Below are 71,355 nucleotides of genomic sequence, written 5' to 3'. Positions count from 1 at the left end.
ACGGAGCTGCTCGATGCTGGAACTGTAACAAGACCGGACATCTCCAGCGGCAGTGCAGATTGCCACCAAGAAGAACTGCTTGCCAACACTGTGGAAACAGGAATATTGCCCAACAACAGGTAAGCGATACAACCAACGCTCATCCTCAACTTGATTCCCTGGTTTCTGGTATCGATGGCCCCAGAAGCACAATTCAAGTCTCACAGACTAAACGAGACAACAAAAGTCTGACAGTGGAGGCGACCATAAACAACAAACAACACGCGGCAACAATTGACACCGGTGCCACCGCCTCCATTGTACGAAGAGACTTGGTGAAGATGACATGGCTACATAACACCAACAGCTACCGTCTGAGGAGAAGCAGCAAGAGTGTACGGAGAAGTTCGTCTTACGATCCGTATAGCTGAACTAGAATTTTCACATGTGTTTTTGGTGGCAGATATATGTGACGAGTGCATCATTGGAATCGACTTCATGAAGGAGCATGGAATCATTTTGGATATAGGTAATCAAGTCCTGAAATACAGAAATGTAGAGATTCCAATGGTCTATGGCAACGAAAACTCGACAACAATTAGAACTGTCATCAAAGAAGACATGTGCCTGCCTCCTTCTTCAGAAGTTTTTGTGTGGACCAAGTTAAAGGGGAACTTTGGAAGCCATCGATACCTCATGGTTGAACCAGAAGTTGAGCAAAGTTCCCAAAACATCATCATCGGGAAGACTCTTGTGGCACCAAAGAACAACATGGTACCTGTACGGATACTTAACATCAAACCGTACCCAATCAAGCTTAAGAAAGGAGAAGTTGTTGGGCAATGTGAATCTGTGGCCGCAATAACTAAGATCAACGAGGTGGATACACAGATGACTATGAACTCGGAGAAACTAAAGAAACAAATTCTCAATTCAGACAACTTGAGTCAACATCAGCTTAATGTTGCGAGAAGGCTTCTTCATGAATATGCTGATATCTTCTCTTCACCCAGCGGGCAATACGGCCGAACACAACTGGTGCAGCATCGAATCGATACAGGAGATGCTAGGCCGATTCGTCAACCAGCAAGACGTCTCCCCTTGGCCAAACAAGGTGAAGTTGAAGAAATGATAACAACAATGAAGAAAGACGGACTAATCGAAAATTCCAAAAGCCCTTGGGCATCACTGGTAGTTCTCGTCAAAAAGAAGGATGGAAGCACTCGATTTTGTGTCGACTATCGCAGGCTGAATGATGTGACGAAGAAAGACAGTAAGCCACTGCCAAGAATCAGTGATACTCTAGATGCAATGGAAGGAGCACAATGGTTTTCGACTTTGGATTTGAAGAGTGGCTACTGGCAGGTGGAAATCCATCCAGAAGATCGGGAAAAGACGGTATTCTCCACAGGAAATGGTCTGTGGCAGTTTAATGTCATGCCGTTTGGGCTATGTAATGCCCCAGCTACTTTTGAGCGTTTGATGGAGTGCGTTTTGAATGGATTAACCTGGAAATCTTGCCTAGTCTATTTGGATGATGTCATCGTTTACGGAAAAACATTTGATGACCATTGTGAAAACCTAAAGGCTGTATTCCAGAGGCTACGAGAAGCACATCTTAAGTTGAATCCAAAGAAATGTGCACTTTTCAAGACCGAGGTTAAATATTTGGGCCATATCATCTCATCCCAAGGAGTGAAGACTGATCCTGAAAAAGTTGACACTGTGAAGAACTGGCCAACCCCTCAGGACAAGCATCAACTTCGGAGTTTCCTGGGTCTGGCAACGTACTATCGCCGATTTGTGAAGGATTTTGCGAGAATCACCAAAAGCTTGCACCAACTTACGGAGAAGGGTAAACCCTTTAAATGGTCAGGTGAGTGTGAGAAAAGCTTTCAGGAACTAAAGCTGCGGTTATGTGAAGCTCCTGTGCTGGCCGTATCCGACTCCAGGCAAACAATTCATCATTGACGCAGATGGAAGTAATGTTGGAGTTGGTGCTGTTTTATCGCAAGTTCATGACGGAGAAGAAAATTTCGTTGCCTATTTCAGAAGGGAACTTCTAGCTCTAGTATTGGCAACAAAGCACTTCCAAAAGTACATCTATGGACAGAAGTTCCTTCTTCGCACAGATCATGGTGCGCTAAATTGGCTTTTGAACTTCAAAAATCCAGAGGGTCAAGTAGCAAGATGGATCGAGATACTTCAGACGTATCAATGTCAGATTCAACATCGAAGAGGAAAGCTGCATTCAAATGCAGACGCATTATCTCGGCGCCCGTGCAAGCAAGACTGCAAGCATTGCACACGACTAGAAGAAAAGGAAGTTGTCGCTGTTAGAAGAACGAGAGCTGATCCCATTTGCGGCTGGAGTAATGAAGAACTCAGAATGGCCCAACAAGAAGATTCGGACATCGACCCCATCCTTGCATGGAAGGAACATCAAGAGAAACCAGAATGGGCCGACATCTCCGACCGAAGCCCCACTCTAAAAGCATATTGGGCACAATGGGACTCACTTCATGTGCAAGAAGGGCTACTCAGGCGTAAGTGGGAATCGGCAAATGATAAATCCTATGTAATGCAGCTAGTCGTACCTCAGTCAAAGGTAAATGATGTTCTCCGAGAGATGCACGGTGGAATTTCTGGAGGCCATTTAGGCATCAACAAGACGCTGGAAAAGCTACGACAGCAATTCTACTGGTTACGTATGAGAGAAGACGTTGAAAAGTGGTGCCGGAAATGTGATACTTGTGCCGCTAGCAAAGGACCAGTTAGAAAAATACAAAGCAAGATGCAGCAGTACAATGTGGGTGCACCTTTTGAGAGAATTGCAATAGACGTAGCAGGTCCTTTTCCCGAAACCAACAACGGAAATCGATACATCCTTGTAGTGATGGACTACTTCAGCAAATGGCCTGAGGCATTTGCCATTCCAAACCAGGAAACCAAAACAGTTGTGGATAAGATTGTCTTTCATTGGGTGAGCAGGTTCGGAGTACCCATGGAACTTCATTCCGACCAAGGAAGGAACTTCGAATCTAAGATCTTTCAAGAGGTTTGCTCACTCCTTGGCATCAAGAAGACGCGAACAACACCGCTTCATCCACAATCTGATGGGATGGTTGAGCGATTTAACAGGACACTTAAGGAACACCTGTCAAAAGTAGTCAATGATAATCAACGAGACTGGGACCGACATAATCCATTATTCTTGATCGCCTATAGAAGTGCAACACATAGTTCTACTGAACATACACCATCGGAAGTCCTATTAGGCTCAACAATACGCCTGCCAAGTGAAATAAAATTTGGAAGTGTTCCAAACGAGCCACATGAAATGGATGAGTACGTAGATAACCTGAAAGGAACACTGGCTGACATTCACCAACGGACAAGGACATATATAAAAGCGTCTAGTGACAGGATGAAAACAAGATATGACGCACGAGCGACAGCAACAGGGTTTCAAGAAGGAGAACTTGTGTGGTTTTACAATCCCCACGGACAAAAGGGACTATCACCGAAGCTACAACAAAACTGGGAAGGCCCTTACACAGTAATAACCAGAATTAACGACGTAGTTTACCGTATACAAAGAGGGGTAAGAGGCAAACTAAAGGTAGTTCATTGTGACCGTTTACATCGTTATAATGGTGAAAGAAGCAATGGAGTTGTTCGGGGCGAACAATCCTAAGAGGGGGACAATGTAACGATGAATTACTGAACTACTTTTAAGATAAAAGTCTGAACACACTACCTACTACTGCAAAGGTAGAAATGTGAACGGACCTTTAGTAATTAAGAAAATATTCCACTGAACACATCTCAAAATATCCCACTGAACACATCTAAAAATATCCCACTGAACACATCTAAAAATATCCCACTAGACTGGAAGTATGAAGTGCCCCTTCCTGGAAAGGAAGTTTCGAGAGGCAGGGACGAGAGCCTTCGAGGACGTTTTCGAGTCTCAAGATTCCGGCATAAAAGGGCAACGTAGACACCGACCGGATACAGTTTAATCTTGAAAGTGAAAGATTACAGTACAAAGTGAAATAAAGTGTTGCGAATTGTTAGTAGTAAATAAAGTGATTTAAAAGTGTGTTTGTTTGAGCGAATAATAAAAGTAAATTGAGTTGAAATAAAAAGTGTTCTTATTTCAACGGAAATATAAGTGGAAATTAAATAAGTTTATTTGTGAACCCGGAATAAAACATTACAATATATAGGTAATTTGAATTAAGTAAAGTGTATATATAAATAATAATAATACTATAGCAGTGGGCTTATTTACAAACATATTTTTAGGATTTACAATAAGCAAAATAAGAAAGATTTACAATAAGAGACAAACATAAAAAATAAAAAATCGATAATAATTATCAATAATTTGCCAAATAGTTAAAAAGTAAACATTTAAATCTTCTTGTGCTTCTAACACTTCTCATAGCAATAGGCAGGGAGTTCCAAAGACGAATTAAATGACAAAAAATTGGCCCTCAGTAATAAGGTAATTGTATCCCGGTATAATAAAAGTAAAGGACCTTGTAGAATGAGGGAAATTTACCTTGCCATGTAGATAGTCAGGTTGTTTTGTTTGAATGATTTAATGTAGATAACTAAGGGAACGAAAGTTTAATAAGTTATCTAGGCTACAACCGGAAATTCGCACCGCAAAGGAGGATACGTGATCAAAGCGTCTTAGATTATAAATATAGTACCTAGTCCACACCAACCTTGCTAAACGGACGCGAAAACTGCACACGGTCTGCCGGGAGATTACCCATTTGCTGGGTCTAAGTAGTCTTTTGTTGACGAAAGCACGGAACACATTTGTGGACTATTTTACGAAGCAGATTTCTGCAACCGATAATGTAATATTCCTGTCTCAGTATAGCGAATAAGAGAGAAACACCTGCATGGCAATAAGAGTTGTGACAATGTTCGACGATGCAATGCGAGTGTTTTTATCGAGAATGATAGGGTGTTTTGCCGAGTAAGCTACATATGCTTCTTCGGTACGACCACCGTAAGAGTAAGAGTCCTTGGTCATCCACAAACGGTGCTAACGATGCTAGCTTATTTCCCTTTTCAAGATTTTTAACACACTTTATATACCATCTATTTCACAGGCAAAACTAAGAATTTGATGAAAACGAATGAGTTCGGTCTTTGCCGTGGAAATTTCGAGAGAAGACAAAGCCAACGATTGTGTTTTAGGGACAGATTTATCACGAGCATTTGATAGACGTTTCTTTAGTTCAGCTATTTTTACGGAATCACTGATTTCATTACTTTCTAGCCTTTTTAGTTATTTTCTAAATGCCACGAGTTCACTATGTTTGATATACACCGAAAGATAAAACCGATAACACGAAATGTTATGGTCTTTTCGTTTGGTGAAAAAATCAATTTATTTTTTGATCTAAATCTATCAAAAAAAATTGTTATTTTGACAGTTTTAGATCAAAAAATAAATTGATTTTTTTACCAAACGAAAACACCATTAGTTGAGTAGAGTTTTGCTACGAAAGTAAAAGTAGGGTGTTTTTTACGTTGTTCAAAGTCTTCAAGTTGAATATTATCCACCGAATATTCTTATTTTGGCTATTGGTCTCGTTCTTTTATAATCCACAATGGTCTAGTCCACCATGAATCATTTTTAAGTAAATGAGACGGTGGAACATATCGGGAGGCGCAGTCAGCTGAATTTGGTCAGATCGTACGTGATGCTATCGTAGAGAGAATCTCCGAAGTACGATTTCCGATGAAAACTGACCACCTTTTGGGCAACAATGAAGGACTATTGCGGAGTCAGTCCAAACTACAACTTTGATTTCTTTATCTAGTAAAGAAGTTTTAAGTTTTGTTAATAATCGAGTTAGTAAAACTTATCACGTTGATAAGATTGACCTATAAGTAACGTTTCATTGAGAGATGGATGGTTATGTACAGATCTAGCCGAACCGTCGAACACTACCCTGACTTTTGTTGTGCTGCTATCATCTTTAAGAACGGAATGGTGCGGCAAGTATTAAAATTTGCTATTATTCGTATTTACCTCATTATCAGGGATTAGTTATTATCAGGAGCCTAGGTTCAAATACTCTTCCATAAAGCTAGTGTATTTATCCGTTAAATACTCACTAGATGCGATGCGACGTTCAGTAGAATAGAAACGATTTAACGCGACATTGAGGCTATTGCCAAAATATATAGCCTTTTCGAATTTAAACGGTAATTGAACCATGTAGTTACCTACCATCATATGAGAATGGTTTCTTGCAAATATGTCTTCTGCACGTTGATCGTCAATTGACAGAGTATACTCAAAGTTGAATTCTTCAAGACCAAAAACCCTCAAGGTTAAACGAAGTTAAAATGTTTAAGAGGGGAAAACCCTCTGGTTTTTTATTTTTTATTTTTGTCTATTAATTTTTTACCTAAAAAAAATCATTAATCAACCAAAGAAACTATTTTAGTAGTCTTAGCGTTAAATGAAGCCTCAAAAGTCACCAGGCGTGCCGAGCCTGCCACAGTACAAAAATGAACACTAAACGAATTTTTCTCGAAACAAGTTTTTTCCGCGCCGTGCAACGTTACTCAAAAACTAATGAAGCTATCGACTTAAATAAAGTACAAATTGCTCGTTAAATCATTTATCATTGCATGCATCTAAAAGTTCAGTATAATTAATAATTAATAAAAATGAACACTAAACGAATTTTTCTCGAAACACGTTTTTTCCGCGCCGTGCAACGTTACTCAAAAACTAATGAAGCTATCGACTTAAATAAAGTACAAATTGCTCGTTAAATCATTTATCATTGCATGCATCTAAAAGTTCAGTATAATTTTCACAATAAATATGTTTTTAACAATTTGTTTAAAAAAAACATTGTGTTTTTTCGTTATTTTTGGTCTCTTATTTGTAATTTAATCTTTTTTTTGCTAAATTTAGGTTCATGCAATGCGTATCATCACATCAATGTGACCAGGAATATTAAACTGCGGATCAGCCAACGCATACGAACCGAACGATTGAATATTTAAGGCTTTAGAAAACGACGCACAGTGCGGTCTTTTGAAGGAAATTTGGACAAAAATCATTTTCTTCAATTTATAGTTACATTTCACTATTTATTTGTACAAAATTAGCTTAACATAGAATTTCTTAAGATAAAATACAAATTTTGATTTCATAAATATTTTTAAAATATGGAAATTCTTATTTTGTGGTTGTATTTCTTCCCTTATTATTCAAATAAAAACGCCATTTTTATTTTAAATTTGCCAATATATTTCGAGGTTCATACCTCATCTTCAGAGCTAAAAAATATTTATTTAATAAGCGTTTTTAATATATAATTATAAACATATACAATAAAAAATAATTTACCTATTATAAAACTATTTTAGTTATAATATACAAATTATTTCTTCTGCAACAACATTAATGTTTTATGATTATGATTGTGATTGATTTTATTTTATTTTTAATTTTTTATTTTTGATTTTTAAATTTAAGAATCAAATCTAGCAAAAATTACTGAGTAAAAATAAAGTGATTATTTAACAAATTAATATAAATCTAAATTTAAGAGCTAACTATTAAATTATGATAAGTATTGCTGTAGTCTTTTTTGTCTGTTTTAAAATTACAAACAATTTCTTCATGTTTAATAATTTGATTGACTTCATGTACTTGTAGTTTAAATTTTTGTTTTTCAGATTTTAAAATTTTAGTTTCATTAAATTTAAATGAATGGCCATTTTGTTTTGTATGCTCAGCTAGAGCGTTTTTATTTGAATAATAAGGGAAGAAATACAACCACAAAATAATAATATTATAATTCAGCAAAACAAAATATAAAATATAATGGAAATTCTTCTCTGATCAGGGATAACCTAAGTTATTATTTTCCTTTTGTTTGGCTTATGCAGTTGCAGTTGATTTAGTGCCAGTACCGTTTGGTTCATTGCTAAAAAGTGTTTTTTTTTTCTTTTTTGGTTTGATTGCTAGAGCAAAAAGGCCGCTACTTTTGTCCAAGGGATGCCGCAAAAAAATCATGTTCCTTGCTTTATTGAATATCTTTAAAAATGTATACTGACTCAAGTTTTTGCAATATAGAATAACATAATGCTGCATATTTACCGCAAAACTCGTGTGGTTATATAGTCTATGCTTTTACCCTGAAGTATTATGTTCAAAGAGTAGTTATAAATAAGGCTCTCAGAATTTGAAAACTCTCATGGCAACTTATAAATGCAATGCTTTGACCTAACTTTTACCAAATCAAGGAAGGGACTTTAAATAATTTTTGTAACTGCACTTTAAATAAAAATTTTCTCAAACAACAAAAAAACATTTTTTTCTTAACCTTTTAAGATTTAATAAAAAATAAGATTTTTGCCTGGTGCAGGTTTTTCTAAGTATTATGTACATATAAGTTTTTTGGTAAACTTGTGTATAACATTTTTGTTTATTATTGCTTCCTTCATAAACATAAATTAATCAAACGCTTTGTTAAAAACACATTTCTCTAAGAATATTGGCCTCAGTCAAAAATTATCATGGACAAGAAAAAATAAACAGACTTTAAAAATTAATATCCGAGCAATCAAAAAAGATATCAAAATTTCTTAAACGCAGTTAAAAAGAATAACATATTTTCTAAAAATCTTAACTTTGCTTATACCAATTGTTTTAACATAGAAATCATCATTAATATGAGTAAAGGTATATAAAAGTAAGCATTTTCTTTAATCATCGTAACGTGGTAGCAACTTTGCAGATAGAGCGTTACTGTAAAACAATTTTTTTCTTAGAATAAACCCAAGAATCACTCCTTAAATTGTTCTTATCTTATACAGGACAGCTGTCCAAAAATTATAATAAAACAAAAATTTAAAAAACTTTTATTTACACAAAAATGTTTTTTTATGGTTTGATCTACGCTTTTAAAAAATCATTAAAAATAGTGTAGCAGTTTGTAGCAGTAAATTTATACAGTAGATTATAGCCAAACATATACAGCCCTATTTATAAACTCATCATAGAGAGTACATAGCATTATGTACTCCTTATAATGTATTTAAACAAAAAATTGTGATTTATAATATTTATGCAACGTTTAATAAAGGTTGTATAAGCTAAACGCGTTTTTAGGTTGTTTAGAGCTTGAATAAGAATTTATTTTGCTTAAATGTCATTTGAACTTCACATAATTTTCAAAAAAAAAAATAACATAGCAATGATTTGTATGTATATTTTTTTTCAAGAATTTATTTTTTGACAACTTCATTTCATTTTTCATTTCAAATGAAAAATGAAATGAAATTATTTTGTTATTGTTTGTGATTTTTGGAAAGAAGAGTTGGACAAGTGAGATAAGAGTAGGTTTTACAGACACAAGCAAGATTCAACTGTAGTTCCATTTGGCTCAAAAATAATAAGAAAATAATTTTTGTGATAGTGAATGAGTTAGTCAATAAAATTGATAACAATGGAAAATAAAGTGTTTGCCAAGTATGGTCCTGTTTCCTAAAGTTGCTGCGAAAAAAGTCTAAACACATCAACCGTTATGATTTTAATAAACAAACATATCATCGCAGAAAAATGAATAAAAAGTAATTATACGCCAGAGTGAATCAAATCAAATAGAAAACTGCTTAACTGTGTAACTGCTCTTCGTTATGATTTTTTTCTAGGTTTAAAATGCACTTTTCACTTAATTATCTACATATTTAAAGAAGAGCCTGTGACACATTTTTTTGGGTCTCCCTATTCCGTCCGTGCGTCTGTGTGTCCATCTGTACACATTTCCACAACCTGATATAATTTCCTGATTTATATAATTATATGACACTGAAAACTTTCACAGATGGAGTTGTTTGTTGTTATAAAAAGTACTTATTTTCCTTTTTTAGTACTTATTTGGACACAAACCTAGCATAATTATAATGTCTAAGAAAATGTTTTAATAAATAGAAATTTATGTAACGTCTCATAGAGGCTACGTAAAACTTTATGCATTGTATAACTATGCAGCCGTTTAGAGCTGTTTAGAGAAATCTAATAAATAAGGCTGATAGTGTATGCGTTTCTGTACAAATTACAGGATATTTTGAGCCGCTAATTTTTTACGTCTATTCAAAGTTTCTGAACTTTTCCAAGAAAAGGAAATTAAATGGTTATTTTCAAAATTAAAAAAAAAATTTGGAAAACCCCCAATTGATTTCCAAAATGTTTTATATAATAAAGCATTATACCTTCTTGATAACCCAAAAAATTTTTTTTGTTTAACTGTTAACCGTACTTGTTAAGAAAAATAATCGTTCGGACTTACCAAACCCGACTGACTAAAATAAATTTTTTCTTGTTGCCAATGCATAGTTGCAACAGACTTTGCCGAAAAACTATTCTGCCCAATGAGAAAAAAGTTTTGTTTTACAATGGTTTGGTTATTAGCCTATATGATGTAACCGTTACTTTTGTAAAAACAGCACATATTTTTTTTTCTTTTTGTCCAAGGAGTGCCGCACTGTGCGACGTCGCAAATAAAGAAGTTAGTTTTGAAACGACGAAGCACTGAGCCTCGATGAAGTCCTATGTATAGCGAGAATGAAGTTTGAGGCTAACGATTCCATTTGTAACACCTGCTGGTGTTGCTCTGACACCTGCGATTGGTGTTTGAGCTTACTTGCGAACCAATCCTAATCTCTGAACCGTTTGCTCAGTTTCGAAAGAAACTTGAGATCCCGAGTCTAGCAATAGTCGAATGTGATGCGACGTTCCCTGTTTATCATGCACTTGTACAATAGCTATGAGCAATAGAACTTGAGAATGAACCTCAGAATGTAAGTTAATTTTTTATAGAATTGAATTTTATTTCTTATTGACCGCAAAAAATCGATAACAAAATATAAAAACACAGATGAAATTTAGTTTTTAAATTATTTTATCGAATGCATTTCGAACCTTAAATTGAAAGTTCATCTTCAGCGCGAGTTTAATAAAACAAAATGAAACGAACAAAGCTGAGAATGACATTTAAAAACAAAAACAACTCGCTTATACAAAATTAAATACATAGCTTACAAAAAATAGCTCTCTTACAAAAAGTAAATAAACAAACGAATTTTACATTAAAAAGAGTTAAAAAGAGATGACTCTATTGCACCAGCTTCTAAATTCATTAAATTATTTGTTGTTTGAATGAAATGTAAGTTAATTGACTGAGCTACCGATGAGCAAAGCGAGATTGGCGAAGTTGTTGTGCTAATAGAATTTGGTGTTATAGGATTGGTCGAGGAAGTACCAGGAAAAGAAGACGAAGAGTTATGACCTGAAGAGACCGTTGTCGGAAATTGTGGATGAACCAGTTAGTGACGCGCGTGACAAGTGCGGCAACGAAATTTGGAATGGCATTTCTGCGAAGAATGACCAGAACGAAGACAATTAAAACATATTGAATTTTCTTTAACAAATGAACGAGGTGTAATGGTGTCAAGCGAAAGAAAATGTGGACATTGGTTCAATGAATGATCTGCTTTGCTCTTTGGACAGCTTGTAGTAGTTTCCACAAAATGAGACTGAATGAGCTTTGGATTCTTCACACGATATTGAGTAGTCGGACGAGAAAGCAATTGTGCAGACTCCAAAGCATCACAACGGGAGTTCAAAAATACTAAAAATTCATCAATAGATGCATTGGATCTTGCCCCTACCTCTAGCGCCCAAGCCTCTTTGGTATCGTGGTCTAATGTTAACGATAAAAGAGAAATGACCCAAGGGTCTCGCCATGGGGCTCCCAAAGAGTACAAACCTCGAACTGTTTCATCGGCTGCATAGGTAAGTTTACGAAGGGATTGAATATTAGACGCGTTAATGTTTGGAATTGACTGGAGCGATTGTATATGCGACTGTATCATAAAGTTTTGTCGATCGTAGTGCTTCTCTAATTTGTCCCAAGCATCAAGATAATTTATATCCGATGTCTTTATATCGCGAATAAGATTAGCTGGCTCTCCGCATAGGAAAGATTTCAGATAATGAAATAATGAAATTTTTGTGTATGAGATATATCGGAGTTACTATCTATAGAGCCAATAAAATGATCCCTGAAGCTGGGCCATTCCTTATAATCACCGAAAAATACCGTAATTGACAGCTCAGGTAACGCAATAGAACATGCCGTTTTTTTTTTTTTGCTCATTAAGTTTTTTAAGAAATAAAGCTTGCTGGCTAGCTAACTTTTCGATAACCGTTTCGGCGGAAGTAGGTGGAGCGGGTGGTGAAGATAATTTACGTTCGCGAATTTCCTTTACGAAGGTTGGTTGGGCAGTGAAATATTTACTTTCGTATTCCGAAAAATCATCACTAGGATCTACGTAATCTTCTTGTTCTGAAAAACTTAAAAGTTATAAATTTATTCCAAGCATCTTGGAGGCTTTCTAAGCGTGTTTCGCTTGATATTTATCAATTCTTTATATTTAATAAAAGATGTATTTTAATCACACCAGGAATCTAAGTAATTTGACAATAATTAAATTGAAGCGAACGACGCAGAAAAAAAAACATTCGAATAGATAATAGGTTGAACAATTTATTAGCGAATATTACAAGAAGTTGTTACCTCGGTGGTTGATTATAGAAAGAGAAAGATTTTAGTTCAAGATAATTGACAACGTCAAAATTATTTGCATATGTAACAATATGTGTACAAACAACAAAGAAAGGGAATAGAAACGTTAACATTAGCATCAATGCAAACAAAAAAAAAAACTAAGCATAGGATTTTAGGTATACATTTGATTTTGCAAAAACAAAAAATAGGGTTATTTACTAATTTTTGGCCAAGTGGCATATACAGCAAAAATATTTTAAATTAAAGCAAATTGATATAATAATAAATTTAAACAATAATAAACATAATAATAATCCTGTCAAATAAGGGTTTAACATCGGAATAAATGTTAATAGAAATTTTTTTTGTACAATATCTTCCTTTTGTCATTCTATAACATATCTCAAAAGTCTAGAAAAATCTCATGTCCGCTTGTCGCGATTTCAAGGTCAAATCGCGAAATGGAGGTTTTCAAAATTAGCAATAATAGGCTATGGTATTATATACACATATGATACATGATTTCAAGGTATTTTTTAATGCTGATTCCAAAAAATCTAAAATGCGGCCATGAGATTTTTTTAGATTTTTGAGGGTAGTTAAAGAATATCCAAACAAAGATTAAAATAAAAAAATTAGCCTATTAGCACTTATTCCTAAGATGAACAAGAATCTTTTTTAGTGCATATCCTAAAATTTGCCCTTCCATAAAAAAATACCATTGTTTCGTAGGTATATATATTTTTTGTAATGGATTGTTTTGATGTTTAATAATGATGGATTCTAAAATCTTCATGCAAAATTTGGTTCATCTACCATAACTTTTAAGGGTTTTTCGGCAGTAAGCTTGCAACTGTTATAATAATATTAGTAGACAGATGAAAAACAGGTATAACTTTTTCCAGAGACGTCAGATAGACAATTTTGGATTTTTTGAAATCAGCATTAAAAAATACCTTGAAATCATGTATCATATGTGTATATAATACCATAGCCTATTTTTGCTAATTTTGAAAATCTCCATTTCGCGATTTGACCTTGAAATCGCGTCAAGCGGACATGAGATTTGTCTAGACTTTTGAGATATGTTATAGAATGGCAAAAGGAAGATATTGAGCAAACAAAATTTATATTAACATTCATTCCGAGATTTACCCCTTTTTTCTCCTTATTTGACTGTATTATAAACAATAATTTAACGATGAATATAAAACACCTGCTTTAGAAGTCTTTAATTCACTTCGAATTCCATACGCAGTGAAACATATTCCAACTTTCGATGGCAATCCGCGATTGCTCTTTGATTTCATTAACAATGTTGAAGAGGTTTTTGGGTTAATGCCACAAATTGCAGGTACAAATTATGCAAATATCGTTCTTAGAGTAATTCGCAATAAAATAATTGGTCCAGCGAATGAAGTACTAAATATGTACGGTATTTCCATAGATTGGAAAGATATCAACAACAATTTACTTGTTCATTATGCTGAAAAAAGAAATGAAACAAGTACAAGCTCCAGATCTTACCCACCACCGGAGCCTATGTCAGTTTCTAATGCTTACACTCAGAAGCAGTCTGCAAACCATCCTCAATCTAAAACCCAACATTTACATAACATTGAAACAAATTATTATACCAGCGAAAACCAGCTTTTAGAACAGGAAAGTTATTATTATCCAAATCAAAACACACTTTTAGCTTCTGTCCCACAGCAAAATCATTATGACCAAAACTATTATTAGTACAGGTAAAAAATGCATTTTTAAACAACAAAGGCTTATATAAAAGCAAAAAGTTTGCTTTTGGGATAAGAACCAAGTACAAAAAAAGTCTATAAAAAAAAGTTGGGTGGAAGGGTGTTTTTTCGCGGACAAGAGGGACGGGGTGAAGGTCAAAAATATACTGAAAAAAATTGTTTGTTGAATATCATCATATGACACATGTTTTCAAACTATTTTTTGATGCTGAATCTAATGACATAAAAACAAAGTCAATACGATTGCTCTTAAGATAAAACAGGGACAAAGGATTCATAAAGTTTTTAAAAATATTTTGGATGAAAGGGTGTTTTTTTGATTGGTTAAGTTGTGTGTATCATAACAGCTAACTTATATTTTATTAATTTTTAAAACTTGGTGAAATAGTTTTGGTTGGTACAAGAATTAAGAATCTATAAAAAGTAAAAAATTATTTTGAGTGAAAGGGTGTTTTTTTTTCAAGAAATTATGAAATTTGGAATTAGTACTACAAAAACTGAAAAAAAAATTGTTACATCAATGAAAATTGGTAAAAATGTTTCATTTATAACAGAAAGTGTAACGTGAGCCATTTCATTATCATCAAAAAAAAAAAAACATTATCATTAAAAAAAAAACATGACTTAAAACTAACATGCATAATCTAATGTACCTTATAATTAAGCATACTAATAATACCTTAAAAATAAAAACTAACTACCATATCAAACATACTACCATACATCTTATCGGGGAAGAGGTGAACTTACGCACCCCTTCAAGCTTCAACCCACGAAAGCATCATCATCAAAACATTAATTGCATCGCATTGTATTGCAAGTGATCTTGCAAATATGCTTTTCATATAAAGGTATGCGTGTATTAATTCCTTCATAGATATACATATCTTAACTTAATGTATTAAATTTAACCGACATAATCTGTTAAAAGTGTCTGGAATAAAAAAAAAATGTTAATACCATCAATCTCTTTTATTAGAACAGAATAGATAGATAAGTAGAAGTAAACTTCCACCTCAGCCCCAACTAATATGTTCAAGGCCAAGATGTCTGCTTTTTATGTTTACATCTTCTTATCTACCCAATCTATAATATCTGTAACTCTACTTACCTTAATTTAATTGTTCATCAATCCAGCACAACCTTAACTATAAATAAAAGAAACAAATAATTTTTAAACATTATATAATTACAATATTATTACAAATACAGTTTTCTCACCTTAAACTGGTCCACGCTGCTCCATGTTTTAGTTAATTTTAGTTTTTTTTCACCAGTATTGGTGTTATTGCGCATTCATATTGTGCGACGCTTCACAAGCGTTCTTCAATGCAACGTTTTACAAGCGTCCACATATCGATGAGCAACCACACCAATACACATTCAACTGAAGTTGCATCTCGGTTGGTGGAGTGTGCGGAGTTTATACTAAGCGCCCACACGAAGCTAATCTGGAGAGCATATTTCTTTTGATCAGCAAAAGCAACTCGGCTGGTGGAGTGTGCGGAGTTTACACTAAGCGCCCACACAAAGCTTGTCTGGTTAGCTGTCATTTTCTTTTCTCCCTTTTCTTCTTTTATTTGCCATGGTTGCCACATGAGTTTATATAATAATAATAACACTGTGCAAGTTTTTTGAAAAAAATTTTTGAGACAGGTGTGCGATTAACAGTTTCGCCCTATTTCGGACCCGAGAAATCGATTGGCGTCATTAGTTTTTCGCTTTATCGGTACGACTTCGAACAAAATTTTTTTCGAAAGTTTGTTTCAATTATTTTGTGAGTTTCCCACTGTTTTTAGTCATTTTCAACCAAAAACAATATTTATGTAGCTAATAATTCTGCTCAAACGTTATTTGCTACCAGTTGAAAGACATTATAAACAATTTTTAACAATTTATTTGAAAGTTTAGTGATTTTTTTGAAGAAATTAAAAAAAAATCGACATTTTTTACATTTATCGTTTTTTCGCTGTTTTTGTTCTCTTTTGCACAAATACATTGCATGTTTTCCATTAAAAATTAAATTAACTGTTAATTTAGTGTTGGTTAAACTTCGACAGTCTATCGATAGCATCGATAACAAAAAAATATCGAGTATATCGATACTTCACAACACTATCGATAGTTTCAATACTTCCAAATTATTTTACCAGAAGGCTACCGATATTATCGATAGTTTTTTCTTAAAACTATCGATACAATCGACAATGGAAACTATTGATATCTACCAAACACAATGTTAATTCGTTGTTTACATCCAATGTAAAATGAAAACTTAACTTGTAGTTCAAAAAGTGTTTAATTAATTTCAAAGCTATCGATAATATCGGTAGCCTTGTGATAAAATAATTTGGAAGTATTGAAACTATCGATAGTGTTGTGAAGTATCGATATACTCGATATTTTTTTGTTATCGATGCTATCGATAGATTGTCGAAGTTTAACCAACACTAAATTAACAGTTAATTTAATTTTTAATGGAAAACATGCAATGTATTTGTGCAAAAGAGAACAAAAACAGCGAAAAAACGATAAATGTAAAAAATGTCGATTTTTTTTTAATTTCTTCAAAAAATCACTAAACTTTCAAATTAATTGTTCAAAATTGTTTATAATGTCTTTCGACTGGTAGCAAATAACGTTTGAGCAGAATTGTTAGCAATATAAATATTGTTTTTGGTTGAAAATGACTAAAAACAGTGGGAAACTCTCAAAATAATTGAAAAAACTTTCAAAAAAAAAATTGTTCGAAGTCGTACCGATAAATCGAAAAACTAATGATGCCAATGGATTTCTCGGGTCCGAAATAGGGCGAAACAGTTATTCGCGCACCTGTCAAGAATTTCGACTTGCACAGTGTAATGAATAATTTGTAATGATTAAATTAAAATTAAGATTTAAATTCAATAAAATTGTTGTTAATTTTTAATACTTTAAATTCATTGTTTTCATTCAAAGGGAAGAATAAAAATCATTTGCTACATTGCCTATTCAACGTGTACTGCGGTCCTCGGACAGCATACAACGTGGTAGAGAGTTTAGCAAAGCAGCGTTGTTTGTAATCGATTTCCTTCAGTGTTATCCACGCCCCAGAAAAAAAGAAATCGTAAAAATCCTAGCCTACAGTAACAACATCTCGCCAATATAAATAATTTCGCTACAAAATTGAGTGAAAGCAAAGAAAAATCCAATCCTAAAGGTAGTTATATAAAATTAAAAAAAGAAATACGTCAAATTAAAAATTAACTAAATTTATAGTTATCAAAAGTGAGATTATTGGAGTACCGACGAACCCCTCAGTATCCAAGAAGATACCACCAAACTAAACATTTATTTTACAAAGAAAATAGAAAAAAAAAAAAACGCAGAGGTATGTAGTTTGAACTAGGCATAGACTGTGGTGATCTAATCTAGCAAATTTTATGTTGTATAGGTACTAGCTGGTGATCCCGAGGTTTCACAAATTAGAGTGGACACGGAAAGTGCCTCTTCTAATTTGTATTCTATACATAAAAGAACTATAGATGCCCTGCTCTCAAAGTTCCCATATCCAAAATGAATTAATAGAACCAAATGAGAATTAGGGGAAAGAAGGATAAGATCCTGAAATATATATACATATAGAGAAGTCTTGACCTTCGAGGAAGAACTAATATATATATTAGGGTGGGTCAAAAAAAATCGAAATTCGTTTTTTTGATTTGGTACTTCGAAAACTCGATTGTTAGACACCTCTAGAATATACTCACCAAATATGAGCTCTTTATCTTAATGGGAAGGTCCTCCGCTCTTCAATTTTCCATTTTTACATCAAGCTTCTACCAAAAAAAAATATTTTTTTATTAATTGAATTTTTAGCCAATTTTTTTTACATATTCTTGTAGAAAATTGAACGCTCTATAAAAAAGGTTAAATACACTTTTTTGAATTATCTAACCGTTTAGTAGATATTTGAGGTCTAAAAATCGAAAAAATCTTTAAAAATTCGTTTTTTGTTCTTAATTTTGTAACAAATTGAAAAATTATAATAGAATCAAACGCGCATGACATATTCTTGTAGGAAACAGATTGTTCCACAAAAAAGGTCTTATTAACCATTTGAAAGATATTCGAGGTCAAAGTTAAACAAAAATATAAAAACTTTTTTTACTTTTCAAAATTTTCTACTTCACTGAAAAGTCATTATTATTAAATTAGTAAGATGGATTATTGTAAGGGCTTAAATGTTTTACAAAAAAGTCCTTGGCATCAAATTGGTTGCTTTAACCGTTTAGAAGATATTCGCATCGACAAGCATGCCGCCGCCCTATTTCAAAACTCCAAAAGAGCCCCTATGGCCAAATACTAAGTTCATTTCAATGGCGCACACTGAGGAAATTTGTATGGGAGTGCGGAAAAAACTCAATAAAAACTGAACCACTGAATCGATTTAGATGATATTTTCAGGAATGACAGCTTTAGTCGAAAGAAATCATTATTAGTCATTTACACCCACTGCCACGCCTTTTTAAAATATTGTAAGAGTAATAAAGGATCCAGATATTGTTCTTAGAAAATTTAAGAATTGCTATTTACAATTTACTTGTACGCAAAGCATTTTTTTTTTATTTGTGTATGTTATTGGAACCACCTTACCGATTTTAATTACATTAAATGAAAACGAATAACTCGAATAACTCATTATACTGTTGTCTAGGTCCACGTCCACGCAAAATGAAAAACCCGAATTATAGTTTAAAAATACTCAAAAAACCACTTCTATCGTATTTATGCAATTTAAAATATATTGGCATCACAAATTTTTCAAGAGTTTATTCTGTTAAGAGAGCCATTACTCACTTAAATGACTCTGATTCTTCTTAGTAAAGGTGGGGCGAAGGATTCAGGATCTGTATTTTTCAATAATAATGTCAATTTAAATCTATTCTGTGACATTCAATGAGCTTTCTGCTTAGATCTTCGTATGAAATGCTAAAAACTGCCATTATTATAAAACATTCAAGCTACATACCTATGTATAACGAAAATTCATTTTTCTGAAGCAAGGTCAGAAAATCAAATGTAGGTAATTTCATTGAAGTAGATTTATAAAAAAAGTGTTGCGAATTAATTTCACTTTCTCCATTTGACTTTTCGGATAAGGATCTCTAGCAGTCAAAAAAATAAAAATTTGACAAAAAGGAGATTTTCAATTTTCACGAAAACCGGAAGACATAGAAACATATGGTTTTCAGTGTTTGGTAAGGAATCAATTCAGGCAGTTTTCTTCATCATTCAATTTCGTTTTTAAATCCCCAGTCTTGTCAAAAATAGTATTGGATGTGTTTTTTTTTTTATTTTTTTTTTCAAAATTTTGACATTTAAATCGATTATTTCAAAAACAATTAACTTAAAGAAGTTAATTTTAAAGCTCGAACTATGCGTAATATTCTGGCTTTTAAAAAAGGTATCATTTATAACTGTAAGTGCTACCATTGATTTTTAATATATTCTTTTTGTTATTTTATGTAATTTTTAAGAAAATCATTTTTGCGACCAAATGAAGTTTTCAATTGCCAATAAAAAATGCAGTGGCACCTGGTGGCACCCAAATTGAGCTTCTATCGAAAGATAATTTTATAAGGAAAATGTTTTTAATAATCTCTAACTGTAGGGAAGTGTAGCTAAAATTATATGTATATACAAAAATATGAAAAAATCAAGCCATTTTTTTCTCTTTTCTTTAAATAATTATATAAAATAATTAACATCTTTAAAATTAATAATGTCTTCGACTTACAATAGACAAATGATGGCATCTTTACGGAAAAATAAAAGTCTATGATTTGGCTCAAGCAAAAAAAATTACACAGCTTCAATTTCAGGGTATTTTCACCTCGTTTTTTATACTTTCAACAACTTGTCCCTTTATAAAGCTCTAAAAAGTAAACTACAAGTCCGATTTTAGTTATTCTTTCTGATTTTGATTCAGATTTTATTCTAGAATTTAGAAATACTATAGAAAATGTTCTCCGAGGTACTTAAAATTTTGGACTTTTTTCCGCAAAATCCCCAGTGTGTGGCGCCCAACGTATTTTTTTTTTTGTAGAGTCGTTTGTGGTAAGTATGCGCACTTTTGACTTTGAAGATGTATTACAAGCAAAATATAGTATGTACATAAAAAAAGTAAATTGATTATTAGAGTTACATGTTTTGATTTCTTAAATTCAATTAAAATATAACTAATATTTATAAAATTAATTAGGTTTTTCTAAGAAAACCAAAACAGGTCATATTGCGCACACTTACCCCTTCGAAGGGGTAAGTGTGCGCAGGGTGTACGGTAAGTGTGCGCAGGAACTTTTGCTTAGTAATCTTAATGAATATATATTGTTCTTTTTTTTTCAATTTTTAAAGACAAACGAGGGATCTAAGACCCCCGCTCCCATACAATTTTCTCATTATTTTGATCCATTCTGTACACTGTGAAATGTTGATGCATTTTGAAGCATTTTATGCAAATATATATATTTTCAGTGAAATCCCATGCATTTGCATGCGCACACTTGCCCCCAAATTTTTGCGTACACTTACCCCAAATGCAGTTTTTTATTGTTTTTGATAAAATATAAATAAATAAATACTAAAAACAATAACATTTTAATTAGAACATAAAGTTCAAATAGTAAGCTCAATAAAAAAAATCAATTGCCTTCACTTTATGATTTAAGTCAAAGACAGATCACTGTCAGAGTTTGAAAATTGTGAAAAATTTTAAGGAAAGTTAGCGTTTTTTTCTTTTGCTTTTTCTCTAAACATTAAAAACAACATAAGCTTAAATATAACGGACTTCGACGAAGATCAGGTATCTAATTAATTGTGCATTAGCAGAAATTTAATTTTTTACACAAGTTTCGAGAAAATAGCAATGCGCACACTTATCGGCTGCGCACACTTACCACGAACGACTCTAAATGTCATTAAAGAAGATTGTTACTTCAAGGGGACGATTTTCTTCTGAAGGTCGTCACCTTGGACTTCCAATAGCCTCACTAACTTTAATTTTACTTTTCTATCAACTTAAACATACTTATAAACCGTCATACTCCTGCTTCTTTCATTGTTCCAAAAATTTCTGTCCAAAATATAGGTCTTCAGAACCAGAATTTCCGTGAGGGAATTGGCAGAGCAATGTGAATGTAGGAGTGGGACAAGCTGGAAGGGTCATACGTCTCAACTGGAAAATCTTGCCAGCCTTCTACTAGGGTCAAGCATTCGTTGCAAGTAGTGGCATGAAATAAAAGTTTAGCATCAACACTCGTTAGGAACATGAGGGTTCCAGCTATGTAGTTTCCTTATTAGAAAGGATATACTTGATTTAGTAACTTCACACACCATCGCGATGCATCGTAACAATATATGAAATCTTTTAAAAATAACAAAAGAACAAATCAAATTTTTAATAAGAAAAAAACAACAATTTGTTTTATACAATACAAACATAAAAATAAGAAAAACCAAAATTTTATAAAAATAATAATAAATATTTATTTACTTAAATTTTGAATTTTTTTATTACATATTTTTTTATAGTTATTTTAACATTTTTGTTTTGAATTGGTAATTATTTTTTTTTTGACTTATCATTCTAATTGAAAATTTATCGAAAACGTTTTGGGAAAAGATTGAATTTTTATGTTTCCAAAATTGAAGTTTTTTTTTATTTTTTCTTATTGTATCTGAAGCTTGAACAAGTTGAAGTTTTTTTTATTTTTTTTTCTGATATCAATACTAATGAATTAATCAATTTTTTTTGTATATTTTATTCTTTTTTATCTTTTCTTTTAATTTTTTATTCAAGTAAATTATAATTTCTGAATTTTCTGAAATCAGTTTTTTTTTTTTGATTTTTTCTATTTTATTTTTAAACTTGAATTCCAACTTTATAAATAGGAACATAATTTTGAACTTCAAAATTTCCTTTTACTGGTAAAGAAATATAAATAGATTTACTATTCTATGAATTATAACAAATTTTTTTATTTTGATTTTTTTTTTGATAGGGTAATTTTTGAATTTAATTTTTTTATTTCGATGACTAAAGACTTTTAGTTTTCTAGATTAAAGAAAACTAATGGTAGGTAAGAGTAAAGGAGCTATACCGAAAAATAAAAACAATTTGGATAGCTCCATTGTTAGATATCCTCTTAGGGACCTTACTATGGGAGACAGGGCATCTACAATAGGGGACATTCCAAGTGCGATGTCCACCTTAAACGGCGATGTTATGAGTAGGTCCATGGGAGAAAATACGACTGGGACCCTTTTAGGGAGTAGAAGTCAAAATGAGTTAGGCAGTGAATTTTCTCTTCAACGACCACTTATCGAAGAGATCGATGAAAATCATGATCTTAACGACGGCGATATGGGTGATGATGACGATAAAGTTAATCAGATCCGAATGATTCAGATCGAGGATAGAAATATCCGCGCAGAAATGGAAGCCCTTGATCAATATTATTATAACCGCGAAAAGAATCAACCAACATTCGATTCCAATTTGGAATCCAGCAAAAAATCTACCGAGATTAATACGGAACTTCGGGATAGCAATAAGGGTGGTGACTCGATTCGTCAACCCTATGAGATCAGCTCAGAGTATATAAAGAGAGTTACTGAAGAAAGTATCTCTGATAAGATATCTCCAGCAGTGTCAGTGGCAGTCCGTGAATGCAATAATAGGACGTTAAATATGTTCCAAGAGGGGATGAAAAAAATGTTTCTCTCAATGGAGAGCAAAATGAACGATATCAACAAGAAAATTGTTGATCTTGAGAATTCTTCGGCACAACATTCATTTCAACCCCAGATAAAACAAACTGAGAACACATTTTCATCGAAAAATACTATTCCACCCCAGATTAAAAATATAGAAAACACATTTGCAGCTAAACCTATCATTACTTCGCACTCCAAACAAGGAGATAGCAAATTCACTTATAGAAGTGTGTTCACTCCACAATACAAAAATTCTGATCATGGCTTCTCGTCTAAACCTACACCTAATAGTACATTCACGTTCAAATCTGCAAATCCAAACCCAAATAACCCTCCTCCAGTAACTCAGGCTTTTAACTCGAAACCACCTGTGAGTGGGGGTACTCAAAACCACAGATACAACCATAATCGACTAGATGTACGCAAATGGGAAGAAAAGTTTGATGGATCATCAAACTGTGCCTGTGGAAAGCTTCATATTTAGAATTGAAACTTTACAGAGACAACATAACTTGAGTGATGAGAGTTGTAAGCAGAATTTCATTATTTAGTTACAGGATCTGCTAAAATATGGTATTGGTTTCTTCAAGAAAACGAAAACAATGACTTTCTTAGTTATCAAGACTTGAAATCTGAGCTGTTAAGTCAATTTAAAAATCGTTGGAAAGACCCAGAAATTTTAAGACAAATTATGGATAGGAACAACTTCACCATGAATCATTCGACGAATTCTATAGCGATGTTAGTGCGTTATTCTTACAATTGCGAAACCGTCCAAGCGAACAAGATTTGATAGATTTGATGCCAAATATTAGAGATAGAATAGCTAACCTTATTTTCAGCAGCACAATAAAATCAATTCGTGAGTTAAGAGATGCTTGTAGATAGCCTGAAATTCTTTTATCAACAAGAGATGTTAGGCCTCGAAAGAATGTTAGCGAAGTTGATTATAGAAGGCAAGATAGATTTGAAGGAGAATCAACTAGAGAAGATAATTTTTATGATGTAGGAGAAGACGATTTTAGTATTGCTGCTATTCAGCAAAATAAAAGCAATATGCAATTCAATATGGATGGATTTTCCACTCTTACGTTAAAATTTAATATTATTTTGCAGAGAGAAAATTTTATGAAAAACAATAATCACTTTTCGCGAAATGTCACACAAACGTCAGCATCAATCGAAAATGGGCTCCTGCCCTCTAGTGGTGGGAATTCGAGAGTCGATAATGCAGTGTCTGCTTTAATGGCAAATTCACACTAGGAATTTGAAGTCAGCCAGAAAACTGAAAATAATATAAGTTTTAAGAAAATTAAAATACTTAGTTATAATATTAATGGAATCTCAAACAAAAAAATATACTGTGATTTTTTTACTTGCGATATAGGTACTATAGGGCAAGTTTAGGATTCGTAAAAAAAATCGAACTCGAGATAACAATTTTACATGACATTACGATGATGGAGAATGCCAAAAAAGTGGGTCCGGCAATTCTGTGTGTCTGTCTGTCTGTCTGTGTGTCTGTCTCTATCTGGAGGTGCAGCCTAAACGAGTGTAGTGATTTTCTTCAAACTTGGTAGTTAGCAGTTTTTTGTTATTCCCTAGAGGGGAAATTGAAATTTTTTTTTATGACCAAAACTAACGGTACCTGCCATATAACGGAAATAGAAAAGTTAATTTTTTTCAAAAACGGCTCTAACGATTGATTTCTGTGTAGTACTACACATAAGATCCAACTTTTGAAATAAAAAAAATATATTTTGTACCGTTATTAACGGTACCTGTCATAGAACGGTTTTTTTCGTTTCTGAATATCTCGTACAACATTAACCCGATTTAAATGAAAATTTTTATACAAAAGTGTGTAAGTAAAGGTAATATTAAAATTTTAGAAAATTTTCAAAAAACGCATTTTTGGTTTTTTAAAAAATATTTCAAAATTTTTTTTTGAAAAATCAATTTTTTGAAAACGGATCAATGAAAAATTTTGAAATTTAGTTTTTATGTGTAAATTAATTATTTCTTCAAAATGACATACCAACTTTTTTTTGAAAAATGTTAAAAAAATTTTATATATAAAAAATTATTTCTTTAAAAAACGGCTCCTACAATTTTCGAAAATTTTTTTCTAAAAATACCTTTTTATACAAGAAATAAAATGGCATATTTGTTTTTTTTTTTTAAGAAAATTTAAAACGGAGTTTAATTAGTTATAAAAACAGATTTAATTTTTTTATAGGTACCTACTACTTATGAAATTTCTTCAAAATATCAAATTTTAAATTTCTTGAATAAAAAGCTTTAACATTATAGTTACTTTAAGCATAAGAGCAAGTACGTGCGACCCCAGTCGTGAAATTTATTAGATATGTTAATACTTTTGAAATTTTCCTACTTTACAAAACCCATCTAATGTATAAAAACCAAAATTATTTGGAAGACTATTTTAAAGAATTTGAACTCTGTTGGATAGCAGCTGAAAAAAGAAATGGAGCAACGAGAGGAAGAGCTTCAGATGGTGCACTTTACGGTATCAAAAAAACACTCCCTCAGGAAAATGCAGGTTTAGAGAAATCGATGATTACTTCTATTTAGAAATTTTATTGAACAGCAAAATACATTATATTGTTCCAGTTTATCTAAATTGCTCTTATTGGCAAACTGATTTTAATAAACTATCTGAAGCAATGCAATCTTTAGGTGAAAAAAACTGCTTACTTGTTGGAGACTTTAACGCTCGTACCGGTCAAGATCAATGCACAACGTTCGAAAATCATGATTTACTATCAAGACAATCGAGAGATCCTGAAATTAATGCTAGAGGAAGATCAATCCTTGAAATGGGAAGTGCGTTCAATTTGGCTATAATAAATGTGACTGACAAGGGAGATAAGGAAGGAAAACTCACTTTTGTAAGAAATCCGGGCCAGTCTGTTATTGATTACCTTTTAATGTCATTGGATTGCTACTCTTTGCTTGCAAATTTTGAGGTGGAAAGCCAAATTTATTCCGACCACATGCCTTTAGTTATCACACTTCAGACCTCTGAACGCGAACCTCGAACAGATAAAGCGAACCACCTTTTGCCAAAACTAAGATGGCGAGAAAACCAAGCCGAAGCATACAAAAGAAATTTGGACCGCAAAATCACAGAGCACTTCATAAATAACTCCGAAACAACAATAGAGGACTTACAGAACATAATAGAACAGTCAACAGCCCCTCCAAGCACAAAAACAAGTGAAAGCAAATATCATTCACCATGGTACGATAGAGAATGCGAATCTAGTAGAAAAAAATCATTCGTCCTTCAGAAGATCTTCCAACGTGATAATGCCGAAGGCGCAAAAATAGATTACTTAGAAGCAATCAGAGAATAAAAAACCTAATGCAAGCTTAAAAAGGAAAGTTTTAACAAAAAGCAAGCCGATAAGCTTATAAACTGCAAAAACGCGGCAGATTTCTGGAAAGCCATTCAAAATATCAAAGGAAATAATATTTTTTTTTTTTCGTTTCTGAATATCTCGTACAACATTAACCCGATTTAAATGAAAATTTTTATACAAAAGTGTGTAAGTAAAGGTAATATTAAAATTTTAGAAAATTTTCAAAAAACGCATTTTTGGTTTTTTAAAAAATATTTCAAAATTTTTTTTTGAAAAATCAATTTTTTGAAAACGGATCAATGAAAAATTTTGAAATTTAGTTTTTATGTGTAAATTAATTATTTCTTCAAAATGACATACCAACTTTTTTTTGAAAAATGTTAAAAAAATTTTATATATAAAAAATTATTTCTTTAAAAAACGGCTCCTACAATTTTCGAAAATTTTTTTCTAAAAATACCTTTTTATACAAGAAATAAAATGGCATATTTGTTTTTTTTTTTTAAGAAAATTTAAAACGGAGTTTAATTAGTTATAAAAACAGATTTAATTTTTTTATAGGTACCTACTACTTATGAAATTTCTTCAAAATATCAAATTTTAAATTTCTTGAATAAAAAGCTTTAACATTATAGTTACTTTAAGCATAAGAGCAAGTACGTGCGACCCCAGTCGTGAAATTTATTAGATATGTTAATACTTTTGAAATTTTCCTACTTTACAAAACCCATCTAATGTATAAAAACCAAAATTATTTGGAAGACTATTTTAAAGAATTTGAACTCTGTTGGATAGCAGCTGAAAAAAGAAATGGAGCAACGAGAGGAAGAGCTTCAGATGGTGCACTTTACGGTATCAAAAAAACACTCCCTCAGGAAAATGCAGGTTTAGAGAAATCGATGATTACTTCTATTTAGAAATTTTATTGAACAGCAAAATACATTATATTGTTCCAGTTTATCTAAATTGCTCTTATTGGCAAACTGATTTTAATAAACTATCTGAAGCAATGCAATCTTTAGGTGAAAAAAACTGCTTACTTGTTGGAGACTTTAACGCTCGTACCGGTCAAGATCAATGCACAACGTTCGAAAATCATGATTTACTATCAAGACAATCGAGAGATCCTGAAATTAATGCTAGAGGAAGATCAATCCTTGAAATGGGAAGTGCGTTCAATTTGGCTATAATAAATGTGACTGACAAGGGAGATAAGGAAGGAAAACTCACTTTTGTAAGAAATCCGGGCCAGTCTGTTATTGATTACCTTTTAATGTCATTGGATTGCTACTCTTTGCTTGCAAATTTTGAGGTGGAAAGCCAAATTTATTCCGACCACATGCCTTTAGTTATCACACTTCAGACCTCTGAACGCGAACCTCGAACAGATAAAGCGAACCACCTTTTGCCAAAACTAAGATGGCGAGAAAACCAAGCCGAAGCATACAAAAGAAATTTGGACCGCAAAATCACAGAGCACTTCATAAATAACTCCGAAACAACAATAGAGGACTTACAGAACATAATAGAACAGTCAACAGCCCCTCCAAGCACAAAAACAAGTGAAAGCAAATATCATTCACCATGGTACGATAGAGAATGCGAATCTAGTAGAAAAAAATCATTCGTCCTTCAGAAGATCTTCCAACGTGATAATGCCGAAGGCGCAAAAATAGATTACTTAGAAGCAATCAGAGAATAAAAAACCTAATGCAAGCTTAAAAAGGAAAGTTTTAACAAAAAGCAAGCCGATAAGCTTATAAACTGCAAAAACGCGGCAGATTTCTGGAAAGCCATTCAAAATATCAAAGGAAATAATATTTCAATAAACACCCAAATACCAACATCGATACTACGAGACCATTTCATGAAACTTGTCAATGCTGTGAACACGAAATACAATACCTCAGACCAGCTTTCCAAAACGACATTTTAGACTGTGATATCACACTCGCTGAGGTAATGTCAACAGTAGCCAAACTCAAAGAGAATAAAGCACCTGGCTGTGATCGGATACCAAATGAATTTTTCAAAGGTGCAACGGAAGAGTTTCTAAATCTCCTTGCAGGTGTATACAATGATGTATTTAATTCCGGAGTTATTCCTGAGGCTTTTAAAAAATCAGTAATATTTCCGATTTTCAAAAAGGGGGATAGTATGGACCCAGCAAATTACCGTAATATCGCCTTTCTCAACTCGTCTCTGAAAATATTCATGGAGATTCTGAGACGCCGTCTCATGAGGTGGATTGAGACTACTAATTTGCTGAGTGAATTTCAAATTGGTTTTAGAAAAGGCTACTCCACCGTAGATCATATTTTCACCCTAACAAATATAGCGGATACATACCTTCGTAGGCGGAAGAAACTATATGTCTTCTTCGTTGACTTTAGAGCAGCTTTTGATTCAATTAACACAAAATCTCTTATGTATAAATTGTACAGGGAAGGAATGTCACTAAAATTCGGCAGTGTTATTGAGGGCATTTATAATCAAACATGGAATGCGGTATGGAATGGCATTAATCTCTCGAATTGGTTTCTTTCCACCATAGGACTTAAACAAGGATGCAGCTTTAGTCCGCCAGCTTTCTGTTTATACATTGAAGACCTTCATAAAATCATGCCTTGCGGTATCAATTTTGACGGACTCCAGATCAAGATCTTAATGTACGCCGACGACATCGTATATATATATATATATCCTATACGGGATCTCTCACCAACACAAATTGGAGATCTAGAGCGAGTCAAGCAGCTGTTTCCTTTGTTTGCAGTGTTGGGATTGGAAAAACTCATCTAGAAGAACATGTCATAGAAATGGAAGATGATATACCAATAAAACTGCGACATTACCCAATCTCACCTGTAATACAGAAGTTTATGTACGCGGAACTTGACCGGATGCTCGAGCTTGGAGTCATAGAAGTGAGCAATAGTGCATAGCTCTCCAGTTGTGCTGGTGAGAAAACCTGGGAAGAACAGACTTTGCTTGGATTCACGCAAAGTGAACGCGGCTACAAAAAATTTGCTTATCCGCTACCACATATAGAAGGTATCATAAGCCGCCTGCAAGATACACATTTCATTTCTAGCATTGATTTAAAAGATGCTTTCTGGTAGATTCCTCTGGAGGCCAAGTCAAGGGAGAAGACAGCCTTCACAGTCCCTGGACGACCATTGTATCAGTTTACGGGGATGCCGTTTGGACTGTGCAAAGCCGCTCAGAGAATGTGCAAGCTGATGGACAAAGTTATTCACGGTCATATGAGGGAGAATGCCTTTGTCTATCTGGATGACCTTTTGATTTGTTCGCCAGATTTCGAATCTCACAAAAAAGCACTAGAGGAGGTAGCAAAATGTTTGCGTGACGCTGGTCTCACTATAAACGTGGAGAAAAGCAAATTCTGCTTCAAGGAGATTAAGTACCTTGGTTATTTCATCGGTGATGGGTGTCTTAGAACTGACCCGGATAAAGTCTCAGCGGTGAAAGACTTCCCAATTCCAAAGACTTCCAAGCAACTCCGTCGGTTCCTGGGAATGACAGGCTGGTATAGAAGGTTCATACCAAATTTTGCGACCATTTCAGCTCCAATGACCGATTGCCTTAAACAAGGCAAAGCTTTTTTCATGACAGACGAAGCGGTCAAGGCCTTCGAGAAGCTGAAAAACATGTTGGTAACAGCACCAATCTTAACAAACCCGGACTTCTCGAAACACTTTTATATTCAGTGCTATGCATCGACTTCAGGTGTAGGGAGTGTTCTTTTCCAGAAAGATGCTGACACTATATTCACGGGAGTCAGATTGTCTTGGGTACGGGGATAGCATCAACAAATTTCCTAAGATCACCATAAGCTGAGATTGTTAAAAAAATACGCTGTTTGATTATTTTAATAATAAATAAAACAAAAATGATTAAAATTAAAAATATCAAATGAAATTCATTTAATAAACTGAGTGAGAAGTATAACTTCAGTCGCGTGTACAGGTGTACACACACACTTTTTTTGTATAGACTTTTTATGTACTTGATTCTCATCCTTAAAGCAAACTATTTGCTATGTTTCATGAGTGTAACATTTTTTTTTTAAATGCCTATTTTACCTGTACTATAAATAATTTCCGATGCAATTCAATGATAGAGTAAGGTCGGGTAATGTGGTATACATGTTTCTTTTTGGAGTATATTTTGGAAAATATAGAATCAAACGTATCGACAATTTGGGAAGATGTGCAGTAGTATATTAGCAGTGCAGTGTTTTTTTTTGTTTCTGAAAAAAGTTTTGTATTAAAAACCGAAGCATTTGATGTCGAAAAAGGTTTTAGACAAGGCAACGCACTATCATGTGACTTCTTTAACATCGTCCTTGAAAGAATTATACAGAACTCAAACGTCAACACCAGAGGCACTATCTTTCAAAAGTCCGTACAGCTGCTTGCATATGCCGACGATATTGACATAATCGGAAGAACTCAGCGTGATGTCAATGGCGCTTTTGTAAGCACCGAAACGTAAGCGGCAAAAATGGGTTTAAGGGTCAATGAGTGCAAAACCAAGTATATGCTGTCGTCAAAAAAGGACACACAACACCGACGCATTTTACAAACCGTCACCATCGACAGCCATAACTTCGAGGCAGTAAAGGACTTCGTCTACCTAGGCTCCGCTATAAACACGGACAACAACATCAGCGCTGAAATCAAACGGAGAATTACTCTTGCCAACCGCTGCTACTTTGGTTTGAGAAGGCAATTGACCAGCAAAGCCCTCTCTCGAGCAACTAAGGTGTCCCTATACAAGACCCTTATCATCCCAGTCCTGCTATATGGTGCAGAAGCATGGATTTTAACGAAGGCGGATGAAAACATCTTGGATTGTTTCGAGAGAAAAGTTCTTCGTGCAATTTTTGGTCCCGTGTGTATTGATGGTGATTGGAGAAGAAGAAACAACAACGAGCTTTACGGGTTGTACAAGTGGAAGGGGACCTCAATCAACTTGGCGTGTGAAACTGGAAGCAGCGAGCTAAAGATAGAGCTGGCTGGCGAAGCTTGTTGGTTGAGGCCCAAATCCACAGCGGATTGCTGGTCACCCTAAGTAAGTAAGTAAGTAAGTTGTCGGAGCAAATTTGAAAAATTTGAAAAATTGAACTAGCAATATCGTCACCACTACGACCGGTATTGTGTAACTCGTTGCTTATTGCACAATATGTTGATTTTGGGTTTCGTGATGTGCAAAGTGTTGCTGTCATATTACAATACATTTAATTTGGCATTTAATGACCTCTTTCTACCTTCATAGTTGCCTTTTTAAATTTGTGTTTGTTGAAATCACTCATTTGAGCAATATTTGGGTTTGTATTTGACTTGAAAATGTTTGGCTTATAAAACGACAAGTTAAAGCTGTAATTAAATTCCCGTCTATAAATACGTTTTGGACGGGATTAGTCGAAGATTCCTTGATACTACGATCAGGAAACACTGCACTAAGTGATGAGCCGGATAACACAGCCGGATAACACAGTTTTGTGTTGGGAAATGGTCGCAAGACGGTGCTTGCTATAAGCACTCTTCGGCTTTGAACTGACAGTGTAAAAAAAAAAAAAAAAAAAAAAGAACCTAGGTTCTTTCATTTATAAAATGTTAAGATGTCTCTAAAATGCAGATCAAAGTTTTTAAATTCATTGTCCTTATAGAAGAAAGAGTGCTTTTTTCAATATACTTTTGTAGTACCTACTTATATATTTATTTATATTATATTTGGGACGTATGAAAAAGATCAAAAGAATTTTAAAATTTCGTTCGAAATTTTGTACCATATCTGTTTTGTTTGACGTACGACAAACCAATAGTGAAGAAAAAAAAGCTGAAAAATACATAGAATTTTTGTCGTAAACGCCAAAAGTTGGCTCTTACGACAAACCAAAGCTAATCCGATGCTTATTTTGTGGATATACGACAAAATGCATACTAATTATCTCCGTAACGGTAAACGATAGAGCAACTCTGATAACAGAAATGAAAAACGAGCGTTCTAAAACCTATTACTACATATTCAGTTTTGGCGTTTACGACAAAACAACTCTCGGGCGACGAAATGTGCACTGACCTCGAAAATGCCACGTTTGGAAAGTGGAGGGTAATGTGGTACACATACGTCTGCTAATGTGGTATACTCTTTTCCAATATAAAGTTATATATTTTATGAGTGTCTTTATTTTAGAAATGAAGATGTTTTTATTTGTTTTTTTTTTTAAATAAAGGAAAAAGCAATATAAGATTAAAAATAACTTGTGTTTTTTTAAATTTAAGATAAAATATTAATTTTATTGTTGGTATATTCTAATGGAATTTACAATGCCACATTAGAGCATGGTATGTATATCACATTAGCGGAAACAGTGATATTGTACAAAAAATTAAAAAAATATATTAAAAGTTAGATCTTAACCAAACTCATACCGAAGTCACGTACATCAATAACTAATTGATCTAATAAAAAAATATATTTTTCTAAATATTGCTTATTTAACGCTTGGAAATACAATTTGTAATGCCTTCAAAAAAAGTTCACTTAAGCGGTTGTAAGGATTTATCAATTTTTTGAAAAGTATGGAATATTTTCGTGTTTTTGAGTACGCATTTTTCGTTACACAAAAGTTGTCACAATGTGTACCACATTACCCACCTATACCACATTATCAGAACTTACTAGGGCTGCCAGACGTCCCGATTTTGGCGGGACAGTCCCGACATTTGGACCCTGTCCCTTTATGTCCCGATTCAAAAATTTCCCGATTTTGTCCCGACAATCCGTTTGCGTTCGAAACTTTGGGGAAGAAAATAAAAGTGATTGCTATATGAAAATAAATTAATTACATTAGACATTTCCTTACTAGGAACATTCGCAGCCAGCTTTGTATTGCTTTCCCTTTTTTATTATATGTGTGTAAAGTAAAATGATTGATCCATTATTTTTTTGACTTTCTGTTGTGTATTAAAAATTTAATCATAAAAAGCTTTTAGCTTCAATTTATTCTTTCTCAATTACATTTAAAGTCCACATTAAAAATTAAAAAAAAAAACACTGTCAAATCGCATACAATATTTAAAACTTCCTCTTTCAAAAGGCAACTTTTTTATTTCTCTTTGAGTTTAGTTTTCAAAAAATGGTATTTTTACCAATAATTGCTTCATACTTTTGAAATTAAGTCAAAAATGCATTTTCTATTATTTTTTAATTATTTTTATTTTTATTAATTTTCGATTTCATGTATTTTTCTGCTGTTCCGATCTGTCCCGACTTTTAAGACCTGTTGTCCCGACATTAATGAAATTTTATCTGGCAGCCCTAGAACTTACACTAGTGATAGTAGAGCTGTGTCAATCGTTCATTTTAAAAGATAAATCATTAGTCGATTCGTTCTTTTCAATCGTTCATTTGTTCAATCATTTTGGTTTCTTTTCTTTTGGTTTCAAATAAATAAAAATTTTATTTTTATTTATTTATATCAAAGTAGGACATGAGTCTTATGAAGTTTTGCAAGCATTTTAATCGATTTAGAGGTTAGAATTTAAAACAACTTATAACTCAGTTAATGATTCGTTCTTTTCAATCGTTCATTTTTTTTCAATCATTTTGGATTCTCTTCTTTTTGGTTTCAAATAAACTCATATTTTTATTTTATTTATTTATTTCAAAGTGGGAAATGAGTCTTATGAAGTTTTGCAAGCCTTTAAATCGATTTAGAGGTTTGAATTTAAATTAACTAAACGCTCAGTTCAATGATTCGTTCTTTTCAATCGTTCATTTTTTCAATCATTTTGGATTCTCTTCTTTTTGCTTTCAAATAAACTCATTTTTTTATTTTATTTATTTATTTCAAAGTGGGACATGAGTTTTATGAAGTTTTGCAAGCCTTTAAATCTATTTAAAGGTTTGAATTTAAATTAACTAAAAACTCAGTTCAATGATTCGTTCTATTCAATCGTTCATTTTTTCAATCATTTTGGATGTTTTTCTTTTCGGTTTCAAATAAAATAATTTTTGTATTTCCTTATTTTTTTTTTTTTTTGTTGATGTTCTGATTTCCGAAACATTACGTTCCCTCTTGTTTCACTCTGATTTTTTCTTGCCTTTGAACGAGATTCAAAAATGATTGTATCTCTAATAATCTGGTGATTGCAATCAATTTATTAATCGTTTTGGTGAACGATCCAAAAAGAAAGAATCAATCGCGATTGACACAGCTCTAAGTGATAGCTATAACTGACCCCTAACGCTAGTTTCTGCAGTGAACCTTAGAGAAAGTGTTTTTATTTTGTGTTTTAAATTTTTTGAAAAATGGTTTCTTTATTTTTTTGCGTTGTTGATAAATGTTTACAAAATAAATAATTGGAAGAATATTTAATATATCTACTTTTTTATTAAAAACAGCATCAAAAATTTCTTTCTTCGGACGAAAAAAAATCCGCCAAGAAAAAGGTGTCGTAAATCGATGGGAAGGTACAACGATAGAAGCGAAATAGTCCAGTCATTTTAGTCATTTTTAACTCTAATCTGCGGGCTGAATTATTATTTTTATTCCAATGTGTAAATTTTTATTTTTTTTAGTTAATCCGTATTTACGTAATAAGATAAGTTATTAAGACCAAAAACATGTAAGCTACTTCCATTAAAACCTCAAAAATTGAGCAAAATAAACCAAAAATATGTATTTTTTCGGATTTGGCTGCAATCTAGTCACCTTCTCTGCGCTCTACTCCCGAAACGGTTCTTTTTACAAAAAAATGTTACAGGCATATGCTCTAGATAATCAACGGCGTATACAAGGGGGGGGGGTCACGGGGTCATGACCCCCCCCCCCAAGAACTCAGAACTTAAAAAAGAATTTTTTATGTGATACTGAAATCTCTTGAGTAAGATTACACCGGCACACAAAATAAAAAAAGTGTCATGTACCAGGAACCAGACCTATGTTTCTATATGTTTTTGGGCACGCTGAATCCGAATTTCAAGTCCGTTTGGCCCGGTCACCCTCCAGTTTTGAGCTGTGACTGCATTTTGTTTGGATTTTTATGACTTTTTTGGAGTTTTTTGCATTTTTCTCAAAACTGAAGGGTGTTCGGGCAAAACGGACTTGAAATTCGAATTCAGCGGGTCCAAAAACATATAGAAAGATATGTCTGGTTCCTGGTACATGGAACTTTTTTTTTGTGTGCCGGGGATGTAAGCGACATTTCGCGACAGTGAAAGGCACACCAAAAAAAAAGTTGTATGTACCAGGAACAAGACCCATCTTTCTATATGTTTTTGGACCTGCTGAATCCGAATTTCAAGTCCGTTTTGCCCGGTCACCCTCCAGTTTTGAGAAAAATGTAAAAAATACCCCAAAAAAGGCAAAAAACTTCCTTTTTTTGAGTTTTTTGCATTTTACTAAAAACTGGAGGGTGACAGGGTCAAACGGACTTGAAATTCGGATTTAGAGTGCCCCAAAAAAATATATAGAAAGATAGGTGTGGTTCCTGGTACATGACACTTTTTTTATTTTGTGTGCCGGTGTTATTTTCAAAACGTTGAAATTTTAGAACATGAACGAAAATTAAAAGTAAAAAAAGTTTTTGGTATTCAAACAAACTATTTTACCATATTTTGGGGATGTGGTCATATTTTTAGCGAACGCTATGCTGGATTAGGATTATTTTGATTCGTTCGATTATATTAGTTGAGCTGTGCTGTAGAGTTTTGTATGGAAACAAAATCCGGATACGTACCTATTACAGCACCTTGCCATATTATTAGGCCCAGGCGAAAAAATACAATTTTTCGGTTCAGTTTTTGCTCAGTTTTTAAAGTTTTTGTCGAAATAGCTGGAATTTTTTTTTGTTCCATTTACACGGAGAAAAATGAATCTAGTATTTGTTACTCCAAATGACTAGTAAGATAATTAAAGTAAAAAACCTTAGATTTTTAATAAAATTTATCTTACGTATTGAACTTTTACTGGCTCCGTAAAGTAATTTTTACAAGTAAATTATAGTGAACAAAATATAGTAGTACAAACTTTACCTGTAGTAATATTTTCATTATGTAAAGTAAAATTTATTTTGAACTACAAAATTGTATCACTTTTTTTACTTTAAAATTCTAGTTAAAAGTATTTGAGTGATTTATGGGTAGATTTTGCAAGTTTTACCTTACAGTACAGTACCCTAGATACAAAAAAAAACTCATGGGTACTGTCATTGAAAAGTGCGCCATTTTGTTATCCCTTTATTTTTTTATCATAGTTAAGTGCGGAATAATTGTAAAAAGTAAGTGGACATGTCGTTTCCAATTTGTTTTTATAATTTGTAATTGTGTGAAATTTTTTTAATAATTAAACCATTAACAAAAACAAACTATAATTTTTCTCTTTGTAGCCTCCAATGTAAATGATTTTTTGCATGTCGACGAGTCAGAACATGAAATGTCTAATAGATGAGCACTATTTCATGTACACGAGGATTTAATCTTTGATTTTCTGGACACGAAGTCTTACACCAGAATTTAAAATCATTGCGTTTTTTTTCCTTTTGGAAATATAGTTTTGTTTCAACGACTTACTTTGTCTTATTTTGAGCATAGTTTTTTCCGCAATTGCAGCAGGCATATTCTTAACAAATTAAGGTAATTTCATATTATTAATGATAGTTTCCTAAAGAAAATTGTAATGCATGAATCTACCAATATTATAATAAAATAAAAGTAATAACAATTATTGAAAAACATAACTGGGTCACACATACTTCCTCCTAAACGGCTTTGAGGAGCAATTGCGCGTAATTTTACCCAAGTTATGTTTTTCAATAATAAATTATTACTTTTATTTTATTATAATATTGGAAGATTCATCAACTACAATTTTCTTTAGGAAACTATTATTAATAATATGAAATTGGCTTTATTTACTCATGAATTATTTACCTTCCATACTAGTTCAAGTTATGTACTTTAAAAAGTAGTATTTTCAGCATTACAGTAAGGTAAAATATGTACCTTATTTCTAGTAATTTTTGTTTGAAATTCATACTAAAAAATGCTTTACTGTAAAGTAAATCAGAAGCTACGAATTTACTAGAACAGTAAGGTAAAATTGATCTTATTGGGGAGTCATCCCTATATTAACTTTACATTATAGTTAAATGTACCAGAAATAAGGTGGTACATACCTTATTTTTTCTCCGTGTACTTGCACATATCATGTAGATACGGATTGGCTTGAAAAAAGTTTAAAAATCCATACTTTTTGATAAAAATAACGTACAAAAGGGGATAAGCTCCAAAAAACGTACCCTGTGGAATTCACGCCCGGATAATTACTAGACCGGTCCAATACTTAATTTCTTGTACCGAGGAATAACGTGACATTCTTAACTTTATGGCAAGGACCCAATCTTACATAAATATAGAAGCTCTGATCGTCTGGAAAGTAAAAAATGTTCTTAGATTTGGGGTTGTTTTTTTCTTTTTTATACGACCAGAAGAGCACAGCTATTCAAAGTACATTATTCCAATAAAAAAAACATCCTCTGGTCATTATTGGGGGTTTTACTATTTCAGGAAAATGATGAGATTCTTTTTATATTATTGAAAACGCCATAACTCCAGACCAACACAAAAAGGAGCTTGGGAACGTTTTGATTCTACGATTTCGGAATAGGCTCCAGGCTCGAAACTTCTATATTTATGCAAGATTGGGTCCTTGCCATAAAGTTAAGAAGGTCACGTTATTCCTCGGTACAAGAAATTAAGTATTGGACCGGTCTGGTAATTATCCGGGCGTGAATTCCATAGGGTAAGTTTTTTGGAGCTTATCCCCTTTTGTACGTTATTTTTATCAAAAAGTATGAATTTTTAAACTTTTTTCAAGCCAATCCGTATCTACATGATATGTGCAAGTAAATGGAACAAAAAAAAATTCCAGATATCTCGACAAAAACTTTAAAAACTGAGCAAAAACTGAACCGAAAAATTGTATTTTTTCGCTTGGGCCTAATAATATGCTAAGGTACTGTATATTCAAAGCTTTTTAAAAGAAATTGAATCTGGTAGGCACACAAAAATAATATCTTAAGGGCAAGACACTGCTTACCAGCAAATAAAAGAAGCAGCCATTTCTTCTATTTTTTTATATGATGAAGTGAATAAAATATGTTTTAAATAGGGAAGCTTTCTGTGGCCTTGCTGTGTGGAGGTCAATTCTGTTGATAAAATTCGTCATCGGCAAAATGTTAAAGAAGGATATCATTTCTCAAATCTTTTTAGTTTTTTGCAATGTTTCAGTTCAATACATTCGTCTGATAAAATTTGGTGAATTTTGTTTGCTTACAGAATATGACAGTATTTTGTACATACTAAATTTGCTAGATCTGTTGCATTTTTTGAAACAACTATCGATTTGTTAATCATCAATGGCCAGCCAATTATAGAAGCAATGTAAGCAACATTATCTAAGGCAATTTAAATATTATTATTAAATATCACTTAGGGCTAATTTTTTGAATAGTTAGATAAACCTTAGTTAGAGCTTATTCCTAGGATTAAAAGTTTTTTTTTATAGTGACATTTATTCTTCTGATAGTCTATCTGACGATTGAAAAAGCAGGGCTTAATCTAATAAATACAACTGAATGTTTTTTATATTGTAAATCGCTGATTAATACCTGAAAACGGACGAATTCGAAAATATCGCCAAAATATTTTTTTTTGTCTTTACTATTTTAATAGAGGAATTTTAAATTCCCATTCAATTTTAAAACAAAATTAAAAAAAAATTATATTTTCAAATGCAATTTTTTTTACAAAACTTTGCGATTCGTTTGCCTGAGGTTAGGAAGACTTTTAATTCAAAAGTTAAAACTGTTATTAAGTAAAAACGATTTTTATTTTAACTTTCTGGGCTAGCGGAAAACAATGGACAGTTGTTTTAAGGCAAATTATTCAATCGAAGTACTCGTGCAGCACATTTTATTTTTAGGAGAGGATAGCCTCAATTGGTCATAGTTAAAGCCTAGTACGCTGCTGATGAGAAACGAAAAATCCCATACAAAAATGAAACAACGAAATGGTAAACCAAAAATTTCGTTCAACTTTTCGTTCTGTAGTACGCTGTTCGGCACAACGAAATTGAAAGTCTAAACTTCTTTTTCGCACACAAACAATTGCCGGGGACATTCATTGTGTGTGGAAAAATGACATTTTGATTTTTTTTGTTTGTTTTTGTTGTTCATTTTGTCATTGCATGTCTTTCTGCGATGCGTGTTTGCTTTTTTTCACTTATGTTTTGCAATTTTTGAGTATTTTTCGGTCCAGATTTCGCAAGCATTTCGTTGTGGAGACCGACGAAAAATTTCGTTTCACATCAGCAGCGTTCTAGGCTTTAAGGCTTAACGCTAAACTTAAACGAATCTCATACCGTTTTTGTTTGGTTATTTTTAGAACTACATTCGGAACTTTTCGATTCGAAATGCAAGACGCACAAATTTTAATTTTTAATAATTCAAAAAGCCCATTTTCAGGTTTATGCCTGCTATCAAAACTTTTGAAAAAAAAAAAAAAAAAAAAAAAAAATTGGCATGACCCCCCCCAAGAAGCAAACCTGTATACGCCCCTGTAGATAATTTTACGATGAACAATTTTTACAATAACCTTTGACCAATAGGGCGCGAGATATTTTCAGAAAACTTTTCGTATCCTTTTGACCCTTACAGCTTTTTAAGCCGACAGGATATCAATGTCGATTTTTCATATCTTCATTACAACGCAACGCCGTAATAAAGGTGTACCTACCCCAAAATTCAGCCTAGTACGAATTTTTTCGCAGATTACACCTAAAATGACTGGACTAAAAGCGAAAACAATAATACAAAACCTCTCATTCGCCTCGTTATTCGTTAATCAGGCCACAGGCCTCCAGAGAGCATAGCAGTTTAAATTTATTTGGATTTAAGTTTGGATTGAAGTAGTGAGCATTATGGATTTGGATTTATTTTTGTGGATTTGAATTTCTTTGCGTCCAGATTTATTTTTAAACTAGTGAATAATATGGCCTTAAAATTTGACAGGTTTCATATTTTTGTCCAAAACGAACCCAGACAGACCTATTGCACCTCATCGACCTGATCTGTAACGAGAGAGTGAAAAGAATGAAGACATTTACCATTTCATAGCTGCTCGCCCAGTTCTACAAGAAATTCTTTAAATATTGCCAAGATGCTCCCTCGTACCGTTACAGTTTTTATCACTACTCACTAGAGTGGTCCACTCTTGTATGGGAAAAATAAAATTTTCAAATAAACATTGGGCCACCCCCTACATTGAACCAATAAGGTACATAAAATTAATGAATTTGTACATTAAATTAATTTAAAAATTCATGGCAAATGAGCCAATGTAAAAATTCATTAAATTTAAGAATCTTTTTAAGAACAAATTCATAAGGGAATGAATATTTCTTAAAAATTAAGAATAAGTTCTTAAATTTTATGAATTCCGTTCATACACGAATTCGAAAATTTTTGAAAATGTTTAAGAAAAGTTTCTTAGATTTTAAGAAAAATTCATACAATTTAAGAATTATTTCTTATAATTTGAACAATGTTTAAGAAAAGTTTCTTACATTTAAAGATTATTTAAAAGTTTCTTACATTTAAAGATTATTTAAATTTTATGATTTTTTTCATAAACTCCGTAAAAATTTGAATGAAATGTTGCTTAAATTTTATGAAAAAAATCATAAAAACTATGAATTTTTCTTAAAGTTTTATGATTGTTTTCATAAAATGTAATACACTTTTCATTAAAATGTATGCATTTATTTATATAGATGCATATAATATACATTACCATTCCAAGCATTTAATTTGTTCCTGAAAAAAATTGTATTCCAATGAAACAGCAAAAGAAAACAACCCAAAATCTAAAACGAAGAAATGAAACTGTTTTTAAAAATAAAAGAAATGATTGAGTTTAAACGTTATAAAAATGTTTTATTGTTCACTTTCACTATAAATATCACTATACATTTATTTTTTAATTTAATTTTTCTTTTTTAATTGATGTATCATCTGGAAAGATAAAAAAAGGTTTGTATTAGTAAAATGACTATGTACTATTTGGTTCAAAAAATCGAAATAGAAGGTAGAATAATCTTTTACCTTATTGTAATCGGCAGCATTAGGTTCTGCAGCTGAAAGAAAAAACAATATAAAATTGAATAAGTTGGGGAAAAATCACAATATATAAAAAATTTAAGTAGATACAGCATTATATAAAATAATATGAGGAATGTTGATAATATTAGGTTAAACAAAATTTAAATATTTAAAGGAATTAAATAACATGCAACAAGCAACACTTACTAGATTCTATGTTTTCCAAACATGATGTGTTTGCTTTATTTTGATGACAATGACAATGACAACTTCGGGTGTACTGGATCTGTTGCAAATAGCCTTTAAGATGGTTTTTACGGTGCAGTATTTAGTGCCCTTTTGCCGGTTCTATTATATTTCGCTTTTTTTCGAAATTATCATGGTCTTAAATTGAAGATTACTCACGTGCCTACTCGTTTCACAAAAGTATCTAAATAATGTACCTATAACAAAAAAATTTTAAATATATTTAATATATAAAAGAAAGAAATGTTTAACAAATTATGTTTTTATACTTATCTGAGTATATGGGGAAGAGGCAACGGGAAATAAATATTGTGTTTTATTCACAAACTTCTTTCGACAACGACCGTCAACTTTGAATATCAGATTTTAAACTAAATCTGCAGAGAAAACCTTCTTAGGCATAGATTCAAAACAACAGTTATTATTTTCTAGATTGATGAAAAAATACATAGACCTTAAGAAAATATACTTAAACACTCAAAACGTAAGAATTTTTTCATAAATTATATAGTCTAAGAGCCCACAGCAAATTTTGGGAGTGGAGGTATAACCAAAATGTAAGTATATAGTTTTATAGCCTTATGCGTTCTAATAACGAATTCAAAAGTCTGGCAGCTTTAAATCGCGGCTTTATATAGTTTTCACGGGGTTGAAAAATGTGGGTTTTCCAATTCATATAAGTAGGCTAAATTCGCACTATTTCATATTATTTATACAGGAACAGATGCTCTGTCATTTCCCCTAAGCCTGAAGACATCAATCTTTACGATGCAATCATTAGACCCCAAGATATAAGCTGTGAAAGCGGCTATGTTTTGGAGACTTTTCAGTTTAATTCTTTGTTTGTTTTTTCGTATTCGAATCTCTCCAAGAAAAGAGCAGATATGGTTGGTTTAAAAAGCTTATATCTTGAGTTCTATTTGTCGCATCGCCAAGATTGAGGTATTCAGGCTTAGGGGAAATGACAGAGCATCAGTTTTTATATTCAAAATGTGAATTTGTGATATTTTAGCCTACTCACATTAATTTGAAAAGTCGCGTTGTTTAACCCTCCGAAAACCATATAATGCCGCGATTTAAATCTGCTAGACTTTTGAATTCGTTATTAGAGAGCATAAGGCTATAGAACTGCATACTCACATTTTGGTTATACCTCCACTCCCACAATTTGCTGTGGGCTCTCGGTCTAATATGTATACCTACTTTCATAATATTTAATGAATTATTTCTTAACTTTTGGAAAATATGAATTTCGAACATAAAAAGTATGAACAGATTCTTAAATTTTAAGAATAAGTTCTTATAGTACAGGTAAAATAGGCATTTAAAAGAAAAAAAATTGTTACACTCATGAAACTTGGCAAAAAGTTTGCTTTTGGGATAAGAACCAAGTACAAAAAAAGTCTATAAAAAAAAGTTGGGTGGAAGGGTGTTTTTCCGCGGACAAGAGGGAGGGGGTGAAGGTCAAAAATATACAGAAAAAAATTGTTTGTCGAATATCATCATATGACACATGTTTTCAAAGTATTTTTTGATGCTGATTCTAATGACATAAAAATAAAGTCAATACGATTGCTCTAAAAAAAGTTATAGCCGATTGAAAACAAGGGTGCTTGTTTTTATACTTCAACAGGTAAAATATAACCGAAACCCATGGTTAAAACATGCTACACTGATGAAATTCGGGATGAAGGTTTTAGATAAAGCAGGGGCAAAGGATTCATAAAGTTCTTAAAATTATTTTTGGTGAAAGGTGTTTTTTTGATGGGTTAAGTTGTGTGTGAGGAAGGTATCATAACAGCTGACTTAAATTTTATTAATTTTTAAAACTTGGTGTAAATGTTTTGGTTGGTATAAGAATCAAGAATCTAAAAAGTGTACAAAATTATCTTGAGTGAAAGGGTGTTTTTTTTTAAGAAATGATGAAATTCGGAATTAGTACCACAAAAACTAGGAACAAATTGTTACACCAATGAAATTTGGTAAAAATGTTTCATTTATAACAGAAACCAAGAACCCAAAAAGTTTATACAAATATTTTAGGTTAAAGGGTGTTTTTTTGGGAAATAGGGAAAAATCCGCGATAAGTCCGATAATATCAATGGTATAAATGGTACCCTTACGAAATTCATTAAATATATTCTCTTTCCAATGGAAATTACGAATAATGTAAGTCTATAATTTTTTTTTATGTGAAAGGGTGTTTTTTTTAGAAGTAAAGAAAATATGGGTATATTTGAAAAAGTGTGTAATACTAAATTAATAATGGGGGTACCCTATTGAAATTTAGCAATTATGTTACTTTTAAGATATGAAACAAGAATCTTAAGTGCCTATAAAAATATCATGGTTGCCAGGGTGTTTTTTTGAGTGAAAACAAAAATGAACCCTAATGAAATTTGGTGAAAACATTGAATTTGGGATAGAAAGCAAGAATAAAGAGTTTTCATAAAAAAAATTTTGGTGAAAGGGTGTTTTTTTCAAAGAGACAGTAAAATCTGCAATTTGTCCCAAAAAGCCAATGATTCGTGTAAAACGTCTAAGAACTGAAGTATAAACGTTTAATTTGTCATCAAAACAATAAATAAAATAAATCATTGGCTTTTTGGGACAAATTGCAGATTTTACTGTTTCTTTGAAAAAACACCCTTTCACCAAAATTTTTTTTATGAAAACTCTTTATTCTTGCTTTCTATCCCAAATTCAATGTTTTCACCAAATTTCATTAGGGTGACCCATCATTTTTGTTTTCACTCAAAAAAACACCCTGGCAACCATGATATTTTTATAGGCACTTTAGATTCTTGTTTCATATCTTAAAAGTAACATAATTGCTAAATTTCAATAGGGTACCCCCAATATTAATCTAGTATTACACACTTTTTCAAATATACCCATATTTTCTTTACTTCTAAAAAAAACACCCTTTGACATAAAAAAAATTTATAGACTTACATTATTCGTAATTTCCATTGGAAAGAGAATATATTTAATGAATTTCGTAAGGGTACCATTTATACCATTGATATTATCGGACTTATCGCGGATTTTTCCCTATTTCCCAAAAAAACACCCTTTAACCTAAAATATTTGTATAAACTTTTTGGGTTCTTGGTTTCTGTTATAAATGAAACATTTTTACCAAATTTCATTGGTGTAACAATTTGTTCCTAGTTTTTGTGGTACTAATTCCGAATTTCATCATTTCTTTAAAAAAAAACACCCTTTCACTCAAGATAATTTTGTACACTTTTTAGATTCTTAATTCTTATACCAACCAAAACATTTACACCAAGTTTTAAAAATTAATAAAATTTAAGTCAGCTGTTATGATACCTTCCTCACACACAACTTAACCCATCAAAAAAACACCCTTTCACCAAAAATAATTTTAAGAACTTTATGAATCCTTTGCCCCTGCTTTATCTAAAACCTTCATCCCGAATTTCGTCAGTGTAGCATGTTTTTCCCATGGGTTTCGGTTATATTTTACCTGTTGAAGTAAAAAAACAAGCACCCTTGTTTTCAATCGGCTATAACTTTTTTTAGAGCAATCGTATTGACTTTATTTTTATGTCATTAGAATCAGCATCAAAAAATACTTTGAAAACATGTGTCATATGATGATATTCGACAAACAATTTTTTTCTATATATATCTGACCTTCACCCCCTCCCTCTTGTCCGCGAAAAAACACCCTTCCACAAAACTTTTTTTTATAGACTTTTTTTGTACTTGGTTCTTATCCCAAAAGCAAACTTTTTACCAAGTTTCATGAGTGTAACAATTTTTTTTTTATTTCTTGATTGTATGTACTATTTTACCTGTACTATTAATACTGAATACAGGATAACGATTAAATATTCGTTATTTTTCGATTAATGAAAACAAAACCGACATCCATGGATCAAAACTGGGTTTTATGGTTTTTAAAATAGTTCCTATGGCTAAAAGTGAGCGAAATTGAAATGGGACCACACTGCAGCCACCAGCTTTCTAATTCATAAAGAATTATCAAAATTGGTTCACTCAGTCCAAAGTTATGCGGTAACAAACATAAAAAAAAAAAAAAAAAAAAATACAGACGAATTGAATACCTCCTCCTTTTTGGAAGTCGGTAAAAAAATACATTCATTTTTAAGAAAAAATACTTTAAAACGCAAAATTTATAAATTTCTTACAAATGTAATTTTGAAAACAGATTTTTCAATTTTAGAAGGGAAAAAAAGTCAATTATAAAAATTATTTTAGCTCATAATACAAATGAATGCAAAAAAATAGTGAATTTCGTATGTCCAGATTCTAAGATTCAGCAAAATATTCTTTCAAATTGGAGGTAGAAGTTTATAAATTTATTCATAAACCTTCGTATTCGTTCTTAAAAAAAAATCATAAAAATTTTTTCCATAGGAAAATTTTTATGAAAACTGATTCTTAAATTTTATGAATCTTTCTTAAAACTAAACTTTTTTTTAAGAATTTGTGCTTAAATTTAATGAATTTTTCTTAAAAATGTATGAATTTTGGTTTATGAACGAGATTCATAGTTTTTAAGAATAATACTTTTTTTCAGTGTAGTTTGGTTCCACGTCCTATTGGTATCATACTGTTGAATTTTCAGCCTCCTATCTTATATAGAAGGGGTGCTGATCGCTATTCAAAAATTGTATTTTTATGGAAAGAAGAACAAAAATATTTTTTGTTTTTAAATTTTAAGTTAAAAATTGCTTGAAAGTTTTGGTTGTTATACTTATTCTGAAAAAATATCGAAATTATTTTTGGGGCCACTTCCAAGTGAATTTCTTCGACAGGTGGTACACAGACTTAGTATTTGCACATTTTGCTTATTATTTATTGTTTCTCACTTTTTTTCGAAAAAAAAAAAAAATATTTTATGTGTTTCATAAAGACAAGTGAAACTTAAATAAAATATTTTTTTCAAAAACAATGAAAAAAAAATCAAGATTAGGTAATCTTAAACCTAAAATTTGAACTGTTACTAGCACCCTCTTGCGGTTAAGATAGCAAATCTAAATTTCACAACGTTAAGGTTGTAGATAAGTGGAACTAATTTAGGGGGTGGCCCGACCGAAAATCGAAAAAAGTTGTTTTTGGACCACATTACTACTCACGCTTATTTAGTACATGTAAAATAGTAGGGAGAGTACGGGAGAGTTGAGCCACTTTTTGTTAAATTGTTCATAAAAACTTCCCTATTCATCTCAGCCAAATGTTGGATACATCTTCGTAAAGATACATTTATCTGCTTCATGATTAGCCTCATAAGCCCTATGCACACCCAAAGGATTTTTGCCAAACACCAAATGAGTGGGAAAAGATTTTTGGCTCAAGTCTCTCGCTTAGTCGGGAGACTTGAACACCTCCTTGGGGAGACTTGATCATACCTAATTTCTTCGAGTAAAACAAAAACAAAAAAAATAAAATGCACGACTGGGGTCGCACGTACTTGCTCTTGCAGTTCAAAGCACTTTTATGTTAGTCTACTTGTAGATTTTAAAAGCTGGTTCTAAATTAAAAAAAATTGATATTGGGGAAGAGCCGACATTTAGGGCATGAAAAATTTTTTTTTTGTTATTTGACTTTTTTGAATTGCGAGACCCACTTTTTTGAAATTCTCCATCATCGTAATGTTGGTTTTGATTAAAACCTCAAATTTTTTTTTCGACACGAAACCAATACTTGCCCTATAGAGCAAGTAAAAAATTAGTTCATATCTTGTTAAAACTAATTTTTAATGGGAAACCGACAAAGTTACGAATACCAGAGTTACGGGCGACAGAGTTACGGCCGTCAAAGTTACGCGAAACCGAAGTTACGAAAAACTAGAGTTACGAATTCTAAAGTTATGTTAAGCTATGACATGTGATTTTTGGGTTGGCAACAATTGCGAGGAACGATATGGAATTATGGAAATACAAACAAGAGATTAACATTTTTCTCATTGGTCAGAACTAAATGAGTAAAGCGAAAATGGGTGTTATTTAATCTTGTAAAATTTTGATTGGTATAGATATACATATATGGCTTTGTTTTTGTGAGAAATTGAAAAAAAAACATAAGTATACTTATGTAAGTTTGGGGGACATAATTGAAATTGACTTCTTATTTGTCCAACTAATATTGCACCTACGTATTTTTTTTTCTATTAATTAATATAATTATTCATATTCATAGCGTATTTTGTAATACCCACTTTGTTATTATTTATATTAAAATAATAACCAAACCACCCCTTTTTTTTACAGACGTTATTTTGCTGTGGAGAACTGATGGGCAATGGTCTTTTATATCATTGAAGTTGCGATCATTTACTGAGCTTTGGTCTAACTGGCTGAATACAATGGTGTAGCTGTGGCTGTAGCTTGTAGTACTGTCAAAATTTTACTAAGGGAAACAACAATAAAAGTTGGCGGCAGCTGAGCAAAAAGTTGAGAATTCTTCAACTTGCGCTACAAGCTACAGCCACAGCTTCACCATTTTATTCAGCCAGTAAATTACACTCCCGCCCTCTTTTCTCCTCAGAAGAAATTATTGAATCTGAAACAATTTGCTGACGTTTGTTTTTTTTATTTCTGTTTTGTTTGTAATATTATATAGAATACTATGTGACAAAATGTGACGCCACAACCTCCTTAATGGGGGAAAACCCTCTGGAATTTTTTTTATTTTTGCATTATTAATTTTGCCTAAAAAAATCATTTATCAACCGAAGAAACTATTTTAGTGGTCTTAGCCTTAAATGAAGCCTCAAAAGTCCCCAGATAGTCCTGAAACCCATGCGTTTCGAACCTACCACAGTACAAAAATGAAAACTTTAAACGAATTTTTCTCGAAACACGTTTTTTTTCCGCGCCGTGCAACTTAACTCAAAAGCTAATGAAGCTATCGACTTGAAATAAAGTGCAAATTACTAGTTAACTCATTGGTTATTGCATGAACCTAAAAGTTCAATATAATTTTCACAATATATATTTTTTTTAACAATTTGTTTATAAAAAAACATTGTGTTTTTTCGTTTTTTTTGGTCTCTAATTTTTATTTTACACTTTTTTTTGCTAAATTTAGGTTCATGCAATGCGTATAAATATATTTTAATGGAAAAAAATTTCTCTTTTGATTACAAATAATTAACTGGACCTGGGCATTGCACGGCGCAAACGCGAGGCATCAACTTTAAACGGCTGTAGAGCGGCCATTTTGTTTTTTTATTACTTCAAAAAATTTGTGTTAACAATAATTCATGATGTCAATAATATCATGTATTTTTCCAAACTTTAATTAATGCTTTCAGTTTTCCAAAAAAAAATCTTGAAAAACCCGTCGTCCAGAGGGATTTCCCCCCTTAAACGGAGGTCAGGGAACCACTAAAAAAAAAAAACAAACCAAAGTTGAAAATGTTCCATTTCAATCGTTTCTGTTTTGTAGGGGAAACTCCATTTTTTTTTAACTCGTTGTATAGTCTTTCCTTGTTTAATAAATTTATAATTATGTAAATAATTTGACAATAACTGACAAATAAAAGCAGATACATAACATTATACAAATTCAATGCACACCTATTTAGAAAGAACAATGGTGGTGGCCGGTCAACTCTACAACTCTACAAAAAATGGATCGCGGATTTAAGAGAAGGAAGGAGCAGTCAAAAAAATAAAAATAAAAAACCATTCACATCCGACCATAGCGTTGCCGAATTGGCACGGTCGTGTACTTTTTGTGTTTTTTTTTTTTTTTAATTAAATGGTACTGTGGTTCTGTAATGGCTTGAAATGCCACTCTAGAAAAATGTAGGTATATTAAGGATAAAATATTTACAACATTTAGTTAATTTGACCTTATGTCGCACCCTCAATGTATGGACTTATATTTTTAATTAACTAATTCCTTGATGCTTTTATTTACTTGTTATGTTTCTTTGATACTTCGAGGGATTCGCCACACCGAAAAGGTATGCGGTACCTACGGGTAAGTGTATGAAAAAAATTCCGCATCTCAACGTTGATGTACACGGGTTTGGAATTTTTTTTGCAAGCATACCATTATCGAATACTGTCTTGTGTGGCCATTCATTAAGTTCTTTTTATAATGAAATAAATTTACTAGTTTTGCGCTTAATAATTCTCATTAGTTATGTCTTCAGTCTTCAGACTTGTTTTTACTTTTATGTTTGAGACACGAAATGGCCCAAATTGGCACCTGTTGTTAACATTGGCACTTTAGAAAAAATATTTCCCTGTAACGCCTCCGACGTCTCACCTACATAAAGGGGCCAAGGCATAGAAACCGTCGTCGCATCCGTTGATTTGTCGACGGATTTTATTGACCTTGATAAACAACATTTTTATAAGAACCAATTCGTATATTAGTTGGACTTGATGGTTGCCGTTTGTTTATAGGTCTGTTTTCGTGAGAACTTATGTATTTTATTGAATTGTCCGTTGAATGGACTCTTAAAAACGTATACACAAAAAATTCATATCCCCACTTTTAAATAAGTTGAAAATATATAGGGTTATTTTATTTTCATAACAATGAGTTCAGTCAATGAGGAATCAAATGCAGTGGATCCGACAAAAGTTGTAACGTCTGCTAAGTTTGGATGCAGAATTGAAGAGGGGTTTATTCTGAGTATAAATCCTAGAGAAAAAAATAGTACTGGGGAAAGAAAGATACCTAATTATATTTCGAATGTAAAAAGCCCTTGCAAATTTTCTGTTCGACCAGGCGTTCTCGAGATATTGAGACTAATACGTTTTTCAAAATGGCGGACGCCTCACAAGACCAAATAATACGCAAACCGAGATTTATACTCAGGATAAACCCCTCTTCAATACTGCATCCAAACTTAGTAGACAGACAACGGTCGGATTTTTCCCCATTGACTGAACCAAATGCAAGTTTAAGAAAAGAACAAATCAACAAGTCAAAAATTTGTTAGGTTATCTATTTCATAACAATAATATTGCTAGACAGTGACATCATAAAGAAAAAAAAATGCATTCTTATTTCCCCACCTAAATAAGTAAAATAAAAAGCGCATTTTTATTTCCATTATATAACTCTGTTTCTGTTGTTAGATTGGGACAAACCTAAGCCAACGATAGATGACATCTTTCTCACACACACTCCCCACCTCCACATCAACTAGTCGAAAATAATGTGTCATTAAAATGCGGTTGTAGTGTTATGTAAAGTATAAAGGCCCCAACCCATAGAATCCGTTGCGTCCGTTCCGTCAATCCATCCGTTGAAGTTGAAGTTTGGGACAGAAAGGGGTGACCCATACAATACGTCGTACGACGGATTGCTTTTTGACAGCTCACTTCAAATTCCAAGGTGTGTTCGATATTTTATCGCTGAATGTGCACTAAGGAAGTTCTGATGCAAGAAATTTTCAACTATTATTGTTGTTCTTTTTTTTAATAAAATTAAATGCACGACTAGATTTCCTCTAGGTACTTCCTCTTCAGTTAAAAACAATTTTTTTATAACAAATTATGAGTTGCAGGTATGACTTTGGCATAGTAAAATTGAACTCTACAACAGAATTTGAGTGTTTAATTGATATAATTTATTAGATATATCATTAAATGTTACTTTTATTACATTTTCTTTACAAATATACAATTAAAGTTCACAATTCATAAAATCGGAGAAGGAAAGAACACAGTTCTTAGTTCTGAAATTCCCCGGTGTGCACTCTAAAACAGAAAATTGAACAGATCTATTGTTGACAACCAATGTCAAACCATACGACGGATGAAAAAGTAGAAAGTTGGGCAACTTCTTCCGTCGAAACCGTCCGTCTCCGTCCGATCCGTCGCTTATGGGTCGCTTCCCATAAGAACGTGTGTATTTTATCGAGCTGTCAGTTGAAAACTTCGACGGAACGGACGCAACGGATTCTATGGGTTGGGCCCTTAACACAAGGTGGAGAGGGAGAAGTAGTCGAGTAGTCCAAAAGATAGGTTCATGCTGTGTTGTGTTGCTCCCACTTCCACCTCCCACCAAAAAAGAACACTTTATATGGAACATTTTGTTGCTTAAATTTGTTTTATTTTTTAGTTGGCCTCTGACCTCCATCGAAAAAGGTGGTTGTGTTACTTCCTTTTTATATTATTTTTTTCCTATAGGTATCTACCTGACATCCTTATTGCAATTGTCAGGTATTAATTAGGTCCGCCAAGATAGCACCCACACCCCCAAATTTCCAAAATCTGAGTATGCAGTAATTTGTTGCTAATTAGTTGCTCTAATCCCGAATTTGTTGCTCCACTCCTTCCCCCTCAAAATTGATGGAAAGGGTGTGGGTGCTATCTTGACGTCCAGATAGCATCCACACCCATTAAAAACCCAACATTTCAAAAAATTGAGTACGCAGTAATTTGTTGCTAATTTGTTGCTAATTAGTTGCTCCAATCTTGAATTTGTTGCTCCAAGATTTTACCTTCAAATGCACTTCAACAGCTTTCTCAAAAAAGCTAAATTGCCTAAAAATTGACGCACAGCAACAAAAATGGTATCAAATTAAAGGGCCAGTCAACACCTTTTCAAAAAGGTCTCATTCACCTTTTAAATCCATCTCCTTCATGTCCAAAATGCAATGTGGAACTTGTGGAACATATCAAAACGTCAAGATAGCACCCACACCAAGAAAAACTTACAAATTCAAAAAAATTAGTATGCAATAATTTGTTGCTAATTAGTTGCTCTAATCCCGAATTTGTTGCTCCACCCCTTCCCCCTCAAAATTGACGTCAAGATAGCACCCACACCCCCAAATTTCCAAAATCTGAGTATGCAGAATTTTAGTGATAATTTGTTGCTAATTAGTTGCTCTAATCTTGAATTTGTTGCTCCATGATTTGACCATCAAATCGGCTGCAACAGATGCATTTTTTGTGGACACTTTTTATCTATAATTTTTTTCAAAAAACTAAAAATGCCAAATTAAAAACATGATTTCATGCACTGCAAAAAGTAACTTTAAAGTTTTCCATCGCTTTTCATTCCAGCCTTAAAGTCCAAAAACTAGTCAACTCTCACCCCTAAAAGCGGTGAGGAGACTTTTTATCTATAATCTTTTTAAACAAATTAAAAATGCCAAATAATAAACATGATGTGATACTTTGCAAAAAGTTACATTAAAACTTTAAATCGCAATCCATTCCGGTTTTATAGGCAAAAAACTAGTTTTTGATGACGTCACTTCGACAAAAAAAAATTAGCACCTCAACAAATTTAATTCCAAAATCTAAAAATGCATGAATTTGATGCTCCTTTGATGCTTAGATATATAATGATCTAATTCAGGGGCGGACTGGCCCACCGGGCATTCTGGATTTTTCCCGGTAGGCCCTCGGGCAAGAAAACATTTCTTAAAAGCACTTGAAATTCAATTTTTAAATTCACTCACGTCATGCTTCAAATCGGTTTCTGGCCTTTTTAGTCAGTATAAATCTATTGTGCCCCTTATGGATCTTTCGAGACCTATAGAATTATGTTTGTGAGCCCCCTATGTATGTTTCGAGGCCCACAGAATTATGTTTGCGGTATTTAAGTCAACGTAGGCCTCCTATGGATCTTAATGGGCCTACCGAATTCTGTTTGTGGGCCCCCTATGGATTTTCAAAGGGCCCCATATGGATATTTCGAGGCCCACAGAATCATGTTTATGGCGTTTAAGTCAATGAAGGCCTCCTATGGATCTTTAGGGGCCTACCGAATTCTGTTTGTGGGCCCCCTATGGATTTTCAGGGGCCCCATATGGATCTTTCGAGGCCCACAGAATTATCTTTATGGCCTTTAAGTCAATGAAGGCCTCCTATGGATCTTTAGAGGCCTACCGAATTCTGTTTGTGGGCCCCCTATGGACATTCAGGGGGCCCCATATGGATCTTGCGAGGCCCACAGAATCATGTTTATGGCGTTTAAGTCAATGAAGGCCTCCTATGGATCTTTAGGGGCCTACCGAATTCTGTTTGTGGGCCCCCTATGGATTTTCAGGGGCCCCATATGGATCTTTCGAGGCCCACAGAATTATCTTTATGGCCTTTAAGTCAATGAAGACCTCCTATGGATCTTTGGAGGCCTACCGAATTCTGTTTGGGGGCCCTATATGAATCTTTCGAGGCAAAAAACAAAAAACAACAAAAACCTTGTCTGTATAGATTTTTGAAAAATCCAGATAATTATCCAGATTTTACTTTCTCTCGATAAAAACAGTGGTGCCAAGGTACTTTATTTGTTGTGTTTAGCCTGAACTACATCAAAACACAAAGTCAAAAAAGTACAAAAAAGTAAACACGATGTTTTTTCTTCTTCCCCCTATTAGCTTGTTTGTATATCTCTCTTTCATTTTAAAAAAGTATTGGGTTCAAAAAGCTTGAACAAGACCAAGCTTTCGGTTTTCACAAAGTTTTAAAAACAAATATAATACAGTAAAATAAGGAGAAAAAAGGGATAAATCTCGGAATGAATGTTAGTAGAATTTTTTTTTGCTCAATATCTTCCTTTTGCCATTCTATAACATATCTCAAAAGTCTAGAAAAATCTCATGTCCGCTTGTCGCGATTTCAAGGTCAAATCGCGAATTGGAGATTTTCAAAATTAGCAAAAATAGGCTATGGTATTATATAGACATATGTAACATGATTTCAAGGTATTTTTTAATGCTGATTCCAAAAAATCTAAAATCAAGACAATCTGACGTCTCTGTAAAAAGTTGTACCTGTTTTTCATCTGTCAACTCATATTATTATAACAGTTGCAAACTTACTGCCGAAAAACCCTTAAAAGTTATGATAGATGAACCAAATTTTGCATGAAGATTTTAGAATCCATCATTATTAAAAATCAAAACAAACCATTACAAAAAATATATATACCTACGAAATAATGGTATTTTTTGATGGAGCGGCAAATTTTAGGATATGCACTAAAGAAGATTCTTGTTCATCTTAGGAATAAGTGCTAATAGGCTAATTTTTTCATTTTAATCTTTGTTTGGATATTCTTTAACTACCCTCAAAAATCTAAAAAAATCACATGTCCGCAAGTCCTAATTTTCTTGGTTTGAAAATAAGGTGCAGATTTTAAAAAATTGGAAAACTACACTTCATATATTTGTGTCAGATCAACATGAATAAGGTGCATTACTTTTCAGGGATGGTCAGGTTGACTTGTTTGTGAGTTTTGTTGGAATTAGTGTTAAAAAATACCTTTAAATCATGTCGCTTATGTTGGTATACATATACAAATTTAAACTTTTCTTATTAATTTTTTAAAATCTGCACCTTATTTTCAAACCAAGAAAATTAGGACTTGCGGACATGAGATTTTTTTAGATTTTTGAGGGTAGTTAAAGAATATCCAAACAAAGATTAAAATGAAAAAATTAGCCTATTAGCACTTATTCCTAAGATGAACAAGAATCTTCTTTAGTGCATATCCTAAAATTTGCCGCTCCATCAAAAAATACCATTATTTCGTAGGTATATATATTTTTTGTAATGGTTTGTTTTGATTTTTAATAATGATGGATTCTAAAATCTTCATGCAAAATTTGGTTCATCTATCATAACTTTTAAGGGTTTTTCGGCAGTAAGTTTGCAACTGTTATAATAATATGAGTTGACAGATGAAAAACAGGTACAACTTTTTACAGAGACGTCAGATTGTCTTGATTTTAGATTTTTTGGAATCAGCATTAAAAAATACCTTGAAATCATGTTACATATGTCTATATAATACCATAGCCTATTTTTGCTAATTTTGAAAATCTCCATTTCGCGATTTGACCTTGAAATCGCGACAAGCGGACATGAGATTTTTCTAGACTTTTGAGATATGTTATAGAATGGCAAAAGGAAGATATTGAGCAAAAAAAATTTCTACTAACATTCATTCCGAGGTTAAACCCTTATTTAACTGGATTAATACACTAAAACAATATTTAATATCCTTTCCGTAAGGTAGCTCTTCGATCACATAGTTCCTGTCATTTTCCGAAAAAAAAGCTCTTTTGACAAACAATTGAAATTTCAAATACATTCGATTCCCTATAAGTCGTACTGTATCACTAACGATTCTCGAGCTACTTGTATTGTTTCAACCGTTCTTTGCTTCAACAGTACCTAATCTCCCCTAATTAGAGATTTAGGTGACAAAATATGAAATAAAAGTAACAAATTGAGTTTTTAAAAAATATTGAACTCTTAATTGATTTGCAGCAAAAAATATTTTGATTTATTAATTATTTCTTATTATTAAGAAATGTTTTAGTGAAAGAATTGTAAAAAACAAAAATCTATTATGTGCGGAGAGAGCAAAATACAGTTACAAAGTCGGGACTTTTCGAAATTTCGCAAAAACTGCATTAAATCGAAAACCGTAAGAATTTGAGATGAACAGGTTACCAAGTTCTGAGAGTCCTAAAGATAGCCTATCAGCATATTTCGTTTGATCCATTACTTTTGGGAAACCCTGTGTATACAAAATATTTAACAAATTTTTAGCAAACAAGAGTTGTGGTATAATTACAGTAACCATATTTCTGGGAGCAAAACCCGGGACAAAAAACATTATAAAATCGTAATAGAATGCATAGGTAAAGTTGCTTAGAATATCAAAACTTTTTATGTACCTGCTAACTCACAAAAATATTTTTAATTTAATTTTATAAGAATTTTAATAACAATTTAAAAAATGATATAAAATTTAATTAATTTATCGAAGAACCTAATTGACCGGTTCAGTAAAAGGTACTGTTAGTAACTGTTAAAAAAATTATTTTTTTTTCTGTGAAAATCGTGAAGTGTTGTTTTTTAATATTATCATTTTATTTTAAAAGATTTTGAAATTGTGAAATCTTAAATTTTAATTTAACTTTTAACATGTAATTAATAGTTTTGAAATTTTAAAGGGTTCATTATTCAAAAAACTTTTTCTTGTGAAGCTTTAACATGACAAACAAAAGCACTGGATAAATTCACGAAAACTTTTAAAAACAAATGCTTTTATTTGAAAAAATAAATGATTTTTAGCATTTACATTTTCCAAACTTGGTCAATTAATTAAAAGTAGGTACAATTAATCACCGACTAATTTCTATAAGTCAGTTAATGTGGTTGCAGTCCTCGTAAAATGCTACATGTTCCGAAAAAATAGATAAAACAGCCTTAACAATTATTATTGACAGACCAACCCCTTATATTTTAGAAAAAGAAGGTGCAATAAAGACGAGATCGTTAATAAAACATCAAGCTCTTCAAATGTCTCTGTAAAAAATATTTCTAATATTTTTTATTTATATTAAGAACATACATACATTTTTAAAAAAAGAGCTTGTTTCTAATTATTTTTCGACCACTGTATATAAAAAAACAATTTCTGCATATCAACTTTTATTTTTAAATATTTCGAGTAAGTAAATAATTATGTAAGTATTTTGTGGCCCTTTTCCTAAAAGTCCCGGAAGGCCCTTTGACTCCCAGTCTGCCCCTGATCTAATTTAGATAGGTAAGTACTATATTTTTCCATTACATAGGTATGTATGTAGGTAGGTACCTACCTACCTAACTAACAAAAATATATCACATCCACAATGTAAATTTCAAAATCTGAGTAGGTATACCTACCTATACCTACAGATATTAGTGACCACAGCTAATAACCACTTTAATCGAAAAAGAAAACAAAAATTAAGTCTTACTATAATGCTCCCCATTTTTTAATGTGCCGCAAAAATAACTCAATCTTTTCTTAAATCGATTTACCTAGATGGTTTTAATTTATCATAGTGAATTGGAAAGCATCATAAGCCCACTCAACAATTTTTGGCTCTATTGGTTGTGGCCACATTGATACTATAACTATATAACTTCAATACATTTGATGTCTCATTGATGTTATTTAATTTAAGTTCGAAACTCAGATTTATGCTTTTAAATATATATATAATCTTAACTTTTTACCTTCACAAGCCTTAACAACATCTTTGAATACTTATAGTAGGAGATCCGGCCATAGGACGACCTACCCTCATCGTTATACAAGTTGAGAGTTATATTTTCTGAAAGGTAGTGTCTAAGGAAATAAATTGCACATGGGTTGCCTGGCGATATCCTGTCAAGGCATAGGGTTGCCAGGCCTTAAAGTTTATTTTTCCCTATTTTAGAATACGCCATCCTGCTTATATGGCAACCCAAAGAGTTATAAAAAAAATATTATGTCAAAGGAAATTTAATTTGAAAATTTTAATTTTCAGGGTTTTTTAAAATTTGAAGTTTGAGTAGGGTAAACAAAGGTGAATTTAGAAAATGGGCAAAAATCTATTTTCTAAACAAAACGTAATAGAAATAAAATTAAAATTGGATTCGATAGATATTATAAAAACATAAAAGCCACACATACAAAACAAAAATGTAAAAAATCTACAACTCGAGATATGGTCTTTTTTAAGTCATGATACTCCAATTCGATATTTGAGAAATAATTCACCAAAAATCAGTATTAAATTTTTTTTAAATATTTTTTATTTGATAAGTTAGAAAAAATAAAATAACTTGACACATATCTGCCAAATTTTTGATTTGACTTAGTTTTTGGTTCCTGTTTATTTTTGAAGAATAACACCGAAACAATGAATTGAATTGTAAAAATCTGTAATTCTTCAAAAATACACAGGAACCAAAAACTAAGTCAAATTAAAAATTTGGCAGATACGTGTCAAGTTATTTTGTTTGTGCTCTCTAATAACATAAACATTATTTCAAATACCTTTCGTGCTGATTTTTGGTGAATTATTTCTCAAACATCGAATTTCACGGTTTTGACTTTTAAACGTCTATATCTCGAGTAGCAGATTTTTTACATTTCCAGTTTGTATGTGTGACTTATATAATTTAACAATATCTATCGATTCCAGTATCAATCTCTTTTCTACCACTCTTTGTTAAGGATATAGCTTTTTGACCTTTTTTTAAATTTACCTCAGTTTCCCCTTCTAAAATGTTTTTTTTTACACCTCTTACACTTACCATACAAGCAGAGTGGCGTTGTCAAAAAAACTCAAAATATGAACTTTAAAGCGTGGCAACCCTATGCCTTGACAGGATGTCGCCAGGCAACCCATGTGCAAACTGTTTCTTTAGACACTACCCTTAGGAAAATATAGCTTTCAACTGGTATAATGACGTGGATAGGTCGTCCTATGACGGGATTTTTTCCTTAAATATACTGAAATACGAAAATAAGCACCTTTTCAAAAAATATCCCCGCAAAAGCGGTAAGTTAAATTAAAAATTTGACAGATACGTGTCAAGTTATTTTATTTTTTCTAACTTATCAAATAAAAAATATTTAAAAAAAATTTAATACTGATTTTTGGTGAATTAATTCTCAAATATCGAATTGGAGTATCATGACTTAAAAAAGACTATATCTCGAGTTGTAGATTTTTTACATTTTTGTTTTGTATGTGTGGCTTTTATGTTTTTATAATATCTATCGAATCCAATTTTAATTTTATTTCTATTACGTTTTGTTTAGAAAATAGATTTTTGCCCATTTTCTAAATTCACCTTTGTTTACCCTACTCAAACTTCAAATTTTAAAAAATCCTGAAAATTAAAATTTTCAAATTAAATTTCCTATGACATAATATTTTTTTTATAACTCTTTGGGTTGCCATATAAGCAGGATGGCGTATTCTAAAATAGGGAAAAATAAACTTTAAGGCCTGGCAACCCTTTGCCTTGACAGGATATCGCCAGGCAACCCATGTGCAATTTATTTCCTTAGACACTACCTTTCGTCGTCCTATGGCCGGATCTCCTACTATAAGTATTCAAAGATGTTGTTAAGGCTTGTGAAGGTAAAAAGTTAAGATTATATATATATTTAAAAGCATAAATCTGAGTTTCGAACTTAAATTAAATAACATCAATGAGACATCAAATGTATTGAAGTTATATAGTTATAGTATCAATGTGGCCACAACCAATAGAGCCAAAAATTGTTGAGTGGGCTTATGATGCTTTCCAATTCACTATGATAAATTAAAACCATCTAGGTAAATCGATTTAAGAAAAGATTGAGTTATTTTTGCGGCACATTAAAAAATGCGGAGCATTATAGTAAGACTTAATTTTTGTTTTCTTTTTCGATGTAAGTGGTTATTGGCTGTGGCCACTAATATCTGTAGGTATAGGTAGGTATACCTACTCAGATTTTGAAATTTACATTGTGGTTGTGATATATTTTTGTTAGTTAGGTAGGTAGGTACTTACCTACATCCATACCTATGTAATGGAAAAATATAGTACCTACCTATCTAAATTAGATCATTATATATCTAAGCATCAAAGGAGCATCAAATTCATGCATTTTTAGATTTGGGAATTAAATTTGTTGAGGTGCTAATTTTTTTTTTGTCGAAGTGACGTCATCAAAAACTAGTTTTTTGCCTATAAAACCGGAATGGATTGCGATTTAAAGTTTTAATGTAACTTTTTGCAAAGTATCAAATCATGTTTATTATTTGGCATTTTTAATTTGTTTAAAAAGATTATAGATAAAAAGTCTCCACAAAACTGCATCTGTTGCAGCCGATTTTATGGTCAAATCATGGAGCAACAAATTCAAGATTAGAGCAACTAATTAGCAACAAATTAACACTAAAATTCTGCATACTCAGATTTTGGAAATTTGGGGGTGTGGGTGCTATCTTGACGTTTTGATATGTTCCACAAGTTCCACATTGCATTTTGGACATGAAGGAGATGGATTTAAAAGGTGAATGAGACCTTTTTGAAAAGGTGTTGACTGGCCCTTTAATTTGATATCATTTTTGTTGCTATGCGTCAATTTTTAGGCAATTTAGCTTTTTTGAGAAAGCTGTTGAAGTGCATTTGAAGGTCAAATCTTGGAGCAACAAATTAAAGATTGGAGCAACTAATTAGCAACAAATTAGCAACAAATTACTGCGTACTCAGTTTTTTGAAATGTTGGGTTTTTAATGGGTGTGGGTGCTATCTTGACGTCAAGATAGCACCCACACCCTTTCCATCAATTTTGAGGGGGAAGGAGTGGAGCAACAAATTCGGGATTAGAGCAACTAATTAGCAACAAATTACTGCATACTCAGATTTTGGAAATTTGGGGGTGTGGGTGCTATCTTGACGGACCTGTATTAATTGATGATAAATACTGAAATTCGTTGTCTTTTTAAACTCAATTATTAAATTTTAATATTCATCAACTATAGTTGACAATAGCAATTGGGGTGACAATCTTCTAACGAACCACAAAAAAAAAAAACATAAAATTCTGATAGTTGGAGGTGCATAAATATGACACAAAAGACCTGCCTATATGGTAAATATATAGGTATATTAGAATTCTTTTTATTAGATGGGGTCTTTGTTTGATTTTTAACTTATCCTGTATCAAATAAATAAACAAGGAATGGGGTTGTTTTTTGCATAAAAAGATTAAACCACACCCATTTTCGTTAAAATCTATTAAAATAACCAATGAGAATCGATATTCTCTTATTTATGTTTTCATAACTTCATATCGTTCCTCGCAATTGTTGCCAACCCAAAAATCACATGTCATAGCTTAACATAACTTTAGAATTCGTAACTCTAGTTTTTCGTAACTTCGGTTTCGCGTAACTCTGACGGCCGTAACTCTGTCACGCGTAGCTCTGTTATTCGTAACTCCGTTACCATTTCTTTTTAATATGTTGAGGTGTTTTGAATGAAAACAAAAACTCTTTATAATGTTTATTATAAAAAAAAAAAAAATTAAAAAAAACTCAAAAACACATAAATATCTTTCATAGTAAGTAAAAAAGTATAAAAAAGTAAACGAAACATAAAAAAATTCATAAAAATCATAACAAAAATGAATAAATAACTTATTTGTTTGGTATTTCAATAAAAAGTTAATTACTAGCATGTTATTGCCATATGGTCAAGTCTCCCCTAAAAAAATGGTTCAAGTCTCCCGCTCACGTTTTTTCACAATTAATATAATAAATAACTTTTGTTAAACACAAGATAGCTTAAATTTTTTTTAATATTGACAAAGTTGAATAAAATTTGTATGAGTAAATGTTAACTATTTTTACTTTTAACTTTAACTAAACTTTTTATCTTGAAAACAAAAATAAAAAAAAAATTGACTTTTTGAGCCAAAAAACATACATTCTCATTCACCAGCCAAAGTCAATGGAATATCTGGAATTATTTTTGTGTGCAAGTAGAACATCATTAGATGCAACTTTTGAGTATACTCATGAATGATTTGAGTAATATTTGCGTGAGTTATTTAGAGTGGCTCATGTCTCTCATATGGTCAAGTCTCCCGGTTCCCCCCTACATAAAATCAAGAAATAAAAAAAAATTGTTACTCTTATGAAACTTGGCAAAAAGTTTGCTTTTGGGATAAGAACCAAGTGCAAAAAAGTCCATAAAAAAAGTTTTCGCGGACAAGAGGAAGGGGGTGAAGGTCAAAAATATATGAAAAAAATTGTTTGTCGAATATCATCATAGGAAACATGTTTTCAAGGTATTTTTCGATGCTGAATCTAATGAAATAAAAATAAAGTCAATACAATTGCTCTAAGAAAAGTTATTGCCGATTAAAAACAAGTGTGCTTGTTTTTTGACTTCAACAGGTAAAATATAACCGAAACCCATGTGAAAAACATGCTACACTGATAAAATTCGGGATGCAGGTTTTAGATAAAGCAGGGACAAAGGATTCGTAAAGTTTTAAAAAATATTTTTGGTGAAAGGATGTTTTTTTGATGTGTAAAGTTATGTGTGAGAAAGGTATCATAACAGCTGACTTTAATTTTATCAATTTTTAAAACTTGGTGAAAAAGAATTAAGAATCTATAAAGTGTATAAAATTATTTTGAGTGAAAGGGTGTTTTTTTTAAGAAATGATGAAATTCGGAATTAGTACCACAAAAAGTGGTAAATTATTTTGAGTGAAAGGTTGTTTTTTTAAGAAATGATGAAATTCGGTATTAGTACCAGAAAAAGTGGGAAAAAATTGTTACACCAATGAAAATTGGTAAAAATGTTTTGTTTATAACAGAAATCTAGAATCTAAGCAGTCTAAACTAGAGTTGGGCACTTTAGTTCATTTGAGTGATCGATCACTTTAGTTCAAATCATGATACTGAACTAGTTCTGAACTAGTTCATTTTAGTTCAATTTATTTTAATCACCCCGGTTTTGTTAGAATTAAAAAAAAAATTAGTTTGTTTATTATTATGTAAATTTATGTAAAATTGACGCATTCTACATAATAAAACAAATACAACCTAAAAATAACCTAAAAATATTTTATTTTTAATTACTAATTTCCTTCATATACTTGTCGAGCTATTTGGTTCCTCACGAAAGTCTAGAAGAAGTTCGTTTTGCTTTCATTAAATCAAAATCATAGTAATGCAAGGACCAAGATGCTACTTGTTTTTTGTTCTTGCTCAGAAATAAGACTAAGTGGTGCTTGAAGAAGATACGCTGATACTGGCACAAGCACAAGCGACCTTGTGCTTTTTGTTTTACATCTAAAGCCATAAATATACAAAAGTAAAATTTTTTTATTTCTTTCTAGCGCTATTTATTTTTGGAAAAAACTACAAAAATTGTTTTTTAAACGAAAAAATAAGCCTTCTGCATCATTATTTTTAATTTTGTGACCGGAAAAACTGTCACAAAATGATTTTTTGACTTTTTGCAAAAAGTGGTCGTTGTAGGTATACCTTCAATCTTGAGGTAGAGCAGAAGAACTGATTTCGCTCCACAAAGAATTGGATGCAATTTCATATGCACTTTTGTTTCTGAACCCCTATTCTTTAAACGTCTGTCGGGTAAAAAGACGCTGTCGGCATTTAAGACAAGGACCAAATTTTGTAATGTCATATTACGACTGCTCTAGGTCGCTGTTTAGTTTGTCGAAAAAAATCTTTTTCGCTATTCGCGAACTAAATTGAACTAAGTAAGTGAACTTAGTTCACTAGTTCACCAAGATGAACTAGTTCATTGAACTAGTTCGTTCGCGAACTACACAAGCCTAGTCTAAACAAATATTTTAGGTCAAAGAGTTTTTTTTTTTGAAAATGGGAAAAATCCGCGATAAGTCCGATTAAATTAGTGGTACATCGAAAAAAAAATTGATAATAACAGATATCAAATTAAGATTTTTGAGTGACAAAAGTCTTCCAACAATTAAAATATCAATATTGATATTTTATCATATCATTTTGACATTTTTTAATTTTAGGTGGATAGTGAAAATTTCACTTTGACAGTTAAAATATCATTTTGACTTTTTTTTTAAGTTTAAGTGGATAGTGATAATTTCACTTTGATAATTAAAATATCAATGTTGACTAGATTTTACGTTTTAGTGTATTATAATGAAACCTATTTCTTTCTTTTTTACTAATTGTATTATTTTAAGTATTTTCTTTCTTTTTTCAAAACATAACTAAAAGTGAATATTCTTTAAAAAATAGTGGTGATATTATTTTTTCTCAGTAAATCATACACTTTACTTCGAAAAAACACAAAATGCCTTTTAATTAGTACACATTAAGAATTTTGTATTTAATATTTTTCAATAATTTGGAATGAGAAATTGATATGAAAAAATGATAATAAAATATCAAAAAAAATTTCCAAAATGTGACATTTGAATATCATCCTGATAATAAAAATATTGTTTTATCATTTTAAATATCATAAACACATTTTATAGAGCATTTTTGGCTGATATTTAAAATATGTTAATTTGATATTTAAAAAAATGTTAAATTGATATTGTTTTTTTTCGGTGTATAAATTGTTCCCTTACCAAATTTATTAAAAATGTTGTCTTTCCCATAGGAATTACGAATAAAACAAGTTTATACATTTTTTTCATCTGAAAGGGTGATTTTTTTAGGTGTAGAGAAAATATGGGTAGGGTATGTTTGAAAAAATGAGTAATACAAGAGTACCCTATTGAAATTCAGCAATTATGTTACTTTTGAGATGAGAAACAAGAGTCTAATGTGTCTATAAGAATATCGTGGTTAAAAGGGTGTTTTTTTTAGTGTAAACAAAAATGATGGGTCATCCTAATGAAATTTGGTAAAAAAATTGATTTTGGGATAGAAAGCGAGAATAATGAGTTTTCCTAAAAAAAATTTAGCTTAAAGGGTGTTTTTTCGAAGAGACAGTAAAATCTGTAATTGGTCCCAAAAAGCCAAGATTCATTTTATTTTTGGTTTTGATGTCCATTTAAACCAGGCATGTCAAATTTGCGGCCCGCGGGCCGCATGCGACCCACAACGAATATCTTTGCGGCCCGTTCCACATTTTTATTAATTTTGAGTTTTAAATTATAATTTAGATTTTATGTTCGCAGCTTTCGGCACACATGCACCTCCTTTTTTCCTAATCAGCAAATAAATATGGGACAAAACCAAACAAAATAACAAATTTTATAAGATCTCGTGACTTAAATCAGGGTAAATTAAGTGATTTCTTAAAGTGAACTAGGAAGCGAATATTCTGAGTTAATCTACAAATAAAAATGGTAAGTGAAAAAATAAATAGTTTCATCATTCTTTCTGTTTTTTTTACAAAATTGTTTTACATACAAAAATTGTAGCTTAACATGATCTGCGGCCCACACATATTTTTATCTCGCTGTTTTGGCCCCTTGTAATCATTGAATTTGACATGTCTGATTTAAACGTTTATTTATACATAAGTTCATAGACGTTTTACATCAGGCATGTCAAACTTTCGGCCCGCGGGCCGCATGCGGCCCACAACGGTTAACTTTGCGGCCCAGTCAATATTTTTAATAATTTTGAGTTTAGATTTTGTGTCCACAGCTTTCGACATACATTCACCTCCTTTTTTTCTAATCAACAAATAAATATTGAACATGTACTTAAAAACAAAATCACAAATTTTATTAGATCCCGTGTCTTAAATCAGGGTTAGTTCTGTGATTGTTTGAAGTGAATTATAGGAAACGAATGTTCTGATTTAAGGTTTAAGCTACCAAACGATTCTGAGTCTTGGGATTTTTTTTAGTTTTTGATGATAAAAATCTTTACACCAACATGTATTGTTAGATTTGCTGCAGACTTTATAAATCATGATACCTTAATGAAGCAAAACTTAAAACTACAAGAAAAATTCATAATATAACGAACATGTAACCAAGTTATAGCATTCAAATGAAACTTACTTCTTTTGGGACATGAGAAGAAAAACGAGGATTTAAATTTCCTACATGCAATATGTCAAATTTAAGTTAATTTGCATTGTAAACTTAAAAACTAAGTATGAAAAAGGCTTGCAGAATTATGTCTTTGAAAGAAAAGTTCTCTCGATTTTCTTCGTTTTTTTTCCATAACATAGAATAAATGCCGAATAATATGGAAATGGAGGCAAGCGATTTTTATTGTGATTCCGTTGTAGGTTCCAAATCGTTTAAGTTGGTATGCCCGATTTTATATGTAAGTATTTTGTACACTTGAAAACTGCCATATAAAATCGATTGCGATTTTTAAAGAAGAGACAAGGTATGTACATGTCGATACGAGCATAGTTACTTCAGTCATCAAGAAGAATGAGTTACCTATAAGTTCCAGCCTAGCTAACCTTGGTCTGAGAAAAAAAATGCTCAATGGAAAACTTTAATGTTATCATACTTCCTGTTTTTTCTTTTATAAATTTGTTTTATAAAAATGTTTGTTAGTTTTTGCCTGCGGCCCATACAAATTTTGATCTCGCTGTTTTGGCCCCTCGTAACCATTGAGTTTGACATGCCTGTTTTACATCTATCACGAATCATTGGCACTGTTTAATTCTCTTCAACTTAAGTTTTCTAGCAAGCTTAGAAACAGAATTCACTCTTGGTGATTTATGGAGTGCAAAAGAACTTTTATCGGTCCATTAAATCTTGTTCCAGAAAGAAAAACGTTTACCAACGTGCTGTTTTGTGAATTTCATAGTTTTCAACATGCTTTCAAGAGGTTAACTAGTACTTTTCCTGCTGAATAAGTCCCAAAATTGTGTTTCCTAAGTCTCCTGGGAATCTTTGCTTTCTGATGAGGAATTCTTCCCTAGGGATTTCATTTCCAGCTCCATGATATTAGGGTTCAATCTGGGATTCAAAGTGAATTACCCAAAAAACAAAAATTGTCTTCTTTTTTTGTACATAATCATGGCTGGTTCTACTCGGTACTCGTTTCTTTATTAGCCAGACATAATTTGACGCAAACAAATCAGTTCTCTATTATTTGTTTAACATGTAACAGGAATTTTAACTTGTAAAAATAAATGCCTTAATTTCAATATTTATGTATTTGCGAAATGTTTCCAATTTTTTTATGAACCTGAGCCTTAACATGTTCAACAGTTGGATACATGCTTAAAATAAGCAAAATGTATTACTTCACCTTACCAAAATTGAAAAAGAATTCTGGTCAAAATATTTTTGCCACTCAAAAAATAGCCCTTCTAATACGAAAAAAGCTGCCTGAAATTTCACTCATATGACTTACTTTGACCACCATGAGATTCACCATAACATACTTAATAAATAACCATCAACTTTACCTTTATAAAGTTTAACCGTTAGAAATTATTCTTCGTTAGAAATTATTCTTATCGAGAATTGAAAATTAGTCAAAATAATTATGCCGTCGTATGACCACCACTATAATATTCATTGACACTCCTCTGCTCTGATATATTGCACACAACTTTAACAATAAGGACGGGCTTCATTTGTACTCACCCTTTTCCCTTGTAATAAACTATAAAACTATAGTATATAAGTCCCCCTTAGCATTTAAATCAGCAAGCAATTACTTAATGAGTAAGAACCACACCTATCAAATGTTATAATATTTTTGTTCTTTGGTGCTCTTTTTTTAAGGATTGGCCAAAGTTGCCAATCCTTTCTGAGTTTTCCTTAACATGAGATGATCGTTATTTTTAATTTGAAGGGGAGTAATTTGGAGAGAAAAATAAATAAAATACCAGATACATTATGTACAGTACACGGAAGACATGAAGAAATTTGGGAATATGAACATGAGGAATTTTTAGGTAAAGTGTTGTTTTTTTATTTAGGTAGTATAAAATTGGCAAGAATACAATAACTTATGCCCACTTTTCACGAGTCGATTTTAGCCGCACGATATGTCGGTCGACTAGAACTTTTCTATGGTAGGGTGTCCATTTGGGACCTTAATAAAAAGAGAACATTTTACTCTAGAACCTTTAAAAAAAGAGGACTTAAGAGAAAAAAAAAATAAGGAACAAAAAAGAGAGTAATTAATAAGAAAAAGCAAAAGCTAACGTCACATAAGCAGAACAAATTTATATTTCCTAAACAGTAACTTAAAAGTAGTGGATCTGGGACACAGGAATTACGTTACAAATGATCAAATCTTTTCAAAGAAGAACGCGTCCATATTCTCAGTTATTGTAAATCTTTTGAATGGATGTTTAACTTCTCTAGGGAAGTAAACTTTGGAATAACTGCACAAGTCAGCTTTTTAACGAGTCACAATTTATTTAAATTGTTAAAAAGTACTTAGATAAAAAATATCGAGCTAAAAGGCAATTAAAATGAGGCAAATAGATGAGATTGTTAGTATTTAAGCTTATTTCTAATGTTAGCATTTAACATATTAAATAAATAAATAAATAAAAGATCCGTGTAGAAAAAGATATTATAAAATATGTAGATCGAAAACGAAAAACAGAACACTCTTTTGAATTAAAATGCGATGAACACTTTACTTTAACTGTGAGTGCAGAGTGACTGTGACTGCAGAGTCTGAGAGTTGAAACAACGAGACAGATTATCGTAACAATCTTGAAAAACTATGGACGAAAATAAAAAAAAATAGAGAACAAAAAAAGAATATTATGAAAAAAGAGAGTGTAAAAAAGATCAGAGTTGAAAAAGAGAACATGTTCTCTTTAAAAGAGATGTTCTGGAAACCCTATTCTATGGGGATGTAACTTTAGTCGCCTGCAACTTACGTTCACACGAGTCGAAAAGTTTCGCAGCACGGCAAAAATCGACTCGTGAAAACTTCCCATTAGGCAACAAGAAAAACGAACGGATTCTTGTAGAGGAGTTTAATACCAGCATTTTATATTATGGATAGGGTGTCCAGTCCATCGTATCTCTTTAAAAGGGAACATGTTCTCTTTTTTTGGTTGCGATCTATTTTACGCTTTCTTTTTCCCTGCGGATTTTTTTTGTTCTGTTTTTTAAAAAAAAAAAATTTATTTATTTATTTCAATAAATTTATCTTCTTTTCAATAAATTTAATAAATTTTTATTGTTTTTATTTACAAAATTTTATCTTTGCGTTGTGAAGTAGACTTTTTTTATGCAGGTTGTAAAAAATCGGTTAACAATCGGTTAAATTACGACACAAAATGTTGACTGGTAAAAAGGCCGAGGCAGACAAATTAATATATATTTTTTTTAATAAAATAAAGACTGTGCCTCTTCCACTCCACGAAATAATAATCCAGGGCCCTATTGCACCAACCACTTTGCACTTTGCATTTTGCAACTTTGCAAAACTATACTTTTCTGCAAAGTAAAAGTGCAAAAACTAAAAGTTCCCCACTTTGCACTTTGTAATTTTTGATGTTTTTTTTGCAAAGCAAAAAGTGCGGGCGTGGCACCAACTTAAAATGGAACTTTGCGTAATTTGAAAATTGGCAAAGTAAAGCAATAAATAGTTTCAATATTTTTTCGTTGTTAAAAAAGGTTAAAATCTTCTTTTTTTACTTAAACAACGATATCTTTTGAAAATTTGATGAACTTCACTCTATCATTTGTTATTTTGTTGGTTATGGTTACTTAGACTGTTGTTTTGCTGTAATTTGTTTAAAGAAGAAAATAATAGAATTTTTAATATCAATATAATATGATTATTTCAACTTTAAATTGCAATCATTCTTTGAATGACGGATAATTTTTAATAAGGTAGGTGGTTGGCATTTAGAGGAGGATATGTGGCCATGAAGCAGAGGGCAGAGGTGCGTTCTTTATTTTACCATAGTTTACTTATGTTTATAATATCGAACTAAATGGTCTATTGTTTAGTTAGAATTTCTAACTATTTGACATCGTTCCTAGACTCCTTTGTCAAATAGTGTCAAATAGTAACGATTCTTAACTATTTCCAACTCACTGCCATGATACGAGTTTAGTGAGTTGTTGATCTAAGAAAAAAGGTGTTTGGTTTTCATGACAATTCAAACATTTTTATTACTTTTATTAATCAGCGGAAAAATTAAATTAAAATGGAATTTTTGAAATGATGGGAAAAAATTTATTTTGAATAAAAACATGATTTTTGGTTATAATAAAGGAATTGGAATTATTCTAAAAAAAAATTGGTCGTTTGACAGTTTAACATTATCTAACAACAAATCGTTCCTAAATGATTTTTAAAAAGAACACAACAAATTCTAATAATGCCACTTCAACTTCTTTTCACATACTAACCATAGATTAATATTCCCAATATTTAATTATTCCTAATTTCAAAATTCATTCTTAATTTTACATCACTCACGTACCTATCACTATACTCTTTATCTTCAAAAAGTCACTCAAAGCGATTCATTTTAAATTATCATTTAAGATACCCGAACTTTACACGAGAAATGGCCATCCGCAAATGAAATTTTGTCTTTGCATATTATTGCAAAACTTTGCCAGCTTTTATAAAGTCAATATTTTAGAATATTCAGTTTAAATTAACTTCTCTGCCGATGGTTAACACTTTAACAGCCTTGAAAAGATTTACGATAACTGAGTAGACGAGCGCGTTCATTTTTTAGCAAATTTGTTTTTTTTTTTTTTTATTTTTATCGTTATAAAAGTGTGTCCTACAATCTCTACCTGTTTTTTAGTACACCTGGGGCCCGATTCCGCAAGAGTGAGTTTTTCTCTGCCTTTTTCTTAAGGCAATTTACACGTTTTTCGTGTACACAGAGAAATTCACACTTGCGGAATTGTGGCCTTGCTTGGAAAAAACCAACTTTGTATTTCTTAATATTATGAAAAAAAAAAATTTTTCCTTGCTTGTTTTTTTTTTGGAAATCAAATGCTCTCTTCTCTTTTTTTAACTGTTCGAGAGCAAAATATTCTCTTTTTAGAAAGATCTCAGATGGACACCCTTATTATGGAGTATATCTCTAGAGCAGTGCTAATAATTTTTGAAAATAAAAAAACTATTAGAAGGTTGGAAAATTTAGGATAAATGGTATATGAGAGGGGGAAAATAGATTTCCCACAAAAAAATTGG

General features: G+C 32.0%; 2 long non-coding RNA genes across 3 annotated transcripts; both read right to left on the bottom strand.

Moving 5' to 3' along the window:
• Window positions 1–10,784: 10,784 nt before the first annotated feature.
• Window positions 10,785–22,251, bottom strand: LOC129913038 (uncharacterized). Its single transcript, XR_008771968.1, has 3 exons — window positions 15,590–22,251; window positions 15,480–15,516; window positions 10,785–15,302 (listed from the first exon to the last, which is right to left on the bottom strand). It is a non-coding gene; the product is annotated as an uncharacterized LOC129913038 (long non-coding RNA).
• A 19,263-nt stretch (window positions 22,252–41,514) lies between these two features.
• Window positions 41,515–45,600, bottom strand: LOC129907054 (uncharacterized). Of its 2 annotated transcripts, XR_008770949.1 has the most exons (4): window positions 42,221–45,600; window positions 41,913–42,148; window positions 41,709–41,740; window positions 41,515–41,618 (listed from the first exon to the last, which is right to left on the bottom strand). It is a non-coding gene; the product is annotated as an uncharacterized LOC129907054 (long non-coding RNA). The 2 variants fall into 2 exon arrangements; XR_008770948.1 differs by having other exon boundaries at window positions 41,913–45,600.
• Between the last annotated feature and the right edge of the window lie 25,755 nt (window positions 45,601–71,355).

Source organism: Episyrphus balteatus, chromosome 1 (assembly GCF_945859705.1).
Source record: "Episyrphus balteatus chromosome 1, idEpiBalt1.1, whole genome shotgun sequence".
Taxonomy (NCBI): Eukaryota; Metazoa; Arthropoda; class Insecta; order Diptera; family Syrphidae; genus Episyrphus; species Episyrphus balteatus.
This window is presented reverse-complemented; position numbering and strand designations above follow the sequence as displayed.